Source organism: Aegilops tauschii, chromosome 4, assembly GCF_002575655.3.
Source record: "Aegilops tauschii subsp. strangulata cultivar AL8/78 chromosome 4, Aet v6.0, whole genome shotgun sequence".
NCBI lineage: Eukaryota > Viridiplantae > Streptophyta > Magnoliopsida > Poales > Poaceae > Aegilops > Aegilops tauschii.
In genome coordinates this window covers 230,648,891-230,720,979 of record NC_053038.3, presented here as the reverse complement: position 1 = coordinate 230,720,979, position 72,089 = coordinate 230,648,891, and positions in this window count along the sequence as shown.

Below are 72,089 nucleotides of genomic sequence, written 5' to 3'. Positions count from 1 at the left end.
GAGCCCCCGGGGCGTGTACAGCCCCACCCTGACACGTGGCTTGCACGACAGGGCTAGACGAGGTGTATCTGGGCACTCGTGAGCCAGCGCGGGACTCACGAGGCCCTACCTCAAGGCGGGTTGCGCCTGGTCTTGGTTCTTGTTCGCTGTGCTGGCCCTGCGAGGTGGTTAGACAACCTGCACCGAACGAATCTCCTGAGGTTATCGCATGTGAAAGCCAAGCACCAACGGCCCCAGGAGGTGACGTAAACAGGGCCAGCCCGCCAGACAGAGCTCAGCCGTTGGATTTATCGACATTCCAGGGACGAGCCCGAGCACAGACGCCGTGCTCAACTTACTCACGCGAAGGGTCCTGAAGAAAGACGGCCGGCGCGCGGTCCCCATGATGGGTGACGATCGAGCAAGTAGTAATCATGGGTAGGTTAAACATGAAAGCAGCAGGCTTAAGTAAAAGCAGGGAAGATACATGCCACTGGGTCAGGCCCGAGCGGCTTGGGGATGATGCAGCCCGAGGGGCGCTCCCAATAAGGTAAGCTAAAGACATAAAAGGGATACATGCCGCAGGGACGGACCCACGCGGCCTGGGAATGATGCAGCCCGAGGGGCGCTCCCAGCTAAATGAACTTGGAAAATGTCACCTGGTTCTGTTGGCGAAGGGGAGTTGGGGCAGCTGAAGGTACGCGGCGAAGGGGCTGCTCCTCACGAGCCACCTGGGCCCTGAGCCTCGGGAGGCTCTGGGGCTCAGGTAGTTCCCTGAGGACCGTCTCCATCTCTGTCTGGACGGCGTGGTGCCTGGCCTCCTAAGCCGCCAGGTCACGCCGCAGGTTGCGCTGATAGGTTGACGACATGCTTGGCAGGCCGAAAGGCATGCGAACGTAGCTGTGTGGTGGACCCTCGCAATGGCCCACGCGCGAAGACCAGAAAGGCTCCTGAGATGCGGCCCTGTTGAGCCCTGGGACGTCGATGCAGACACGCAACCCGACATCCTCACCTGGATGGGGAGCTGCGCCTCGTGAGCAGCGGTTGCCACGCATGGCCCTTGCGTCTTGCAGTTCCTGAGTAGTCTTGGTGATGAATTCCTGAGCGGTGGACGCTCCTCGCCCTGTGTCCTCCTGAGGGAAACATGCCGTGAAGCACGCCTCCAAGTTGTGCCCAAGCGCCTCCCTTGTGATGTTGGCAAGGTCCGAGGCCCTCCAGAAGAAAGCCCCCGAGCCCTGCCCGAGGAGGGCGCTGGGCGCGCCTTCCTATGTGATGGAGGGAGGCGCCCCTGGAACGGGCGCTGATCCTGACGAGGTTCCAGCTGCGACGCCACCCTCCTGAGGTCCTGCACGGCGCAGCTGCTTCTTCTTCTTGGGGATGGCCTCAGGAGGGCCCTCGCCCTTGCTGTCGGGGTCGTCGATTGCTGCAGCTTGGAAGGCACGCTCAAGGGAGCACACCGCGTCTCTTTCTTCGCACGGGACGGTGATGATTCCGCCGCTTACCGACATCTTGAGGACGTTGTAGCCGTGATGGGTCACCGCCATGAACTTGGCCAGGGCTGGATACCCGAGGATGGCATTGTACGACAGACGGATGTGCGCGACGTCGAAGTCGATGAGCTCGGTGCGGTAGTTCTTGCGTTCTCCGAAGGTGACAGGGAGGCGGACCTGCCCTATCGGTGTGGTGAAACCATTGGTCACTCCTGAGAAAGGCTTGGTAGGCTGAAGCTGGTCATATGGCACTTGGAGGTTATCGAACGTGTCGACAGACAGGACGTTGAGCCCTGCGCCACCGTCGATGAGGGTCTTCGTAACTTGCACGTTGCTGATGACTGGTGAACAAAGCATCGGGAGGGCGCCAGCGGTCGCTGCGCACTTGAGCTGATCTGCCGAGTTGAAGGTGATGGTGCACTGGGACCACCTGAGCGGGCGCGTGGCCTCAAGCTTGGGGAGGACTGCATTTACTTCACGAGCAAACTGTTTGAAGATACGCTGCGAGGCTGGGGCATGGGCTCCTCCCAAGATGCAGGCGATAGCGCGCGGCTCCTGGAAGCCCCCAGCCCCCTCGTCTTGATGGTGGTCGTCATTCCTTCTTGGTGGTGGCGGTAGCGGGGGAAGACCGGCGTTGCCCTGAGGGCGATCCTCACGAGGCTGGTCTCTGCAGGCGCCCTCGCGAGGATGATCCTGCCAGTGGTCCTCACGAGGCCGGTCGCGCCACTCCTGGCGCGGGCCACGGTCGTCCCAGCGCCCGCCACCACGTCCTCCTCCTCGGCCGTAGCCCCGGTCGCAGCGCTCGGGGCGTCGACTAAAGCGTCCTTCACGAATGGCTCTGAGCTCTTGACAGTCGCTGGTGTTGTGGATATTCAGGTTGTGAAAGGCGCAGAACGGTCGGCTTCTCTTGGATGACTCGGGCTGGTCTCTGCCTCGCTTGGTGTCCGGCTCCGCCGCGAGCACGGCTGCTCCCTTGCGCTTCACGTCCTTGGCCTTGGCTTTCTTCTCCTCCGGGTCTGTAGCCGGGAGCTCGAGGAGGGAGAGGCGTCCTTCGTCAGCTCTTGCGCACTTGGTCGCCAGGTTGAATAGCTCCTGAGATGTGCACAGCTCCTCGTGGATAGCGAGCTCTTCCTTCATCTTGACGTCGCGGACGCCATCAGAGAACGCAGAGATGATGGCCTCGTCTGTCACCTTGGGGATCTTGAGACGAATGTTGTTGAAGCGCCGGATGAACTTCTGGAGGGTCTCTCCTGGTTGTTGCTTGACGTGGCGTAGGTCGCTCACGGCCGTCGGGCGGTCGCGAGTGCCCTGGAAGTTGGCGACAAAGCGGTCGTGCATCTCTTCCCAGGAGGAGATCGAGCCTGGAGGCAGGTTCAGGAGCCACGAACGGGCGCCGTCTTTGAGTGCCATAGGGAACCAGTTCGCCATGACTTTCTCGTCACCGTTGGCCGCCTCGATGCTCAGCTCGTAGAGCTGCAGGAACTCTACGGGGTCGGGGGTGTCGTCGTAGCGAGGAGGCAGATCTGGCTTGAACTTGCCCGGCCAGGCAACGCTACGCAGCTCGGGGGTGAAGGCGCGGCAGCCGGCCATGGTCGCCGGGGCCCGTCTTGGAGGTGGAGCTTGGCCTTGACGCCCACGTGCGGCTACGGGAAGCGGCGCGGGGTCCTGCCGCGGCGGTGCGAGGAGTGGCGGAGCGTTCTCTTGTGGCGGAGGGACTTCTTGACAGCTTCCTTCTTCGCGCGCGGGCGCGGGATGCGGCGGGTCCCGTCGTGGGGCCACGCGCCTTGGCGCCAGGGCACTGTCTTGGGGCAGAGGTGGTGGAGGGTGAGGCGGAGAGAGGGACGGTGCCGGGGAGCCCCCTGCGGCGCGGACGAGCTCGATGATGCGGTCGAGCCAGTCCTCGTAGAGGTCGTCGACCGGGCGGTAGCGCAGGAGCTCGTGCGCCATGAGGAGCGCAGCCCGCGCGTCCATGGGAGCACGACGTGCATGGGAGGAAGAATCGGCCGGGGTCAGCGATGGAGTGGCGGTGCGGCCGTCCCGCCGCACCGAGGGGTGCAGCAAGGATGCTTGCTGCTCGTTCCCCGCCGGGCCGGTGGCGGCGTTGGCGGCAGGAGACGGGGAACGACGAGGTGGCCCACCGACGGGAGCCATCTGAGCGACGCGGGTGGCTAGGGCAGCCCGGCGCTCAGCACGAGCACGGCGAGCGTCCGCCATGGAGGCGACGGAGCAACTGGGCGTGAGACGACGGAAAGGAAGCTCCGGCGCACCCCTACCTGGCGCGCCAAATGTCGGATCACGTTCTGGCGAAACCCTCAAGGTTTGAACACTGGGGTGCGCGCGAAGATTTCCTCCCTACCGATCCATGCCCTAGCTCGCTAAGATCTCGTGGACGAACTCGACGAACTCACAACACAAAGACACAAGATTTATACTGGTACGGGCCACCGTTGTGGTGTAATACCCGATTCCAGTGTGGTGGTGGTGGATTGCCTCTTGGGCTGATGATGAACAGTACAAGGGGAAGAACAGCCTCCTGAGGTTGAGGTGTTCTTGTGCTCTGCGAGCTTGTGGATGTGAGGATGGGAGGTGGAATCGATTGATCCCCTTCCCAGTGGTGGTTAGTTCTACTTATATAGGCCCTGGTCCTCTCCCCAAATATTGAGCGGAAAGGGAGCCAACAACAGCCAATTTGAATGGGGACAACTAGTACAGCTTATCCTGACAAAAGCGGTCTTCGCCTGCGAAAGGCTCTGGTGGTGACGCTGTCTTGGGCTCCACGGTGACCTCCGTCTTGCCGTCCTTCGGGTCCTGGTCTCGTTGCACTGATATGGAAACCTTTGCTTGACGCCTCGGTACTCCGCGCCTGCACTTGCCTCCTTAGCACCAAAGAGGAAACAAGGACGCTGCGCGCGCTGGCGCCCGCCTGGCGCCTGCCTGGCGTCGATCGTCATGGCTCACGTCATGAGAGCCTCGCGAGGTTTGTCTTGCCTTGATTTGTCCACTCCTCGCGAGGCAGCCTGGTGAGGCCGCTCCTGAGGAGGTCTTGCGTCGTCCGCCTCGCGAGGCTTGGCCCCTCGCGAGGTTCTTGAATGCCTTGTCGATGAAGATGGGCCGTACAGGCCTGGTAGCATAGCCACGCCGTGGGCCGCAGGCAGGCAAGTATGGGGACCCCCGTTCCCAGAATGCCAACAAAAACGTTTGCGCAAGGTGGCGTAATGCAAACAGTTTTGAAGAGAATGTCGTGTGTGATTGCTCATTTATCCAACACAGTTTATTCCTAGAAACTGTGTGCGTTGCCTTAGGTCATCGCCCATGGTGTTTTCTCATTAACCGTTTGCAATAGGAAGCAAGCTAATTGGCCAATTAGCGGGCTAATTGCCCTATTATTAATAATCCATTTACTAATCTAATTGACATTCATATTAAGCACATAATATATTCCATTTCCATATTAAGGAAGCACGATTTCATAATTGAAATACATCAGAGTACAACATGATATAGCTTCAGCACTCAGCTACCACATTACACAACTGCACCAGTAGCAAGTTTCACATGCAATATCTAGAACCTTTCAAAATTAGCATCATAGACGGTACATAGAGAGATGCATCTCATCTGGAAAACTGCTGAAGCGGAAGACGAATACTGAGCCTTCATTCACGTTGAAGGTCTTTGCAACTTTAGGCCAGTGCTTGTGGATGATTGACCGTCCATCCTTCGAATTCTTCAGGAACACTTCAATATTGAACCGTGGGTGTTGTATGAAAACTTTCCTCGCCTCCTGACCACAGATGTGGTTTGAGAGGTAATCATCAGTGAAGCCTGAAAACAAGGATGTGCATAAATATCTTCTCTATATTGGAAATGGGGCAAAAGAATACAAAAAGGCAAGGTATAATAGTTAGTACCATCTTGTAAACCTTAGTGCTTCCCATTGTTTCCTTGCAACACATATAAGGTAGTTAGTCATCAGGTTAAGTAAGGGTTCGCATGCTGTCAGTGAAATATGTTGATGATAAATAAGCACATTGCAGATTCATCGGATTAATTCAAGCCACATGGAAAACCCATTTATCCAAACCAAGCATGATTAAGAAGTAGGAAATACAGCACTTGTATATGTTTCTCATGTATTAAGTGCAGCCAAATTCGATTTATTCCTCACATGGTATACAATAACAAAATGCATCCACAACAATTGAACATCGCATTGCAGATTGAACCAAGCAGTTAACTAAACACCACAACAAATGAACCAAACATTAACTGAGCACCACATTGCACAATATAACATACTCCTAATAGAAGATCAGATAGTTAACCAAACCAAGCATGCTTAACAACTTGGAAATATTGCACCCTGAAGAATTGAACATCACATTTGCAGAATTGAACCAAGCAGTTAATTGAACACCACATTGCACGACATATAGAACATATGCACTATAGTAGAAGATTGCATGGTGAAAGTAGATAGCACAATTCACTAGAATTTTTTAAGGAAAGGCAGTAGCTAGCAAACTGAACATGGGTCCTTATAGTGAGCTAATCAGACAAGCTACTCCTCATTGTCGGAGATATCGATGATGATTGGCTCCTTGGACATGGAAGAGGGAGAGGCCTCCGCATCGTGGGTGCCCTCATTGTAGTGGCGAGTTGCTTGAGCCGCTCCAGGCACCAACCTGCTGGCTCTCGAGATGAGGTAAGCACGTGCACGCTGAGAATACACCTCGTAGTCTTCGTCGAAGGCACCGACGGTGGCCTCGAGAAAACACCATCAACTGTCATTTAAAGCAGCCAACCGCGTCGCGTCGTCGGCGCGTGATGCGTCAACGGTGGCCTCGACGATGAGGTGCTCCTCCAAGATCTGTTGGTCAGCACGAATGGCAGCCATCGCGACCTCATCCGGGCGTGCGGCTGCGATTTGCTTCTCCGCTGCCAAATGCTCCTTGAGGTCCTGGCTATACTGCGTGCACCATGGATTAGGCCGACACTTATTTGGTGGAGGGGTCGGTGATTTGGGTGGAAGGTGTCGCGCTCGCGTGGGCGGTCGGGGCATGTGGGATGTGGAAGGAGGACGAGGATGGGGGTCGGGTGTGGATTACCTGCCTGGATAGGCGAGGCCGAGCAGCGTGAAGGAGGGTCGCCGGCGAGGAGGCGGCGGCGCTGCAAGCAAGGAGTGAAGGTTTCAACTTGGAAAGGAAGGCGGAAAGGGGGGAATGTGGCTTTTGGTAAGGGGGAGGGTGCGGGGAGGTAGATATTTCCGCGGAAGCCAAAAATTTGGAATCGTTTCAGACAAAAAACTAGCGCACAAAGTGTCATCAGACAAGGTCCCTTATTCAGACACGGTCAAAGGATATTTGGTGCTGCATCTCACACGGTTGGTTATAATAAACTTTGTGGGATGTACTTGATTTTTCATCTTGATTTGAATTACATAATGGGGTCACAGCGGCCATGGACGGTGTTTGAATTGCTAGACCTTTTATCTGCAGTGATCATAAAAGAATTCGAATTATTCAGGGTTCGTTTGGACATTTTTATGCAATAAATGAGTTTTCAATGCATTTATGTGCATAACTCAAATTTGAACTACATGCACATGCTCTAGTGCATATAAATTGGTTGAAAAATCATATCTGTGTCCTTGGGTGCATGCTTAGGTCCCATGCAAGAAATGGGAATGAATTTCAAACACCAGGGCACCGTTGATTGCCGGCAAAACATTGAGATGCCTGGTTTTTAAATTCTAGTAAATCCAAAACTCGTCTAAAATTCATGAAACTTGGCATGCTATCATGGAGCGGCATCAACATGCCGTGGTACAAATTTTGTCCCATTTGGGGCAGGTTTGCGTATATGCTACTCACAAACCGGACCTTCTCACAACAAGCATGATGGTTTTCGGTAGGGAACGTCCCACCTTTGGGGACGAAACGATATCCAGTGCCTCTTATTGCTTTCATGTTTTTTACTCGTGTCAACATAGAACAACAGGAGTGTTGTGTGAATTTTTGTGATTTTTCAGGGTTTGTTTGGACATTATTGCATTAACTAAGTTTTCAATGCATTTATGTGCATAATCCAAATTTGAACTACATGCGCATGCTCCAGTGCATATAAATTGGTTGAAATATCATATCTGTATCCTTGGGTGCATGCTTAGGTCCCATGCAAGAAATGGGAACGAATTTCATACACCAAGGCACCGTTGATTGCCGGCAAAACATTGAGATGCCTAGTTTTTAAATTCTAATAAATCCAAAACTCGTCTGAAATTCATGAAACTTGGAATGCTATCATGGAGTGGCATCAACATGCCATGGTACAAATTTTGTCCCATTTGGGGCAGGTTTGGGTATATGCTTCTCACAAACCGGAGCTTCTCACAACAAGCATGATAGTTTTCGGTAGGGAAATTCCCACCTTTGGGGACGAAACGATATCCATTGCCTCTTATTGCTTTCAAGTTTTTTCTCGTGTCAACAAAGAACAACAGGAGTGTTGTGTGATTTTTTGTGATTTTTCAGGGTTTGTCTGGACATTTTTATGCATTAACTGAGTTTTCAATGCATTTATGTGCATAATTCAAATTTGAAATAAATGCGCATGCTCCAGTGCATATAAATTGGTTGAAAAATCATATCTGTATCGTTGGGTGCATGCTTAGGTCCCATGCAAGAAATGGGAAGGAATTTCAAACACCAGGGCACCGTTGATTGCCGGCAAAACATGGAGATGCCTGGTTTTTAAAATCTAGTAAATCCAAAACTCGTCTAAAATTTATGAAACTTGGTATGCTATCATGGAGCAGCATCAACATGCCGTGGTACAAATTTTGTCCCATCTGGGGTAGGTTTGCATATATGCTTCTCACAAACCAGAGCATCTCACAACAAGCATGATGGTTTTCGATAGGGAACGTCCCACCTTTGGGGATGAAACGATATCCATTGCCTCTTATTGCTTTCAAGTTTTTTTCTTGTGTCAACATAGAACAAGAGGAGTGCTGTGTGAATTTTTGTGATTTTTCGGGGTTCGTTTGGTCATTTTTATGCATTAACTGAGTTTTCAATGCATTTATGTGCATAATTCAAATTTGAACTACATGCGCATGCTCCAGTGCATATAAATTGTTGAAAAATCAAATCTGTGTCCTTGGGTGCATGCTTAGGTCCAAGGCAAGAAATGGGAATGAATTTCAAACACCAGGGCATCATTGATTGTCGGCAAAACATTGAGATGCCTGGTTTTTAAATTCTAGTAAATCCAAAACTCGTCTGAAATTCATGAAACTTGGCATGCTATCATGGAGCGGCATCAACATTCCGTGGTACAAATGTTGTCCCATTTGGGGCAGGTTTGGGTATATGCTTCTCACAAACCGGAGCTTCTCACAACAAGCATGATGGTTTTCGGTAGGGAACGTCTCACCTTTGGGGATGAAACGATATCCATTGCCTCTTATTGCTTTCAAGTTTTTTTCTCGTGTCAACAAAGAACAACAGGAGTGTTGTGTGAATTTTTGTGAATTTTCAAGGTTCGTTTGGACACTTTTATGCATTAACTGAGTTTTCAATGCATTTATGTGCATAATTCAAATTTGAACTACATGCGCATGCTCCAGTGCATATAAATTGGTTGAAAAATCATATCTGTGTCCTTGGGTGCATGCTCATGTCCCATGCAAGAAATGGGAATGAATTTTGCACACCAGGGCACCGTTGATTGCCGGCAAAACATGGTGATGCCTGGTTTTTAAATTCTAGTAAATCCAAAACTCGTCTAAAATTCATGAAACTTGGCATGCTATCATGGAGCGGCATCAACATACCGTGGTACAAATTTTGTCCCATTTGGGGCAGGTTTGCGTATATGCTTCTCACAAACCGGAGCTTCTCACAACAAGCATGATGGTTTTCAGTAGGGAACATCCCACCTTTAGGGACGAAACGATATCCATTGCCTCTTATTGCTTTCATGTTTTTTACTCGTGTCAACATAGAACAACAGGGGTGTTGTGTGAATTTTTGTGAATTTTCAGGGTTTGTTCGGATATTTTTATGCATTAACTGAGTTTTAAATGAATTTATGTGCATAATTCAAATTTGAACTCCATGCGCAAGCTCCAGTGCATATAAATTGGTTGAAATATCATATCTGTGACCTTGGGTGCAAGCTTAGGTCCCATGCAAGAAATGGGAACAAATTTCATACACCAGGGCACCGTTGATTGCTGGCAAAACATTGAGGTGCCTGGTTTTTAAATTCTAGTAAATCCAAAACTCGTCTGAAATTCATGAAACTTGGAATGCTATCATGGAGTGGCATCAACATGCCGTGGTACAAATTTTGTCCCATTTGGGGCAGGTTTGGGTCTATGCTTCTCACAAACCGGAGCTTCTCACAACAAGTATGATGGTTTTCGGTAGGGAAATTCCCACCTTTAGGGACGAAACGATATCCATTGCCTCTTATTGCTTTCAAGTTTTTTTCTCGTGTCAATAAAGAACAACAGGAGTGTTGTGTGAATTTTTGTGAATTTTCAGGGTTCGTTTGGACATTTTTATGCATTAACTGAGTTTTCAATGCATTTATGTGCATAATTCAAATTTGAACTACATGCGCGTGCTCCAGTGCATATAAATTGGTTGAAAAATCATATCTGTGTCCTTGGGTGCTTGCTTAGGTCCAAGGCAAGAAATGGGAATGAATTTTAAACACCAGGGCATCATTGATTGTCGACAAATCATTGAGATGCCTGGTTTTTAAATTCTAGTAAATCCAGAACTCGTCTAAAATTCATGAAACATGGTATGCTATCATGGAGCGGCATCAACATGCGGTGGTACAAATTTTGTCTCATTTGGGGCAAGTTTGCGTATATGCTTCTCACAAACCGGAGCTTCTCACAACAAGCATGATGGTTTTCGGTAGGGAACGTCCCACCTTTGGGGACGAAATGATATCCATTGCCTCTTATTGCTTTCATGTTTTTTACTCATGTCAACATAGAACAACAGGGGTATTGTGTGAATTTTTGTGATTTTTCAGGGTTTGTTCAGATATTTTTATGCATTAACTGAGTTTTCAATGCATTTATGTGCATAATTCAAATTTGAACTACATGCGCATGCTGTAGTGCATATAAATTGGTTGAAATATCATATCTCTGTCCTTGGGTGCATGCTTAGGTCCCATGCAAGAAATGGGAAGGAATTTCAAACACCAGGGCACCGTTGATTGCCGGCAAAACATGGAGATGCCTGGTTTTTAAAATCTAGTAAATCCAAAACTCGTCTAAAATTCATGAAACTTGGTATGCTATCATGGAGCGGCATCAACATGCCGTGGTACAAATTTTGTCCCATTTGGGGTAGGTTTGCGTATATGCTTCTCACAAACCGGAGCTTCTCACAACAAGCATGATGGTTTTCGGTAGGGAACGTCCCACCTTTGGGGATGAAACGATATCCATTGCCTCTTATTGCTTTCATGTTTTTTCTTGTGTCAACATAGAACAAGAGGAGTGCTGTGTGAATTTTTGTGATTTTTCGGGGTTCGTTTGGTCATTTTTATGCATTAACTGAGTTTTCAATGCATTTATGTGCATAATTGAAATTTGAACTACATACGCATGCTCCAGTGCATATAAATTGGTTGAAAAATCAAATCTGTGTCCTTGGGTGCATGCTTAGGTCCAAGGCAAGAAATGGGAATGAATTTCAAACACTAGGGCATCATTGATTGTCGACAAAACATTGAGATGCCTGGTTTTTAAATTCTAGTAAATCCAAAACTCGTCTGAAATTCATGAAACTTGGCATGCTATCATGGAGTGGCATCAACATGCCGTGGTACAAATTGTTGGGGAACGTAGCAGAAATTAAAAATTTTCTACGGATCACCAAGATCAATCTATGGAGTTTACTAGCAACGAGAGGAAAGGAGTGCATCTACATACCCTTGTAGATCGCGAGCGGAAGCGTTCAAGAGAACAGGGTTGATGGAGTCGTACTCGTCGTGTTCCAAATCACCGATGATCCTAGCGCCGAACGGACGGCACCTCCGTGTTCAACACACGTACAGAGCAGCGACGTCTCCTCCTTCTTGATCCAGCAAGGGGGGAGGAGAGGTTGATGGAGATCCAGCAGCACGACGGCGTGGTGGTGGAAGTAGCGGGATCCCGGCAGGGCTTCGGCAAGCGCAAGCGGGGAGGAAGAGGTGTCACGGGAGGGAGAGGGAGGCGCTAGGGCTTAGGTATTGCTGCCCTCCCTTCCCCCCACTATATATAGGGCCAAGGGAGAGGGGGGGCGCAGCCTTGGCCCTTCCTCCAAGGAAGGGTGCGGCCAGGGAGGAGTCCTTCCCCCCCAAGGCACCTCGGAGGTGCCTTCCCCCTTTAGGACTCTCCCTTTTCCTTATCTCTTGGTGCGTGGGCCTCTTGGGGCTGGTGCCCTTGGCCCATATAGGCCAAGGCGCACCCCCTACAGCCCATGTGGCCCCCCGGGGCTGGTGGACCCCCTTGGTGGACCCCCGGACCCCTTTCGGCACTCCCGGTACAATACCGATAAAGTGCGAAACTTTTCCGGCGACCAAAATAAGACTTCCCATATATAAATCTTTACCTCTGGACCATTCCGGAACTCCTCGTGATGTCCGGGATCTCAGCCGGGACTCCGAACAACTTTCGGGTTACCGCATACTAATATCTCTATAACCCTAGCGTCACCGAATCTTAAGTGTGTAGACCCTACGGGTTCGGGAGACACGCAGACATGACCGAGACGACTCTCCGGTCAATAACCAACAGCGGGATCTGGATACCGATGTTGGCTCCCACATGCTCCTCGATGATCTCATCGGATGAACCACGATGTTGAGGATTCAATCAATCCCGTATACAATTCCCTTTGTCTATCGGTATGGTACTTGCCCGAGATTCGATCGTCGGTATCCCGATACCTTGTTCAATCTCGTTACCGGCAAGTCTCTTTACTCGTTCCATAACTCACATCATCCCGTGATCAACTCCTTGGTCACATTGTGCACATTATGATGATGTCCTACCGAGTGGGCCCAGAGATACCTCTCCGTTTACGCGGAGTGACAAATCCCAGTCTTGGTTCGTGCCAACCCAACAGACACTTTCGGAGATACCTGTAGTGCACCTTTATAGCCACCCAGTTACGTTGTGACGTTTGGTACACCCAAAGCATTCCTACGGTATCCGGGAGTTGCACAATCTCATGGTCTAAGGAAATGATACTTGACATTAGAAAAGCTCTGAGCAAACGAACTACACGATCTTGTGCTAGGCTTAGGATTGGGTCTTGTCCATCACATCATTCTCCTAATGATGTGATCCCGTTATCAACGACATCCAATGTCCATGGTCAGGAAACCGTAACCATCTATTGATCAACGAGCTAGTCAACTAGAGGCTTACTAGGGACATGGTGTTGTCTATGTATCCACACATGTATCTGAGTTTCCTATCAATACAATTCTAGCATGGATAATAAACGATTATCATCAACAAGGAAATATAATAATAACCTATTTATTATTGCCTCTAGGGCATATTTCCAACACAAATGTTGTCCAATTTGGGGCAGGTTTGGGTATATGCTTCTCACAAACCGGAGCTTCTCACAACAAGCACGATGGTTTTCGGTAGGGAACATCTCACCTTTGGGGATGAAACAATATCCATTGCCTCTTATTGCTTTCAAGTTTTTTTTCTCGTGTCAACAAAGAACAACAGGAGTGTTGTGTGAATTTTTTGAATTTTCAGGGTTCGTTTGGACACTTTTATGCATTCACTGAATTTTCAATGCATTTATGTGAATAATTCAAATTTGAACTACATGCGCATGCACCAGTGCATATAAATTGGTTGAAAAATCATATCTGTGTCCTTGGGTGCATGCTCAGGTCCCGTGCAAGAAATGGGAATGAATTTCAAACACCAGGGCACCGTTGATTGCCGGCAAAACATTGAGATGCCTGGTTTTTAAATTCTAGTAAATCCAAAACTCGTCTAAAATTCATGAAACTTGGCATGCTATCATGGAGTGGCATCAGCATGCCGTGGTACAAATTTTGTCCCATTTGGGGCAGGTTTGCGTATATGCTTCTCACAAACCGGAGCTTCTCACAACAAGCATGATGGTTTTTGGTAGGGAACGTCCCACCTTTGGGGACGAAACGATATCCATTGCCTCTTATTGCTTTCATGTTTTTTACTCGTGTCAACATAGAACAATAGGAGTGTTGTTTGAATTTTTGTGATTTTTCAGGGTTCGTTTGGACATTTTTATGCATTAACTGAGTTTTCAATGCATTTATGTGCATAATTCAAATTTGAACTACATGCGCATGCTCCAGTGCATATAAATTGGTTGAAATATCATATCTGTGTGCTTGGGTGCATGCTTAGGTCCCATGCAAGAAATGGGAACGAATTTCAAACACCAGGGCACCGTTGATTGCCGGCAAAACATTGAGATGCCTGGTTTTTAAATTCTAGTAAATCCAAAACTCGTCTGAAATTCTTGAAACTTGGAATGCTATCATGGAGTGGCATCAACATGCTGTGGTACAAATTTTGTACCGTTTGGGGCAGGTTTGGGTATATGCTTCTCACAAACCGGAGCTTCTCACAACAAGCATGATGGTTTTCGGTAGGGAAATTCCCACCTTTGGGGACGAAACGATATCCATTGCCTCTTATTGCTTTCAAGATTTTTTCTCGTGTCAACAAAGAACAACAGGAGTGTTGTGTGAATTTTTGTGTTTTTTCAGGGTTCGTTTGGACATTTTTATGCATTAACTGAGTTTTCAATGCATTTATGTGCATAATTCAAATTTGAACTACATGCGCATGCTCCAATGCATATAAATTGGTTGAAAAATCATATCGGTGTCCTTGGGTGCATGCTTAGGTCCCATGCAAGAAATGGGAAGGAATTTCAAACAGCAGGGCACCGTTGATTGCCGGCAAAACATGGAGATGCCTGGTTTTTAAAATCTGGTAAATCCAAAACTCGTCTAAAATTCATGAAACTTGGTATGCTATCATGGAGTAGCATCAACATGCCGTGGTACAAATTTTGTCCCATTTGGGGTAGGTTTGGGTATATGCTTCTCACAAACTAGAGCTTCTCACAACAAGCATGGTGGTTTTCAGTAGGGAACGTCCCACCTTTGGGGATGAAACGATATCCATTGCCTCTTATTGCTTTCAAGTTTTTTTCTTGTGTCAACATAGAACAAGAGGAGTGCTGTGTGAATTTTTGTGATTTTTCGGGGTTCGTTTGGTCATTTTTATGCATTAACTGAGTTTTCAATGCATTTATGTGCATAATTCAACTTTGAACTACATACGCATGCTCCAATGCATATAAATTGGTTGAAAAATCAAATCTGCGTACTTGGGTGCATTCTTAGGTCCAAGGCAAGAAATGGGAATGAATTTCAAACACTAGGGCATCATTGATTGTCGGCAAAACATTGAGATGCCTGGTTTTTAAATTCTAGTAAATCCAAAACTCGTCTGAAATTCATGAAACTTGGCATGCTATCATGGAGCGGCATCAACATGCCGTGGTACAAATGTTGTCCCATGTGGGGCAGGTTTGGGTATATGCTTCTCACAAACCGGAGCTTCTCACAACAAGCATGATGGTTTTCGGTAGGGAACATCTCACCTTTGGGGATGAAACAATATCCATTGCCTCTTATTGCTTTCAAGTTTTTTTTCTCGTGTCAACAAAGAACAACAGGAGTGTTATGTGAATTTTTGTGAATTTTCAGGGTTCGTTTGGACACTTTTATGCATTAACTGAATTTTCAATGCATTTATGTGAATAATTCAAATTTGAACTACATGCGCATGCACCAGTGCATATAAATTGGTTGAAAAATCATATCTGTGTCCTTGGGTGCATGCTCAGGTCCCGTGCAAGAAATGGGAATGAATTTCAAACACCAGGGCACCGTTGATTGCCGGCAAAACATTGAGTTGCCTGGTTTTTAAATTCTAGTAAATCCAAAACTCGTCTAAAATTCATGAAACTTGGCATGCTATCATGGAGTGGCATCAACATGCCGTGGTACAAATTTTGTCCCATTTGGGGCAGGTTTGCGTATATGCTTCTCACAAACCGGAGCTTCTCACAACAAGCATGATGGTTTTTGGTAGGGAACGTCCCACCTTTAGGGACGAAACGATATCCATTGCCTCTTATTGCTTTCAAGTTTTTTTTCTCGTGTCAACAAAGAACAACAGGAGTGTTGTGTGAATTTTTGTGAATTTTCAGGGTTCGTTTGGACACTTTTATGCATTAACTGAATTTTCAATGAATTTATGTGCATAATTCAAATTTGAACTACATGCGCATGCACCAGTGCATATAAAATTGGTTGAAAAATCATATATGTGTCTTTGGGTGCATGCTCAGGTCCCATGCAAGAAATGGTAATGAATTTCAAACACCAGGGCACCGTTGATTGCCGGCAAAACATTGACATGCCTGGTTTTTAAATTCTAGTAAATCCAAAACTCGTCTAAAATTCATGAAACTTGGCATGCTATCATGGAGCGGCATCAACATGCCGTGGTACAAATTTTGTCCCATTTGGGGCAGGTTTGCGTATATGCTTCTCACAAACCGGAGCTTCTCACAACAAGCATGATGGTTTTCGATAGGGAATGTCCCACCTTTGGGGACGAAACGATATCCATTGCCTCTTATTGCTTTCATGTTTTTTACTCGTGTCAACATAGAACAACAGGACTGTTGTGTGAATTTTTGTGATTTTTCAGGGTTCGTTTGGACATTTTTATGCATTAACTGAGTTTTCAATGCATTTATGTGCATAATTCAAATTTGAACTATATGCGCATGCTCCAGTGCATATAAATTGGTTGAAATATCATATCTGTGTGCTTGGGTGCATGCTTAGGTCCCATGCAAGAAATGGGAACGAATTTCAAACACCAGGGCACCGTTGATTGCAGGCAAAACATTGAGATGCCTGGTTTTTAAATTCTAGTAAATCCAAAACTCGTCTGAAACTCATGAAACTTGGGATGCTATCATGGAGTGGCATCAACATGCCATGGTACAAATTTTGTCCCATTTGGGGTAGGTTTGGGTATATGCTTCTCACAAACCGGAGCTTCTCACAACAAGCATGATGGTTTTCGGCAGGGAAATTCCCACCTTTGGGGAAGAAACGATATCCATTGCCTCTTATTGCTTTAAAGATTTTTTTCTTGTGTCAACAAAGAACAATAGGTGTGTTGTGTGAATTTTTGTGATTTTTCAGGGTTCGTTTGGACATTTTTATGCATTAACTGAGTTTTCAATTCATTTATGTGCATAATTCAAATTTGAACTACATGCGCATGCTCCAATGCATATAAATTGGTTGAAAAATCATATCTATGTCCTTGGGTGCATGCTTAGGTCCCATGCAAGAAACGGGAAGGAATATCAAACACCAGGGCACCGTTGATTGCCGGCAAAACATGGAGATGCCTGGTTTTTAAAATCTAGTAAATCCAAAACTCGTCTAAAATTCATGAAACTTGGTATGCTATCATGGAGCAGCATCAACATGCCGTGGTACAAATTTTGTCCCATTTGGGGTAGGTTTGGGTATATGCTTCTCACAAACCGGAGCTTCTCACAACAAGCATGATGGTTGTCGGTAGGGAACGTACCACCTTTGGGGATGAAACGATATCCATTGCCTTTTATTGCTTTCAAGTTTTTTTCTTGTGTCAACATAGAACAAGAGGAGTGCTTTGTGAATTTTTGTGATTTTTCGGGGTTCGTTTGGTCATTTTTATGCACTAACTTAGTTTTCAATGCATTTATGTGCATAATTCAAATTAGAACTACATGCACATGCTCCAGTGCATATAAATTGGTTGAAAAATCAAATATGTGTCCTTGGGTGCATGCTTAGGTCCAAGGCAAGAAATGGGAATGAATTTCAAACACCAGGGCATCATTGATTGTCGGCAAAACACTGAGATGCCTGGTTTTTAAATTCTAGTAAATCCAAAACTCGTCTGAAATTCATGAAATTTGGCATGCTATTATGGAGCGGCATCAACATGCCGTGGTACAAATGTTGTCCCATTTGGGGCAGGTTTGGGTATATGCTTCTCACAAACCGGAGCTTCTCACAACAAGCATGATGGTTTTCAGTAGGGAACGTCTCACCTTTGGGGATGAAACAATATCCATTGCCTCTTATTGCTTTCAAGTTTTTTTCTCGTGTCAACAAAGAACAACAGGAGTGTTGTGTGAATTTTTGTGAATTTTCAGGGTTCGTTTGGACTCTTTTATGCATTAACTGAGTTTTCAAGGCATATGTGCATAATTCAAATTTGAACTACATGCGCATGCTCCAGTGCATATAAATGGTTGAAAAATCATATCTGTGTCCTTGGGTGCATGCTCAGGTCCCATGCAAGAAATGGGAATGAATTTCAAACACCAGGGCACCGTTGATTGCCGGCAAAACATTGAGATGCCTGGTTTTTAAATTCTAGTAAATCCAAAACTCGTCTGAAATTCATGAAACATGGAATGCTATCGTGGAGTGGCATCAACATGCCGTGGTACAAATTTTGTCCCATTTGGGGCAGGTTTGGGTATATGCTTCTCACAAACCGGAGCTTCTCACAACAAGCATGATGGTTTTCGGTAGGGAACGTCCCACCTTTAGGGATGAAACGATATCCATTGCCTCTTATTGCATTCATGTTTTTTTCTTGTGTCAACATAGAACAAGAGGAGTGTTGTGTGAATTTTTGTGATTTTTCGGGGTTCGTTTGGTCATTTTTATGCATTAACTGAGTTTTCAATGCATTTATGTGCATAATTCGAATTTGAACTACATACGCATGCTCCACTGCATATAAATTGGTTGAAAAATCAAATCTGTGTCCTTTGGTGCATTCTTAGGTCCAAGGCAAGAAATGGGAATGAATTTCAAACACTAGGGCATCATAGATTGTCGGCGAAACATTGAGATGCCTGGTTTTTAAATTCTAGTAAATCCAAAACTCGTCTGAAATTCATGAAACTTGGCATGCTATCATGGAGCGGCATCAACATGCCGTGGTACAAATGTTGTCCCATTTGGGGCAGGTTTGGGTATATGCTTCTCACAAACCGGAGCTTCTCACAACAAGCATGATGGTTTTCGGTAGGGAACATCTCACCTTTGGGGATGAAACAATATCCATTGCCTCTTATTGCTTTCAACTTTTTTTTTCCCGTGTCAACAAAGAACAACAGGAGTGTTGTGTGAATTTTTATGAATTTTCAGGGTTCGTTTGGACACTTTTATGCATCAACTGAATTTTCAATGCATTTATGTGCATAATTCAAATTTGAACTACATGCGCATGCACCAGTGCATATAAATTGGTTGAAAAATCATATCTGTGTCTTTGGGTGCATGCTCAGGTCCCATGCAAGAAATGGGAATGAATTTGAAACACCAGGGCACCGTTGATTGCCGGCAAAACATTGAGATGCATGGTTTTTAAATTCTATTAAATCTAAAACACGTCTAAAATTTGTGAAACTTGGTATGCTATCATGGAGCGGCATCAACATGCCGTGGTACAAATTTTGTCCATTTGGGGCAAGTTTGCGTATATGCTTCTCAGAAACCGGAGCTTCTCACAACAAGCATGATGGTTTTCGATGGGGAATGTCCCACCTATGGGGACGAAACGATATCCATTGCCTCTTACTGCTTTCATGTCTTTTACTCGTGTCAACATTGAACAACAGGAGTGTTGTGTGAATTTTTGTGATTTTTCAGGGTTCGTTTGGATATTTTTATGCATTAACTGTGTTTTCAATGCATTTATGTGCATAATTCAAATTTGAACTACATGCGCATGCTCCAGTGCATATAAATTGGTTGAAATATCATATCTATGACCTTGGGTGCATGGTTAGGTCCCATGCAAGAAATGGGAACGAATTTTATACACCAGGGCACCGTTGATTGCCGGCAAAACATTGAGATGCCTGGTTTTAAAATTCTAGTAAATCCAAAACTCGTCCAAAATTCATGAAACTTGGCATGCTATCATGGAGCGGCATCAACATGCCGTGGTACAAATTTTGTCCTATTTGGGGCAGGTTTGCGTATATGCTTCTCACAAACCGGAGCTTCTCACAAAAAGCATGATGGTTTTCGGTTGGGAACGTCCCACCTTTGGGGACGAAACGATATCCATTGCCTCTTATTGCTTTCATGTTTTTTACTCGTGTCAACATAGAATAACAGGAGTGTTGTGTGAATTTTTGTGATTTTTCAGGGTTCGTTTTGACATTTTTATGCATTAACTGAGCTTTCAATGCATTTATGTGCATAATTCAAATTTGAACTACATGCGCATGCTCCAGTGCATATAAATTGGTTGAAATATCATATCTGTGTCCTTGGGTGCATGCTTAGGTCCCATGCAAGAAATGGGAACGAACTTCATACACCAGGGCACCGTTGATTGCCGGCAAAACATTGAGATGCCTGGTTTTTAAATTCTAGTAAATCCAAAACTCGTCTGAAATTCATGAAACTTGGAATGCTATCATGGAGTGGCATCAACGTGCCGTGGTACAAATTTTGTCCCATTTGGGGCAGGTTTGGGTATATGCTTCTCACAAACCGGAGCTTCTCACAACAAGCATGATGGTTTTCGGTAGGGAAATTGCCAGCTTTGGGGACGAAACGATATCCATTGCCTCTTATTGCTTTCAAGATTTTTCTCGTGTCAACAAAGAACAACAGGAGTGTTGTGTGATTTTTTGTGATTTTTCAGGGTTCGTTTGGACATTTTTATGCATTAACTGAGTTTTCAATGCATTTCTGTGCATAATTCAAATTTGAACTACATGCGCGTACTCCAATGCATATAAATTGGTTGAAAAATCATATCTGTGTCCTTGGGTGCATGCTTAGGTCCCATGCAAGAAACGGGAAGGAATATCAAACACTAGGGCACCGTTGATTGCCGGCAAAACATGGAGATGCCTGGTTTTTAAAATCTAGTAAATCCAAAAGTCGTCCAAAATTCATGAAACTTGGCATGCTATCAAGGAGCAGCATCAACATGCCGTGGTACAAATTTTGTCCCATTTGGGGTAGGTTTGGGTATATGCTTCTCACAAACCGGAGCTTCTCACAACAAGCATGATGGTTTTCGGCAGGGAATGTACCACCTTTGGGGATGAAACGATATCCATTGCCTCTTATTGCTTTCAAGTTTTTTTTCTTGTGTCAACATAGAACAAGAGGAGTGCTGTGTGAATTTTTGTGATTTTTCGGGGTTCGTTTGGTCATTTTTATGCATTAACTGAGTTTTCAATGCATTTATGTGCATAATTCAAATTTGAACTACATGCACATGCTCCAGTGCATATAAATTGGTTGAAAAATCAAATCTGTGTCCTTGGGTGCATGCTTAGGTCCAAGGCAAGAAATGGGAATGAATTTCAAACACCAGGGCATCATTGATTGTCGGCAAAACATTGAGATGCCTGTTTTTTAAATTCTAGTAAATCCAAAACTCGTCTGAAAATCATGAAACTTGGCATGCTATCATGGAGCGGCATGAACATGCCGTGGTACAAATGTTGTCCCATTTGGGGAAGGTTTGGGTATATGCTTCTCACAAACCGGAGCTTCTCACAACAAGCATGATGGTTTTCGGTAGGGAACGTCTCACCTTTGGGGATGAAACGATATCCATTGCCTCTTATTGCTTTCTTGTTTTTTTTTCTCGTGTCAACAAAGAACAACAGGAGTGTTGTGTGAATTTTTGTGAATTTTCAGGGTTCGTTTGGACACTTTTATGCATTAACTGAGTTTTCAATGCATTTGTGTGCATAATTCAAATTTGAACTACATGAGCATGCTCCAGTGCATATAAATTTGTTGATGAATCGTATCTGTGTCCTTGGGTACATGCTCAGGTCCCATGAAAGAAATTCGAATGAATTTCAAACACCAGGGCACCGTTGATTGCCGGCAAAACATTGAGATGCCTGGTTTTTAAATTCTAGTAAATCCAAAACTCGTCTAAAATTCATGAAACTTGGCATGCTATCATGGAGCGGCATCAACATGCCGTGGTACAAATTTTGTCCCATTTGGGGCAGGTTTGCGTATATGCTTCTCACAAACCGGAGCTTCTCACAACAAGCATAATGGTTTTCGGTAGGGAACGTCCCACCTTTGGGGTCGAAACGATATCCATTGCCTCTTATTGCTTTCATGTTTTTTACTCATGTCATCATAGAACAACAGGAGTGTTGTGTGATTTTTTGTGATTTTTCAGGGTTCGTTTGGATATTTTTATGCATTAACTGAGTTTTCAATGCATTTATGTGCATAATTCAAATTTGAACTACATGCGCATGCTCCAGTGCATATAAATTGGTTGAAATATCATACCTGTGTCCTTGGGTGCATGCTTAGGTCCCATGCAAGAAATGGGAACGAATTTCATACACCAGGGCACCGTTGATTGCCGGCAAAACATTGAGATGCCTGGTTTTTAAATTCTTGTAAATCCAAAACTCGTCTAAAATTCATGAAACTTGGCATGCTATCATGGAGCGGCATCAACATGCCGTGGTACAAATTTTGTCCCATTTGGGGCAGGTTTGCGTATATGCTTCTCACAAACCGGAGCTTCTCACAACAAGCATGATGGTTTTCGGTAGGCAACGTCCCACCTTTGGGGACGAAACGATATCGATTGCCTCTTATTGCTTTCATGTTTTTTACTCGTGTCAACATAGAACAATAGGAGTGTTGTGTGAATTTTTGTGATTTTTCAGGGTTCGTTTGGACATTTTTATGCATTAACTGAGTTTTCAATGCATTTATGTGCATAATTCAAATTTGAACTACATGCGCATGCTCCAGTGCATATTAATTGGTTGAAAAATTATATCTGTGTCCTCGGGTGCATGCTTAGGTCCCATGCAAGAAATGGGAAGGAATTTCAAACACCGGGGCACCGTTGATTGCCGGCAAAACATTGAGATGCCTGGTTTTTAAATTCTATTAAATCTAAAACACGTCTAAAATTTGTGAAACTTGGTATGCTATCATGGAGCGGCATCAACATGCCGTGGTACAAATTTTGTCCCATTGGGGTAGGTTTGGGTATATGCTTCTCACAAACCGGAGCTTCTCACAACAAGCATGATGGTTTTCGGTAGGGAACGTCCCACATTTGGGGATGAAACGATATCCATTGCCTATTATTGCTTTCAAGTTTTTTTCTCATGTCAACATAGAACAAGAGGAGTGTTGTGTGATTTTTTGTGATTTTTCGGGGTTCGTTTGGTCATTTTTATGCATTAACTGAGTTTTCAATACATTTATGTTCATAATTCAAATTTGAACTACATGCGCATGCTCCAGTGCATATATATTGGTTGAAAAATCAAATCTATGTCCTTGGGTGCATGCTTATGTCCCTGGCAAGAAATGGGAATGAATTTCAAACACCAGGGCATCATTGATTGCTGGCAAAACATTGAGATGCCTGATTTTTAAATTCTAGTAAATCTAAAACTCGTCTGAAATTCATGAAACTTGGCATGCTATCATGGAGCGGCATCAACATGCCGTGGTACAAATGTTGTCCAATTTGGTGTAGGTTTGGGTATATGCTTCGTCAATAAGTCGCCAGTATATAACAATAATCATATGAGTGGAAGTACTAGCTTCTACAAGATTGGGTTGTCACCCTTACTGTTCAGGTCACATAAACCGGCAGCATAAATCAAAGGATCACATGTATGATGTTATGGTTATATTTCAAAGATATAATTGATAGCCGGCTTATCTATGACTCTTGTTCATATTCCGGGTTATATGTAAGATATATGACCCGCCATGCGGTAAGCCGCCAAGGGACTTGTGATTTGTTTCTCTATGCAGGACAGTTAAAAGGCTCTTTTAAACATAAGGAAAACAGATGATTAGCACAATATGGAGGAATATAAGATGGTGGCTTAAACTGTGTTGAGCGCCAGACACGTGCATGATGGCACGACAAAACCAAGTGTTTTTCTACCCCATTACATGACTCCCCGAGTCCAAATGATGAAACATTGTTTTTTAGCAAAGCGTAAATATGAGCCGCCAAATGGATCAATTGTGTTGTTGGCCTGGAGCTTCCGGATCATCCCTTTCCACTCCTCCATCTTGTTCCCTGTCCTAGAAGGTTGATGATGACCAGTCAATGCCACTCAAAGCTTCAAATTTAGCTTCATCATCAATTAATCCGGTCGGGTCAACTTCAGGGGCGAAGGTATGCTTACGAATTGGAGGGATCAGGCTGGTCACTTCATAATGTGGCGTTGGAATCCTCCGGTTTTCAGCGTCATAACCTGGATGATACTTGGTAAGATTCGTGCCATTAGTAATCAGGGTGGCAACAGGGCGGATTTCCTTAACACAAGTGGTGAAGTCTTCCTGTCCAAATGGTGTGCCGTCCTCTTTTAAGCTTGGATACCCGATGGCGATGTTGGCCGGGTCCAGCTCCGGCAGCCACGCCTTGGCCCGGCTTAATGCAGTTACGGCTCCGGCTCTCGTAGAAGATCACCTTAGTTCATTAAACCGCTGAGGTAACACAGCAAGCCGCTTTAATACATCTGACAGGAGGGTGGGAACTTCATTTGACAGGGCCACTGCGGCTAAGGCATGCTGAGACCCGGTATAAAGTTGCTCCACCAGTGTGTAAACCGCCTTCAGTTTTATCAGCATGCTCTGGTTAAGGTTTGAGCTCCTGGGGCCTGCGTTACGATGTCAGATGAGTTGACAACAATTGATATGCTTATTATGAAGATTTAAATACTTAACACTTGCAGAGTAACTTACCAAAGATTGCTCAGACCATCTGAGATACATGGCGTTTTAAACCGGATAATTCGGCGGTTGTTTCTGCAAGAGCCACCTCTGCCTTCTTAGCCCGATTGATCAAGGCGATCTTTTCATCAGCCCAGGCCTTCTTTCGGATTCAAAGCCTTTTTCAGTTTCTCTTGTTCAGATATACTAAATTCAAACTTGGAGTTAGCTTTTGGGGTCTCAATCTCCTGTGCTTCCAGGCGATTCTTCAAGTCAGATATTTCCGATTCAAATTGACTAATGGTGGCCTGCACAAATGCCGGGTTAAAAGTCAGGATTATCATAATGCCACATTTAAGTCCCAAGCCTCTTTGCAAGCAATGACACTTGGCACTTGGGGGCTAATGTTTGTTGAAGAAATCTGCTTACAGTAGTGGTTCATAAAAGTAAGTCCCAAGCATTTTGCAAGCAAAGATACTTGGCACTTGGGGGCTAATGCATATTTCTGTTACAAGAACTTTCCGATTTAAAAATAATAAGGACTGGTTTAAACATACTGTTTAAGCCGGCCCTTGGGGGCTGCAGGATAATCCGGACTTCTTACATATATTGCTAAGCTGGTCTTAAGTCTACAACATATTTCATCATAAGCAATAGACTTGGGGGCTGGTATGGTAAGGATAAATAAAGTACAACAAGAAGAGTTATACCTCAGATTTTTGGTGCATCTGCTTCACCATGTCAATTTCCATGTCACGGCTGTTGTGCACTTGGCTCATATAGCCAGAGAAGATTTCTCCAATACTCATGTGAGTATAATCAGTGACATCCAGTTTAGCCCTGCGGCGTTCCAGAAGTTCTTCCTTGGTGGAGCACTTGGCCAGCACGGTTGGTCTTCCCGGTTCAACAAAGCCGGTCTTGATGATTTCGACATCCGGGTCATCTGTCTCTGGGTTTTCAGAACCATCAATGGCTTGCTCGACAGGCGGATCAGCAGTAGGCGTTGGAATATCGTGGGTTGGTTCAGGCGCCGGCTCATGAGTGGAGGTGTCAGGAGCAACCGTTCCGAGCTCCGGTTCATTTAAAAAACTCCTATTTTTAAAACGAAAGACCCATCACAAAATTATGGCGGCGGAAACAGAACAAGAGGGAAAGACCCGGCCGACTCGCCCAGGGCTCGAGGGCGAGCCATACGAGAGTGAGTCGAATTCCGTTTACGTTCTCGGTTTGGGTTCGGGCCCCGGCTCTTCGGCCGGTTTGTTCTTCTTCGCCCTTTTGCTGGGCTTTGCTTGACCACTGCATAAAATCAAAAGGTCAGTAAAAATACAACAAGTTGAACTAAGCACAGATTAAGCAGGTTATCATTACCCTGGAGCGATTTTGAAAGCCGGAAAATTGGACTGCATTGATTCGCCAGAGGAAGGTGAAGTTCCCTGATAATTTGAGTCAGAAGAATTGAGCGGTTGACAAGTGAGACCCGCCAAAGGATAAAAGGAATGTAAATCGGAGATGACCCCGGTCCGGCGTTTTCTTGTTACATCGGGTAAGCCGGAGGAGAGTTCCGCATCTTTACTGGTCCGGGCCTACCTCCGGCTCTCATGAATCTATCGCTTCAAAAGAAATTGAGGATCTTGGTAAGCTAAAGGATGTGAAAATCTTACTTTCCGGGTTACTCTTCGAACTTTCTGTCTTGGCAAAGGCTCGGAGTCAGAGGAAATTATAGTTACCTCTTCAACCGCTGCATGACTTGCTCCTGTATCCTCCTGATGATAATCAGTGTTAATAAGATAGTTAATAAGATAGTCGAAACATGTCTGAGGCACTGGGTTTATGTCCTTTCTTCTTGGCGGCGGCTCTCCTGGCGGCTTTCTTAGCTTTTCTGGCGTTCTTTGCAGCCTCATGATCATAGTTGGCTTTCCAAAAATCGTCAGTGGCCTGTGAATTTCAACAAAGGTTTTTGAGTAAAGGTAAAATTTGAAAAGGTGAGAGTATAAAATAAAAAGGCTTAAGTTACTAGCTTACCGCTGGAGCCGGGTTAGCTTTGCAGAAAGGGCTCAAGCCTACTTCGCCACAATCTGCCAGGCTCTAATTCAGAAGTGTTTTTGTCCTATCATCAATGACGTCATCAGGTAAGTCGTCAGGGCTGTGCCGCAGAGGATCATTCTTTTGGCCTGTATTGTCGCACATCAAACCAGGGCGGCGGCTCAATGGAATAACCCGCCAGGCAAGCCAAACCCGGACCAAATCAATGCCATTCAAGCCATTCCCCAGAAGAGCCTTGACTTTGCTCATGGTGGGGGCAAGTTTCTGGCGTTCTGCAGCTGACAGCTTATCTGGTAGAGGACGAGTGGACTCGAGGCGCAGGGCATGAAAGCCGAGCAGAGGGTTCTCATCAGCCGGAGAAGTATCTTGATAGTAGAACCACGTCTGGTTCCAGTCTTTAGGGTGACTCAGTGGTTCGGCATACGGGAAAAGACAGTCTCTCCGTCGCTGGATTGAAATCCCACCAAGTTCCAGGCTAGGCCCATTGGCACATTCATTCCGCCGGTTCAAATAAAATGATTCCTTGAAGAGCAGCAAGTTGGGTTCTTCTCCAAGGTACACCTCACAGAACACTTGGAAATTGCAAATGTTAGATACAGAGTTGGGACCGATGTCTTGAGGTCGGAGATCGAAAAAGTGCAGGACATCTCTGAAAAACTTTGAACCAGGTGGAGAAAAGCCCTAGTTCATGTGATCAGTAAAGACGATGGCTTCCCCCTCTTTGGGTTGAGGGTTTTCATCTGTTGGATCAGGAGCACGATAGGACATGACTTCTTTCTTTGGCAGATAGCCGGTCTTCACAAAATCAGCAAGGGTGTTTTCTGTGACGATGGATTTGACCCAATTGCATGTAACGGGTGATTTGGGCGCTTTCGGCGGCATTTTAAAGATGGAAGTCTACGACAAAATAAAAAATTTCCGGTTCAAATTTAAGCCGGAGAGAAATACTTCAAATCATACTCAAGATGGCGGCTTATAAGAGGGGCCTAATGGCGTATGGCTAGTTATGTCAGATTGTTTAAGCCGCCATGAGCAGTTACAGTTATTTAAGCCGCCGGGCGTGGTTGAAGTTATTTATTGAGCATCTCAAATTAAAACCGGTGGTGTGAGTCGCCATGACCAGATGGGTCTAACAAATACAGATTTTGCCTAAGTGTTGTACAAACAAGTTTCACAGATTGCAGCTATTATTTTGGATCAAACGGCTGTTCAGAAAAGAAAATATTCTAGACCTAAAAATCTAGTGCAGATGAGCTCGTGAGTTCTGATGAGGCCTTCTGGAATGGAAAAAGGGATCTACTAGCATCTGAAATGGATGCGAAACAACTACCACATGTGTTTAGTACTTTTTGGCTCAGAAGAGGCCGCGGGGGAGGAACTACGAAGAAACTGTGATGAACTATGAAGAACACAGAGGAACTTGAAAACCCTAATGCGGATCTGAGGTGTGGGAAGGCGAAGACTTACGGCTGCAGATCTACTGCGGAGGGTCGCCGCCGTTCTCTGGTCTGATTCAGGTTGATGCAGCGGCTGAGGTCGAGGAAGACGAGGTGCTGTGCGGCAGCGGCGGAGCTCGAGTGACAGTAGGGTTGCGAGAGGAAGAAGAAGAAGAAGAAAGGGGAGAATGAGGAAAGACCTGGTCGTGCCTATTTATAAGGGAAGGCTGGTAAGTTAGTGCGAAAAACGAGGAGGCCGAAACATGATTATCCAACTGCAAAGACGCCTTGATTATCCGGATGGTCATTAAGATAAAAGATCCGTTGAGATATGTTTGGCAAAACATGCATTAATGACAGATGATGTCATGGCGGGTCACCATAAATCCGAAGGATGACATCATGGCGGGTTACATAATTTTGCACAGGTAGAAGGCAGAAGACTTATTCTTAAGTATTGAAGATTGACATGAACCTGTTCAAATCAATCTGGGGCCTAATGTTGGGGATATAACTACTAGTGTAACCCGCCCAAGAGGGGCCAGGTTACGCTATATCGATTCATCATATGAAGCCCAATATCAAACTTGAAGATGGAGGTTCAGTTAAGGGCCCCAAGCCCAAAGGCGACTTAAGGCCGTAGTGATAAACCGCCATAATAGCATGACTTGTATTGTAAGGCAGGATTAACTAGTAACCGAGCCGAACACTATTTATGAGCCGACCGGGATTCTGTAGGCCGCGAGGCGTCAACCCGTGTATATAAGGGGACGACCCGCCGGTGGCTAAGGGCATGTAACACAAATCGAGATCCAGGCATAGCGGATTCGCTCCCTGGTCATCGAAACCCTAGCAGTTCCACCTCAACTGGATTGGGCTTTTACCTTCACCCGCAAAAAAAAAGAACCAGTATAACCCTCGTGTCCTTTGTCCCACTTTAACCCCTTTAAGCTTCCTAGTTGCAATGGCTCCACGACTAAGTCCTTTCACGAGAACAGCTGTCGTGACAATTCCACGACAGTAGGGAACATCCCACCTTTGGGGACAAAACGATATCCATTGCCTCTTATTGCTTTCAAGTTTTTTTCTCGTGTCAACAAAGAACAACAGGAGTGTTTTGTGATTTTTTGTGATTTTTCAGGGTTCGTTTGGACATTTTTATGAATTAGCTGAGTTTTCAATGCATTTATGTGCATAATTCAAATTTGAACTACATGCGCATGCTCCAGTGCATATAAATTGGTTGAAAAATCATATCTGTTTCCTTGGGTGCCTGCTTAGGTACCATGCAAGAAATAGGAATGAATTTCAAACACCAGGGTACCGTTGATTGTCGGCAAAACATTGAGATGCCTGGTTTTTAAATTCTAGTAAATCCAAAACTCGTCTAAAATTCATGAAACTTGGTATGCTATCATGGAGCGGCATCAATATGTCGTGGTACGAATTTTGTCCCATTTGGGGTAGGTTTGGGTATATGCTTCTCATAAACCGGAGCTTCTCACAACAAGCATGATGGTTTTCGGTAGGGAATGTCCCACCTTTGGGGACAAAACGATATCCATTGCCTCTTATTGCTTTCAAGTTTTTTTCTCGTGTCAACAAAGAACAACAGGAGTGTTTTGTGATTTTTTGTGATTTTTCAGGGTTCGTTTGGACATTTTTATGAATTAGCTGAGTTTTCAATGCATTTATGTGCATAATTCAAATTTGAACTACATGCGCATACTCCAGTGCATATAAATTGGTTGAAAATCAAATCTGTGTCCTTGGGTTCATGCTTAGGTCCCAGGCAAGAAATGAGAATGAATTTCAAACACCACGGCATCATTGATTGCCGGCAAAACATTGATATGCATGGTTTTTAAATTCTAGTAAATACAAAACTCGTCAGAAATTCATGAAACTTGGCATGCTATCATGGAGCGGCATTAACATGCCGTGGTACAAATTTTGTCCCATTTGGGGCAGGTTTGGGTATATGCTTCTGACAAACCAGAGCTTCTCACAACAAGCATGATGGTTTTCGGTAGGGAACGTCTCACCTTTGGGGATGAAACGATATCCATTGCCTCTTATTGCTTTCAAGTTTTTTTCTCGTGTCAACAAAGAACAACAGGAGTGTCGTGTGAATTTTTGTGATTTTTCAGGGTTCGTTTGGACATTTTTATGCATTAACTGAGTTTTCAATGCATTTATGTGCATAATTGAAATTTGAAGTACATGCGCATGCTCCAGTGCATGTAAATTTGTTGAAAAATCGTATCTGTGTCCTTGGGTGCATGCTCAGGTCCCATGCAAGAAATGGGAATGAATTTCAAACACAAGGGCACCGTTGATTGCCGGCAAAACATTGAGGTGCCTGGTTTCAAATTCTAGTAAATCCAAAACTTGTCAAAAATTCATGAAACTTGGCATGCTATCATGGAGCGGCATCAACATGCCATGGTACAAATTTTGTCCCATTTGGGGCAGGTTTGGGTATATGCTTCTCACAAACCGGAGCTTCTCACAAAAGGCATGATGGTTTTCGGTAGGGAACATCCCACCTTTGGGGACGAAACGATATCCATTGCCTCTTATTGCTTTCAAGTTTTCCCTCATGTAAACATAGAACGACAGGAGTGTTGTGTGAATTTTTTTTTGATTTTTCGGGGTTCGTTTGGACATTTTTATGCATTAACTGAGTTTTCAATACATTTATGTGCATAATTCAAATTTGAACTACATGCGCATGCTCCAGTGTATATAAATTGGTTGAAAAATCAAGTCTGTGTCCTTGGGTGCATGCTTAGGTCCCATGCAAGAAATTTGGAATGAATTTCAAACAGCAGGGCACCATTGATTGCCGGCAAAACATTGAGATGCCTGGTTTTTAAATTCTAGTAAATCCAAAACTCGTCTGAAATTCATGAAACTTGGCATGCTATCATGGAGCGGCATCAACATGCCGTGGTACAAATTTTGTCCCATTTGGGGCAGGTTTGGGTATATGCTTCTCACAAACCGGAGCTTCTCACAACAAGCATGATGGTTTTCGGTAGGGAACATCCCACCTTTGGGGACAAAACGATATCCATTGCCTCTTATTGCTTTCAAGTTTTTTTCTCGTGTCAACAAAGAACAACAGGAGTGTTTTGTGACTTTTTGCGATTTTTTAGGGTTCGTTTGGACATTTTTATGAATTAGCTGAGGTTTCAATGCATTTATGTGCATAATTCAAATTTGAACTACATGCGCATGCTCCAGTGCATATAAACTGGTTGTAAAATCATATGAGTTTCCTTGGGTGCCTGCTTAGGTCCCATGCAAGAAATGGGAATGAATTTCAAACACTAGGGTACCGTTGATTGCCGGCAAAACATTGAGATGCCTGGTTTTTAAATTCTAGTAAATCCAAAACTCGTATAAAATTCATGAAACTCGGTATGCTATCATGGAGCGGCATCAATATGCCGTGGTACAAATTTTGTCCCATTTGGGGTAGGTTTGGGTATATGCTTCTCATAAACCGGAGCTTCTCACAACAAGCATGATGGTTTTCGGTAGGGAACGTCGCACCTTTGGGGATTAAATGATATCCATTGCCTCTTATTGCTTTCAAGTTTTTTCTTGTGTCAACAGAGAACAATAGGAGTGTTGTGTGAATTTTTGTGATTTTTCGGGGTTCGTTTGGACATTTTTATGCATTAACTGAGTTTTCAATGCATTTATGTGCATAATTCAAATTTGAACTACATGCGCATGCTCCAGTGCTTGTAAATTGGTTGAAAAATCCAATCTGTGTCCTTGTGTGCCTGCTTAGGTCCCATGCAAGAAATTGGAATGAATTTCAAACACCAGGGCACCGTTGATTGCCGGCAAAACATTAAGATGCCTGGTTTTTAAATTCTAGTAAATCCAAAACTCGTCTGAAATTCTTGAAACTTGGCATCCTATCATGGAGCGGCATCAGCATGCCGTGGTACAAAATTTTCCATTTGGGGCAGGTTTGGGTATATGCTTCTCACAAACCGGAGCTTCTCACAACAAGCATGATGGTTTTCGGTAGGGAACATCCCACCTTTGGGGACAAAACGATATCCATTGCCTCTAATTGCTTTCAAGTTTTTTGAATTTTTGTGATTTTTTATTGTTCGTTTGGACATTTTTATGAATTAGCTGAGTTTTCAATACATTTATGTGCATAATTCAAATTTGAACTACATTGGCATGCTCCAGTGTATATAAATTGGTTGAAAAATCACATCTGTTTCCTTGGGTTCCTGCTTAGATCCCATGCAAGAAATGGGAATGAATTTCAAACAGCAGGGTACCTTTGATTGCCGGCAAAACATTGAGATGCCTGGTTTTTAAATTCTAGTAAATCCAAAACTCGTCTAAAATTCATGAAACTTGGTATGCTATCATGGAGCGGCATCAATATGCCGTGGTACAAATTTTGTCCCATTTGGGGTAGGTTTGGGTATATGCTTCTCACAAACCAGAGCTTCTCACAACAAGCATGATGGTTTTCGGTAGGGAAGGTCCCACCTTTGGGGATGGAACGATATCCATTACCTCTTATTACTTTCAAATTTTTTTCTTGTGTCAACGTAGAACAAGAAGAGTGTTGTGTGAATTTTTGTGATTTTTTGGGGTTCGTTTGGACATTTTTTATGCATTAACTGAGTTTTCAATGCATTTATGTGCATAATTCAAATTTGAACTACATGCGCATGCTCCAGTGCATATAAACTGGTTGAAAAATCATATGAGTTTCCTTGGGTGCCTGCTTAGGTCCCATGCAAGAAATGGGAATGAATTTCAAACACTAGGGTACCGTTGATTGCCGGCAAAACATTGAGATGCCTGGTTTTTAAATTCTAGTAAATCCAAAACTCGTATAAAATTCATGAAACTCGGTATGCTATCATGGAGCGGCATCAATATGCCGTGGTACAAATTTTGTCCCATTTGGGGTAGGTTTGGGTATATGCTTCTCATAAACCGGAGCTTCTCACAACAAGCATGATGGTTTTCGGTAGGGAACGTCGCACCTTTGGGGATTAAATGATATCCATTGCCTCTTATTGCTTTCAAGTTTTTTCTTGTGTCAACAGAGAACAATAGGAGTGTTGTGTGAATTTTTGTGATTTTTCGGGGTTCGTTTGGACATTTTTATGCATTAACTGAGTTTTCAATGCATTTATGTGCATAATTCAAATTTGAACTACATGCGCATGCTCCAGTGCTTGTAAATTGGTTGAAAAATCCAATCTGTGTCCTTGTGTGCCTGCTTAGGTCCCATGCAAGAAATTGGAATGAATTTCAAACACCAGGGCACCGTTGATTGCCGGCAAAACATTGAGATGCCTGGTTTTTAAATTCTAGTAAATCCAAAACTCGTCTGAAATTCTTGAAACTTGGCATCCTATCATGGAGCGGCATCAGCATGCCGTGGTACAAAATTTTCCATTTGGGGCAGGTTTGGGTATATGCTTCTCACAAACCGGAGCTTCTCACAACAAGCATGATGGTTTTCGGTAGGGAACATCCCACCTTTGGGGACAAAACGATATCCATTGCCTCTAATTGCTTTCAAGTTTTTTGAATTTTTGTGATTTTTTATGGTTCGTTTGGACATTTTTATGAATTAGCTGAGTTTTCAATGCATTTATGTGCATAATTCAAATTTGAACTACATTGGCATGCTCCAGTGTATATAAATTGGTTGAAAAATCACATCTGTTTCCTTGGGTTCCTGCTTAGATCCCATGCAAGAAATGGGAATGAATTTCAAACAGCAGGGTACCTTTGATTGCCGGCAAAACATTGAGATGCCTGGTTTTTAAATTCTAGTAAATCCAAAACTCGTCTAAAATTCATGAAACTTGGTATGCTATCATGGAGCGGCATCAATATGCCGTGGTACAAATTTTGTCCCATTTGGGGTAGGTTTGGGTATATGCTTCTCACAAACCAGAGCTTCTCACAACAAGCATGATGGTTTTCGGTAGGGAAGGTCCCACCTTTGGGGATGGAACGATATCCATTACCTCTTATTACTTTCAAGTTTTTTTCTTGTGTCAACGTAGAACAAGAAGAGTGTTGTGTGAATTTTTGTGATTTTTTGGGGTTCGTTTGGACATTTTTTATGCATTAACTGAGTTTTCAATGCATTTATGTGCATAATTCAAATTTGAACTACATGCGCATGCTCCAGTGCATATAAATTGGTTGAAAAATCAAATCTGTGTCCTTGGGTGCATGCTTAGGTCCCAGGGAATAAATGGGAATGAATTTCAAACACCAGGGCATCATTGATTGCCGGCAAAATATTGAGATGCCTCGTTTTAAATTCTAGTAAATCCAAAACTCATCTGAAATTCATGAAACTTGGCATGCTATCATGGAGCGGCATCAACATGCCGTGGTACAAATTCTGTCCCATTTGGGGCAGCTTTGGGTATATGCTTCTCACAAACCAGAGCTTCTCAAAACAAGCATGATGGTTTTCGGTAGGGAACGTCTCACCTTTGGGGATGAAACGATATCCATAGCATCTTATTGCTTTCAAGTTTGTTTCCGTGTCAACAAAGAACAACAGGAGTGTTGTGTGAATTTTTGTGATTTTTCAGGGTTCGTTTGGACATTTTTATGCATTAACTAAGTTTTCAATGCATTTATGTGCATAATTTAAATTTGAACTACATGCGCATGCTCCAGTGCATATAAATTTGTTGAAAAACCATATCTGTGTCCTTGGGTGCATGCTCAGGTCCCATGAAAAAATGGGAATGAATTTCAAACACAAGGGCACCGTTGATTGCCGGCAAAACATTGAGATGCCTGGTTTTTAAATTCTAGTAAATCCAAAATTCGTCTAAAATTCATGAAACTTGGCATGCTATCATGGAGCGGCATCAACATGCCGTGGTACAAATTTTCTCCCATTTGGGGCAGGTTTGGGTATATGCTTCTCACAAACCGGAGCTTCTCACAACAAGCATGATGGTTTTCGGTAGGGAACATCCCACCTTTGGGGAAGTGAACGATATCCATTGCCTCTTATTGCTTTCAAGTTTTTCTCTCGTGTCAACATAGAACAACAGGCGTGTTGTGTGAATTTTTGTGATTTTTTGGGGTTCATTTGGACATTTTTATGCATTAACTGAGTTTTCAATACATTTATGTGCATAATTCAAATTTGAACTACATGCACATGCTCCAGTGCATGTAAATTGGTTGAAAAATACAATCTGTGTCCTTGGGTGCATGCTTAGGTCCCATGCAAGAAATTGGAATGAATTTCAAACACCAGGGCACCGTTGATTGCCGGCAAAATATGGAGATGCCTGGTTTTTAAATTCTAGTAAATCCAAAACTCGTCTGAAATTCATGAAACTTTGCAGGCTATCATGGAGCGGCATCAACATGCCGTGGTACAAATTTTGTCCCATTTGGGGCAGGTTTGGGTATATGTTTCTCACAAACCGGAGCTTCTCACAACAAGCATGATGGTTTTCGGTAGGGAACGTCTCACCTTTGGGGATGAAACGATATCCATTGCCTCTTACTGCTTTCAAGTTTTTTTTCTCATGTCAACAAAGAACAACAGGAGTGTTGTGTGACATTTTGTGATTTTTCAGGGTTCGTTTGGACATTTTTATGCATTAACTGAGTTTTCAATGCATTTATTTGCATAATTCAAATTTGAACTACATGCGCATGCTCCAGTGCATATAAATTGGTTGAAAATCATATCTGTGTCCTTGGGTGCATGCTCAGGTCCCATGCAAGAAATGGGAATGAATTCCAAACACAAGGGCACCGTTGATTGTCGGCAAAACATTGAGATGCCTAGTTTTCAAATCTAGTAAATCCAAAACTCGCAAAAAATTCAGGAAACTTGGCATGCTATCATGGAGCGGCATCAACATGCCGTGGTACAAATAATGTCCCATTTGGGGGCAGGTTTGGGTATATGCTTCTCACAAACCGGAGCTTCTCACAACAAGCATGATGGTTTTCGGTAGGGAACATCCCACCTTTGGGCATTAAACCATATCCATTGCCTCTTATTGCTTTCAAGTTTTTCTCTGTTGTCAGCATAGAACAACAGGAGTGTTGTGTGAATTTTGTGATTTTTTGGGGTTCGTTTGGACATTTTTATGCATTAACTGAGTTTTCAATACATTTATGTGCATAATTCAAATTTGAACTACATGCGCATGCTCCAATGCATATAAATAGGTTGAAAAATCAAATCTGTGTCCTTGGGTGCATGCTTAGGTCCCATGCAAGATATTGGAATAAATTTCAAACACCAGGGCACCGTTGATTGCCGGCAAAACATTGATATGCCTGATTTTTAAATTCTAGTAAATCCAAAAATCGTCTGAAATTCATGAAACTTGGCATGCTATCATGGAGCGGCATCAACATGCCGTGGTACAAATTTTGTCTCATTTGGGGCAGGTTTGGGTATATGCTTCTCACAAACCGGAGCTTCTCACAACAAGCATGATGGTTTTCGGTAGGGAACATCCCACCTTTGGGGACAAAACGATATCCATTGCCTCTTATTGCTTTCAAGTTTTTTTCTCGTGTCAACAAAGAACAACAGGAGTGTTTTGTGAATTTTTGTGATTTTTAGGGTTCGTTTGGACATTTCTATGAATTAGCTGAGTTTTCAATGCATTTATGTGCATAATTCAAATTTGAACTACATTGGGATGCTCCAGTGTATATAAATTGGTTGAAAATCACATCTGTTTCCTTGGGTGCCTGCTTAGGTCCCATGCAAGAAATGGGAATGAATTTCAAACACTAGGGTACCGTTGATTGCCGGCAAAACATTGAGATGCCTGGTTTTTAAATTCTAGTAAATCCAAAACTCGTATAAAATTCATGAAACTCGGTATGCTATCATGGAGCGGCATCAATATGCCGTGGTACAAATTTTGTCCCATTTGGGGTAGGTTTGGGTATATGCTTCTCATAAACCGGAGCTTCTCACAACAAGCATGATGGTTTTCGGTAGGGAACGTCGCACCTTTGGGGATTAAATGATATCCATTGCCTCTTATTGCTTTCAAGTTTTTTCTTGTGTCAACAGAGAACAATAGGAGTGTTGTGTGAATTTTTGTGATTTTTCGGGGTTCGTTTGGACATTTTTATGCATTAACTGAGTTTTCAATGCATTTATGTGCATAATTCAAATTTGAACTTCATGCGCATGCTCCTGTGCATATAAATTGGTTTAAAATCAAATCTATGTCCTTGGGTGCAAGCTTAGGTCCCAGGCAAGAAATGAGAATGAATTTCAAACAGCAGGGCATCATTGATTGCCGGCAAAACATTGGTATGCATGGTTTTTAAATTCTAGTAAATCCAAAACTCGTCTGAAATTCATGAAACTTGGCATGCTATCATGGAGCGGGATCAACATGCCGTGCTACACATTTTGTCCCATTTGGCGCAGGTTCGGGTATATGCTTCTCACAAACCGGAGCTTCTCACAACGAGCATGATGGTTTTCGGTAGGGAACGTCTCACCTTTGGGGATGAAACGATATCCATTGCCTCTTATTGCTTTCAAGTTTTTTTCTCGTGTCAACAAAGAACAATAGGAGTGTTGTGTGAATTTTTGTGATTTTTCAGGGTTCGTTTGGACATTTTATGCATTAACTGAGTTTTCAATGCATTTATGTCCATAATTCAAATTTGAAGTACATGCGCATGGTCCAGTGCATGTAAATTGGTTGAAAAATCATATCTGTTTCCTTGGGTGCATGCTCTGTCCCATGCAAGAAATGGGAAAGAATTTCAAACACAAGGGCACCGTTGATTGCCGGCAAAACATTGAGATGCCTGGTTTTCAAATTCAAGTAAATCCAAAACTCGTCAAAAATTCATGAAACTTGGCATGCTATCATGGAGCGGCATCAACATGCCGTGGTACAAATTTTGTCCCATTTGGGGCAGGTTTGGGTATATGTTTCTCAGAAACCGGAGCTTCTCAGAAAAGGCATGATGGTTTTCGGTAGGGAACATCCCAAGTTTGGGGACGAAACGATATCCATTGCCTCTTATTGCTTTCAAGTTTTTCTCTCATGTCAACATAGAACGACAGGAGTGTTGTGTGAATTTTTTTGATTTTTCGTGGTTCGTTTGGACATTTTTATGCATTAAGTGAGTTTTCAATATATTTATGTGCATAATTCAAATTTGAACTACATGCGCATGCTCCAGTGCATATAAATTGGTTGAAAAATCAAATATGTGTCCTTGGCTGCATGCTTAGGTCCCATGCAAGAAATTGGAATGAATTTCAAACACCAGGGCACCGTTGATTGCCGGCAAAACATTGAGATGGCTGGTTTTAAAATTCTAGTAAATCCAAAACTCGTCTGAAATTCATGAAACTTGGCATGCTATCATGGACCGGCATCAACATGCCGTGCTACAAATTTTGTCCCATTTGGGGCAGGTTTGGGTATACGCTTCTCACAAACCGGAGCTTGTCACAACAAGCATGATGGTTTTCGGTAGGGAACATCCCACCTTTGGGGAAGTAAACGATATCCATTTCCTCTTATTGCTTTCAATTTTTTCTCTCGTGCCAACATAGACCAACATGCGTGTTGTGTGAATTTTTGTAATTTTTCGGGGTTCGTTTGGACATTTTTATGCATTAGGCTAGTTTTCAATGCATTTATGTGCATAATTCAAATTTGAACTACATGCGCATGCTCCAGTGCTTGTAAATTGGTTGAAAAATCCAATCTGTGTCCTTGTGTGCCTGCTTAGGTCCCATGCAAGAAATTGGAATGAATTTCAAACACCAGGGCACCGTTGATTGCCGGCAAAACATTGAGATACCTGGTTTTTAAATTCTAGTAAATCCAAAACTCGTCTGAAATTCATGAAACTTGGCATCCTATCATGGAGCGGCATCAGCATGCCGTGGTACAAAATTTTCCATTTGGGGCAGGTTTGGGTATATGCTTCTCACAAACCGGAGCTTCTCACAACAAGCATGATGGTTTTCGGTAGGGAACATCCCACCTTTGGGGACAAAACGATATCCATTGCCTCTAATTGCTTTCAAGTTTTTTGAATTTTTGTGATTTTTTATGGTTCGTTTGGACATTTTTATGAATTAGCTGAGTTTTCAATGCATTTATGTGCATAATTCAAATTTGAACTACATTGGCATGCTCCAGTGTATATAAATTGGTTGAAAAATCACATCTGTTTCCTTGGGTTCCTGCTTAGATCCCATGCAAGAAATGGGAATGAATTTCAAACAGCAGGTTACCTTTGATTGCCGGCAAAACATTGAGATGCCTGGTTTTTAAATTCTAGTAAATCCAAAACTCGTCTAAAATTCATGAAACTTGGTATGCTATCATGGAGCGGCATCAATATGCCGTGGTACAAATTTTGTCCCATTTGGGGTAGGTTTGGGTATATGCTTCTCACAAACCAGAGCTTCTCACAACAAGCATGATGGTTTTCGGTAGGGAAGGTCCCACCTTTGGGGATGGAACGATATCCATTACCTCTTATTACTTTCAAGTTTTTTTCTTGTGTCAACGTAGAACAAGAAGAGTGTTGTGTGAATTTTTGTGATTTTTTGGGGTTCGTTTGGACATTTTTTATGCATTAACTGAGTTTTCAATGCATTTATGTGCATAATTCAAATTTGAACTACATGCGCATGCTCCAGTGCATATAAATTGGTTGAAAAATCAAATCTGTGTCCTTGGGTGCATGCTTAGGTCCCAGGGAATAAATGGGAATGAATTTCAAACACCAGGGCATCATTGATTGCCGGCAAAATATTGAGATGCCTCGTTTTAAATTCTAGTAAATCCAAAACTCATCTGAAATTCATGAAACTTGGCATGCTATCATGGAGCGGCATCAACATGCCGTGGTACAAATTCTGTCCCATTTGGGGCAGCTTTGGGTATATGCTTCTCACAAACCAGAGCTTCTCAAAACAAGCATGATGGTTTTCGGTAGGGAACGTCTCACCTTTGGGGATGAAACGATATCCATAGCATCTTATTGCTTTCAAGTTTGTTTCCGTGTCAACAAAGAACAACAGGAGTGTTGTGTGAATTTTTGTGATTTTTCAGGGTTCGTTTGGACATTTTTATGCATTAACTAAGTTTTCAATGCATTTATGTGCATAATTTAAATTTGAACTACATGCGCATGCTCCAGTGCATATAAATTTGTTGAAAAACCATATCTGTGTCCTTAGGTGCATGCTCAGGTCCCATGAAAAAATGGGAATGAATTTCAAACACAAGGGCACCGTTGATTGCCGGCAAAACATTGAGATGCCTGGTTTTTAAATTCTAGTAAATCCAAAATTCGTCTAAAATTCATGAAACTTGGCATGCTATCATGGAGCGGCATCAACATGCCGTGGTACAAATTTTCTCCCATTTGGGGCAGGTTTGGGTATATGCTTCTCACAAACCGGAGCTTCTCACAACAAGCATGATGGTTTTCGGTAGGGAACATCCCACCTTTGGGGAAGTGAACGATATCCATTGCCTCTTATTGCTTTCAAGTTTTTCTCTCGTGTCAACATAGAACAACAGGCGTGTTGTGTGAATTTTTGTGATTTTTCGGGGTTCATTTGGACATTTTTATGCATTAACTGAGTTTTCAATACATTTATGTGCATAATTCAAATTTGAACTACATGCACATGCTCCAGTGCATGTAAATTGGTTGAAAAATACAATCTGTGTCCTTGGGTGCATGCTTAGGTCCCATGCAAGAAATTGGAATGAATTTCAAACACCAGGGCACCGTTGATTGCCGGCAAAATATGGAGATGCCTGGTTTTTAAATTCTAGTAAATCCAAAACTCGTCTGAAATTCATGAAACTTGGCAGGCTATCATGGAGCGGCATCAACATGCCGTGGTACAAATTTTGTCCCATTTGGGGCAGGTTTGGGTATATGTTTCTCACAAACCGGAGCTTCTCACAACAAGCATGATGGTTTTCGGTAGGGAACGTCTCACCTTTGGGGATGAAACGATATCCATTGCCTCTTACTGCTTTCAAGTTTTTTTTCTCATGTCAACAAAGAACAACAGGAGTGTTGTGTGTCATTTTGTGATTTTTCAGGGTTCGTTTGGACATTTTTATGCATTAACTGAGTTTTCAATGCATTTATTTGCATAATTCAAATTTGAACTACATGCGCATGCTCCAGTGCATATAAATTGGTTGAAAATCATATCTGTGTCCTTGGGTGCATGCTCAGGTCCCATGCAAGAAATGGGAATGAATTCCAAACACAAGGGCACCGTTGATTGTCGGCAAAACATTGAGATGCCTAGTTTTCAAATCTAGTAAATCCAAAACTCGCAAAAAATTCAGGAAACTTGGCATGCTATCATGGAGCGGCATCAACATGCCGTGGTACAAATAATGTCCCATTTGGGGGCAGGTTTGGGTATATGCTTCTCACAAACCGGAGCTTCTCACAACAAGCATGATGGTTTTCGGTAGGGAACATCCCACCTTTGGGCATTAAACCATATCCATTGCCTCTTATTGCTTTCAAGTTTTTCTCTGTTGTCAGCATAGAACAACAGGAGTGTTGTGTGAATTTTGTGATTTTTTGGGGTTCGTTTGGACATTTTTATGCATTAACTGAGTTTTCAATACATTTATGTGCATAATTCAAATTTGAACTACATGCGCATGCTCCAATGCATATAAATAGGTTGAAAAATCAAATCTGTGTCCTTGGGTGCATGCTTAGGTCCCATGCAAGATATTGGAATAAATTTCAAACACCAGGGCACCGTTGATTGCCGGCAAAACATTGATATGCCTGATTTTTAAATTCTAGTAAATCCAAAACTCGTCTGAAATTCATGAAACTTGGCATGCTATCATGGAGCGGCATCAACATGCCGTGGTACAAATTTTGTCTCATTTGGGGCAGGTTTGGGTATATGCTTCTCACAAACCGGAGCTTCTCACAACAAGCATGATCGTTTTCGGTAGGGAACATCCCACCTTCGGGGACAAAACGATATCCATTGCCTCTTATTGCTTTCAAGTTTTTTTCTCGTGTCAACAAAGAACAACAGGAGTGTTTTGTGAATTTTTGTGATTTTTAGGGTTCGTTTGGACATTTCTATGAATTAGCTGAGTTTTCAATGCATTTATGTGCATAATTCAAATTTGAACTACATTGGGATGCTCCAGTGTATATAAATTGGTTGAAAATCATATCTGTTTCCTTGGGTGCCTGCTTAGGTCCCATGCAAGAAATGGGAATTAATTTCAAACACCAGGGCACCTTTGATTGCTGACAAAACATTGAGATGCCGGGTTTTTAAATCCTAGTAAATTGAAAACTCATCTAAAATTCATGAAACTTGGTATGCTATCATGGAGCGGCATCAATATGTCGTGGTACAAATTTTGTCCCATTTAGGGTAGGTTTGGGTATATCCTTCTCACAAACCAGAGCTTCTCACAACAAGCATGATGGTTTTCGGTAGGGAAGGTCCCACCTTTGGGGATGAAATGATATCCATTGCCTCTTATTGCTTTCAAGTTTTTTTCCGTGTCAACAAAGAACAACAGGAGTGTTGTGTGAATTTTTGTGATTTTTCAGGGTTCGTTTGGACATTTTATGCATTAACTGAGTTTTCAATGCATTTATGTGCATAATTCCAATTTGAACTACATGTGCATGCTCCAACGCATATAAATTGGTTGAAAAATCATATCTGTGTCCTTGGGTGCATGCTTAGGTCCCAGGCAAGAAATGGGGATGAATTTCAAACACCAGGGCATCGTTGATTGCGTGCAAAACATTGAGATGCCTTGTTTTCAAATTCTAGTAAATCCAAAACTTGTCTAAAATTCATGAAACTTGACATGCTATCATGGAGCGGTATCAACATGCCGTGGTACAAATTTTGTCCTATTTGGGGCAGGTTTGGGTATGTGCTTCTCACAAACCGGAGCTTCTCACAACAAGCATGATGGTTTTCGGTAGGGAACATCCCACCTTTGGGGACGAAACGATATCGATTGCCTCTAATTGCTTTCAAGTTTTTTTCTCGTGTCAACAAAGATCAACATGAGTGTTTTGTGAATTTTGGTGATTTTTCACGGTTCGTTTGGACATTTTTATGCATCAACTGCATTTATGTGCATACAAATTTGAACTACATGCGCATGCTCCAGTGCATACAAATTGGTTGAAAAATCATATCTGTTTCCTTGGGTGCCTGCTTAGGTCCCTTGCAAGAAATGGGAATGACTTTCAAACACCAGGGTACCGTTCATTGCCGGCACAACATTGAGATGCCTGGTTTTTAAATTCTAGTAAATCCAAAACTCGTCTGAAATTCATGAAACTTGGTGTGCTATCATGGAGCGGCATCAACATGCCGTGGTACAAATTTTGTCCCATTTGGGGCAGGTTTGGGTATATGCTTCTCACAAACCGGAGCTTCTCACAACAAGCTTGATGGTTTTCGGTAGGGAACGTCCCACCTTTGGGGACGAAATGATATCCATTGCCTCTTATTGCTTTCAAGTTTTTTGCTCGTGTCAACAAAGAACAACAGGACTGTTGTGTGAATATTTGTGATTTTTTGGGGTTCGTTTGGACATTTTTATGCATTAACTGAGTTTTCAATGCATTTATGTGCATAATTTAAATTTGAACTACATGCACATGCTCCAGTGCATATAAATTGGTTGAAATATCAAATCTGTGTCCTTGGGTGCATGATTAGGTCCCATGCAAGAAATGGGGATGAATTTCAAACACCAGGGCATCATTGATTGCCGGCAAAACATTGAGATGCCTGGATTTTAAATTCTAGTAAATCCAAAATTCGTCTGAAATTCATGAAACTTGGAATGCTATCATGGAGCGGCATCAACATGCCGTGGTACAAATTTTGTCCCATTTGGGGTAGGTTTGGGTATATTCTTCTCACAAACCGGAGCTTCTCACAACAAGCATGACGGTTTCGGTAGGGAACGTCTCACCTTTGGGGATGAAACGATATCCATTGCCTCTTATTGCTTTCAAGTATTTTTCTCGGGTCAACAAAGAACAACAGGAGCGTTTTGTGAATTTTCGTGATTTTTCAGGGTTCGTTTGGACATTTTTATGCATTAACTGAGTTTTCAATGCATTTATTTGCATAATTCAAATTTGAACTACATGCGCATGTTCCAGTGCATATAAATTGGTTGAAAAATCATATCTGTGTCCTTGGGTGCATGCTCAGGTCCCATGCAAGAAATGGGAGTGAATTTCGAACACCAGGGCACCGTTGATTGCTGGCAAAACATTGAGATGCCTGGTTTTTAAATTTTTGTAAATCCAGAACTCGTCTAAAATTCATGAAACTTGGCATGCTGTCATGGAGCGGCATCAACATGCCGTGGTACAAATTTTGTCCCATTTGGGGTAGGTTTGGGTATATGCTTCTCACAAACCGGAGCTTCTCACAACAAGCATGATGGTTTTCGGTAGGGAACATCCCACCTTTGGGGACAAAACGATATCCATTGCCTCTTATTGCTTTCAAGTTTTTCTCTCGTGTCAACATAGAACAACAGGAGTGCTGTGTGAATTTTTGTGATTTTTCGGGGTTCGTTTGGACATTTTTATGCATTAATTGAGTTTTCAATGCATTTATGTGCATAATTTAAATTTGAACTACATGCACATGCTCCAGTGCATATAAATTGGTTGAAAAATCAAATCTGTGTCCTTGGGTGCATGCTTAGGTCCCATGCAAGAAATTGGAATGAATTTCAAACACCAGGGCACCATTGATTGCCGGCAAAACATTGAGATGCCTGGTTTTTAAATTCTAGTAAATCCAAAACTCTTCTAAAATTCATGAAACTTGGCATGCTATCATGGAGCGGCATCAACATGTCGTGGTACAAATTTTGTCACATTTGGGGCAGGTTTGGGTATATGCTTCTCACAAACCGGAGCTTCTCACAACAAGCATGATGGTTTTCGGTAGGGAACCTCCCACCTTTGGGGACAAAACGATATCCATTGCCTCTTATTCCTTTCAAGTTTTTTTCTCATGTCAATAAAAATCAACAGGAGTGTTTTGGCCATGTGCTCCCTGCAGCTCCCTCCAAAGTTGATTGAAATGTTGGACAAGATCAGACGTCGTTGCCTCTGGATCAAGAAAACCGACCGCGGGGAGAAATGGAATTCCCAGGCGGCTTGGGACATGGTTTGCAAGCCTAAGAACAAAGGTGGCCTTGGAGTTCTAAATCTTCGGCTACAAAATGAAGCGCTGCTCATGAAGTTTCTGCACAAGTTTTATAATAAAATGGATGTTCCGTGGGTGCAACTTACCTGGGATGCATACTACAACGACAAAATCCCGCATGCCGCGGACCCGGTGGGCTCCTTTTGGTGGCGTGACATCCTCAAGCTCACTCCCATGTTTAGGTGGGTCTCGATGGTCAACGTGGTTTGTGGATCCACCACTCTTTTCTGGAAAGACCTTTGGGCCCAAGAAACTCTCATGCTTTCGCATCCTCGGGCTTTCTCCTACACGACTCTAGAGGATGCCTCGGTCAAGGATTTCTTGCGCATCACGTCGCTCCATGAGGCCTTCCACCTCCCTTTGTCCCCGCAGGCGCATGCTGAGATTCAAGACATCCAAACCAAAACAACCCAGTTTCAACCCTCTTCGGCTGCCTCCGATGTGTGGCACTATGTCTGGGGCAAGGCAATATTCAAGTCTACTAATTACTACAATCACTACTTCCGAGACATCCAGGCGCATGCGATCTTCCAGTGGATTTGGAAATCCAAGTGTACAATGAAAATAAAGGTTTTTGGTTGGCTACTCTTCAATGACAGGCTCAACACGCGCAACATGTTGAAGAGGAGGCACTACGACATTGGTGATGACCATACATGTCTTTTATGTGGTCTTGATGTTGAAGAAACGGTTGACATTCACCTGCTCCTTCAGCCGTTAGTGTTGGGCACGCCTTAATCTCAACTGGGAGCCGTTTGCCAGCAGGTTCCAAGCCATTCAAGACAAAAAAGAGAGCCGTGCCATGAAGATGCTTCTGGAAAAGTTCCTCCTCGCTGCATGGAGCTTATGGAAAGAAAGGAACAACAAGCACTTTAGAGCTGTGAACCCTACGTTACAATCCTAGCTAGTTAGGTTTATTACTGATTTTTCTTTGCTCCAGCACATAGTTAAGGAGGCGTGTAGGCCTCTGGTGCTAGACTTCGTAGCCTCTCTTACTTAGCTCCTTTTGTTTTATCTTCTCCCCCCCTACACCAAAAGGTTAGGACTTCTCTCCCTCCCAATCTGTTGTAAATATACTATGTACAGTGGTGACACCTCTTAATACAATACAGTAGGAGCCTTTGCTAATGTTTCCTGTTCAAAGAAACAAGAGTCTTTTGTGATTTTTTGTGATTTTTCAGGGTTCGTTTGGACATTTTTATGAATTAACTGAGTTTTCAATGCATTTATGTGCATAATTCAAATTTGAACTACATGCGCATGCTCTAGTGCATATAAATTGGTTGAAAAATCATATATGTTTCCTTGGGTGCCTGATTAGGTCCCATGCAAGAAATGGGAATGAATTTCAAACACCAGGGTACCGTTGATTGCCGGCAAAACATTGAGATGCCTGGTTTTTAAATTCTAGTAAATCCAAAACTCGTCTGAAATTCATGAAACTTGGTGTGCTATCATGGAGCGGCATCAACATGCCGTGGTACAAATTTTGTCCCATTTGGGGCAGGTTTGGGTATATTCTTCTCACAAACCGGAGCTTCACACAACAAGCATGATCGTTTTCGGTTGGGAACGTGCCACCTTTGGGGACAAAACGGTATCCATTGCCTCTTATTGCTTTCAAGTTTTTTGCTCATGTCAACAAAGAACAATAGGAGTGTTGTGTGAATTTTTGTGATTTTTTGGGGTTCGTTTGGTCATTTTTATCCATTAACTGAGTTTCCAATGCATTTATGTGCATAATTCAAATTTGAACTACATGCGCATGCTCCAGTGCATATAAATTGGTTGAAAAATAAAATATGTGTCCTTGGGTGCATGCTTAGGTCCCATGCAAGAAATGGGAATGAATTTCAAACACCAGGGCATCATTGATTGCCGGGAAAACATTGAGATGCCTGGTTTTTAAATTCTAGTAAATCCAAAACTTGTCTGAAATTCATGAAACTTGGCATGCTATCATGGAGCGGCATCAACATGCCGTGGTACAAATTTTGTCCCGTTTGGGGCAGGTTTGGGTATACGCTTCTCACAAACCAGAGCTTCTCACAACAAGCATGATGGTTTTCGGTAGGGAACGTCTCACCTTTGGGGATGAAAGATATCTATTGCCTCTTATTGCTTTCAAGTTTTTTTCTCGTGTCAACAAAGAACATCAGGAGCGTTGTGTGAGTTTTTGTGATTTTTCAGGGTTCGTTTGGACATTTTTATGCATTAACTGAGTTTTCAATGCATTTATGTGCATAATTCAAATTTGAACTACATGCGCATGCTCCAGTGCATATAAATTGGTTGAAAAATCAAATATGTGTCCTTGGGGTGCATGCTTAGGTCCCATGCAAGAAATGGGAATGAATTTCCAATACCAGGGCACCGTTGATTGGCGGCAAAACATTGAGATGGCTGGTTTTTAAATTCTAGTAAATCCAAAACTCGTCTAAAATTTGTGAAACTTGGCATGCTATCATGGATGGAGCGGCATCAACATGCCGTGGTACAAATTTTGTCCCATTTGGGGCAGGTTTGGGTATGTGCTTCTCATAAACCGGAGCTTCTCACAACAAGCATGATTGTTTTCGGTAGGGTACGTCCCACCTTTGGGGACGAAACGATATCCATTGCCTCTTAGTGCTCTCAAGTTTTTTTCTCGTGTCAACATAGAACAACAGGAGTGTTCTGTGAATTTTTGTGATTTTTCGGGGTTCGTTTGGACGTTTTTATGCATTAACTGAGTTTTCAATGCATTTATGTGCATAATTCAAATTTGAACTACATGCGCATGCTCCAGTGCATATAAATTGGTTGAAAATCATATCTGTGTCCTTGGGTGCATGCTCAGGTCCCATGCAAGAAATGGGAATGAATTTCAAACACAAGGGCACCGTTGATTGTCGGCAAAACATTGAGATGCCTGGTTTTTAAATCTAGTAAATCCAAAACTCGCAAAAAATTCAGGAAACTTGGCATGCTATCATGGAGCGGCATCAACATGCCGTGGTACAAATGATGTCCCATTTGGGGGCAGGTTTGGGTATATGCTTCTCACGAACCGGAGCTTCTCACAACAAGCATGATGGTTTTCGGTAGGGAACCTCCCACCTTTGGGGACAAAACGATATCCATTGCCTCTTATTCCTTTCAAGTTTTTTTCTCATGTCAATAAAAATCAACAGGAGTGTTTTGGCCATGTGCTCCCTGCAGCTCCCTCCAAAGTTGATTGAAATGTTGGACAAGATCAGACGTCGTTGCCTCTGGATCAAGAAAACCGACCGCGGGGAGAAATGGAATTCCCTGGTGGCTTGGGACATGGTTTGCAAGCCTAAGAACAAAGGTGGCCTTGGAGTTCTAAATCTTCGGCTACAAAATGAAGCGCTGCTCACGAAGTTTCTGCACAAGTTTTATAATAAAATGGATGTTCCGTGGGTGCAACTTACCTGGGATGCATACTACAACGACAAAATCCCGCATGCCGCGGACCCGGTGGGCTCCTTTTGGTGGCGTGACATCCTCAAGCTCACTCCCATGTTTAGGTGGGTCTCGATGGTCAACGTGGTTTGTGGATCCACCACTCTTTTCTGGAAAGACCTTTGGGCCCAAGAAACTCTCATGCTTTCGCATCCTCGGGCTTTCTCCTACACGACTCTAGAGGATGCCTCGGTCAAGGATTTCTTGCGCATCACGTCGCTCCATGAGGCCTTCCACCTCCCTTTGTCCCCGCAGGCGCATGCTGAGATTCAAGACATCCAAACCAAAACAACCCAGTTTCAACCCTCTTCGGCTGCCTCCGATGTGTGGCACTATGTCTGGGGCAAGGCAATATTCAAGTCTACTAATTACTACAATCACTACTTCCGAGACATCCAGGCGCATGCGATCTTCCAGTGGATTTGGAAATCCAAGTGTACAATGAAAATAAAGGTTTTTGGTTGGCTACTCTTCAATGACAGGCTCAACATGCGCAACATGTTGAAGAGGAGGCACTACGACATTGGTGATGACCATACATGTCTTTTATGTGGTCTTGATGTTGAAGAAACGGTTGACATTCACCTGCTCCTTCAGCCGTTAGTGTTGGGCACGCCTTAATCTCAACTGGGAGCCGTTTGCCAGCAGGTTCCAAGCCATTCAAGACAAAAAAGAGAGCCGTGCCATGAAGATGCTTCTGGAAAAGTTCCTCCTCGGAGCATGGAGCTTATGGAAAGAAAGGAACAACAAGCACTTTAGAGCTGTGAACCCTACGTTACAATCCTAGCTAGTTAGGTTTATTACTGATTTTTCTTTGCTCCAGCACATAGTTAAGGAGGCGTGTAGGCCTCTGGTGCTAGACTTCGTAGCCTCTCTTACTTAGCTCCTTTTGTTTTATCTTCTCCCCCCTACACCAAAAGGTTAGGACTTCTCTCCCCCCCAATCTGTTGTAAATATACTATGTACAGTGGTGACACCTCTTAATACAATATAGTAGGAGCCTTTGCTAATGTTTCCTGTTCAAAGAAACAAGAGTCTTTTGTGAATTTTTGTGATTTTTCAGGGTTCGTTTGGACATTTTTATGAATTAACTGAGTTTTCAATGCATTTATGTGCATAATTCAAATTTGAACTACATGCGCATGCTCTAATGCATATAAATTGGTGGAAAAATCATATATGTTTCCTTGGGTGCCTGATTAGGTCCCATGCAAGAAATGGGAATGAATTTCAAACACCAGGGTACCGTTGATTGCCGGCAAAACATTGAGATGCCTGGTTTTTAAATTCTAGTAAATCCAAAACTCGTCTGAAATTCATGAAACTTGGTGTGCTATCATGGAGCGGCATCAACATGCCGTGGTACAAATTTTGTCCCATTTGGGGCAGGTTTGGGTATATTCTTCTCACAAACCGGAGCTTCACACAACAAGCATGATCGTTTTCGGTTGGGAACGTGCCACCTTTGGGGACAAAACGGTATCCATTGCCTCTTATTGCTTTCAAGTTTTTTGCTCATGTCAACAAAGAACAATAGGAGTGTTGTGTGAATTTTTGTGATTTTTTGGGGTTCGTTTGGTCATTTTTATCCATTAACTGAGTTTCCAATGCATTTATGTGCATAATTCAAATTTGAACTACATGCGCATGCTCCAGTGCATATAAATTGGTTGAAAAATAAAATATGTGTCCTTGGGTGCATGCTTAGGTCCCATGCAAGAAATGGGAATGAATTTCAAACACCAGGGCATCATTGATTGCCGGCAAAACATTGAGATGCCTGGTTTTTAAATTCTAGTAAATCCAAAACTTGTGTGAAATTCATGAAACTTGGCATGCTATCATGGAGCGGCATCAACATGCCGTGGTACAAATTTTGTCCCGTTTGGGGCAGGTTTGGGTATACGCTTCTCACAAACCAGAGCTTCTCACAACAAGCATGATGGTTTTCGGTAGGGAACGTCTCACCTTTGGGGATGAAAGATATCTATTGCCTCTTATTGCTTTCAAGTTTTTTTTCTCGTGTCAACAAAGAACATCAGGAGCGTTGTGTGAATTTTTGTGATTTTTCAGGGTTCGTTTGGACATTTTTATGCATTAACTGAGTTTTCAATGCATTTATGTGCATAATTCAAATTTGAACTACATGCGCATGCTCCAGTGCATATAAATTGGTTGAAAAATCAAATATGTGTCCTTGGGTGCATGCTGAGGTCCCATGCAAGAAATGGGAATGAATTTCCAATACCAGGGCACCGTTGATTGGCGGCAAAACATTGAGATGGCTGGTTTTTAAATTCTAGTAAATCCAAAACTCGTCTAAAATTTGTGAAACTTGGCATGCTATCATGGATGGAGCGGCATCAACATGCCGTGGTACAAATTTTGTCCCATTTGGGGCAGGTTTGGGTATGTGCTTCTCATAAACCGGAGCTTCTCACAACAAGCATGATTGTTTTCGGTAGGGTACGTCCCACCTTTGGGGACGAAACGATATCCATTGCCTCTTATTGCTCTCAAGTTTTTTTTCTCGTGTCAACATAGAACAACAAGAGTGTTCTGTGAATTTTTGTGATTTTTCGGGGTTCGTTTGGACGTTTTTATGCATTAACTGAGTTTTCAATGCATTTATGTGCATAATTCAAATTTGAACTACATGCGCATGCTCCAGTGCATATAAATTGGTTGAAAATCATATCTGTGTCCTTGGGTGCATGCTCAGGTCCCATGCAAGAAATGGGAATGAATTTCAAACACAAGGGCACCGTTGATTGCCGGCAAAAAATTGAGATGCTTGGTTTTTAAATTCTAGTAAATCCAAATCTTGTCTGAAATTCATGAAACTTGGCATGCTATCATGGAAGGGCATCAACACGCCGTGGTACATGTTTTGTTCCATTTGGGGAAGGTTTGGGTATATGCTTCTCACAAACCGGAGCTTCTCACAACAAGCATGATGGTTTTCGGTAGGGAACATCCCACCTTTGGGGACGAAATGATATCCATTGCCTCTTATTGCTTTCAAGTTTTTTTTTCTCGTGTCAACATAGAACAACAGGAGTGTTGTGTGAATTTTTGTGATTTTTCGGGGTTCGTTTGGACACTTTTATGCATTAGCTGAGTTTTCAATGCATTTATGTGCATAATTCAAATTTGAACTACATGCGCATGCGCCAGTGGATATAAATTGGATGAAAAATAAAATCTGTGTCCTTGGGTGCATGCTTAGGTCCCATGCAAGAAATGGGAATGAATTTCAAACACCAGGGCACCGTTGGTTGCCAGCAAAACATTGAGATGCCTGGTTTTGAAATTCTAGTAAATCCAAAACTCGTCTGAAATTGATGAAAGTTGGCATGCTATCATGGAAGGGCACCCGACATGCTGTGGTATTTTTCGTGTCCATTTTGAGAGAAGGCGCACTCGAATAATGACAACCAACAAAGGCATTTTGAAAAAAATAGTTGTCACATTCATATCTCAAATGTTTGTATAATTCAAACCCTGTGCGTTCAGTTAACCATTCACGTGACGCCACGTGTCTTGGTTTTAATGGCTATAGGAGGTGCCGTGTTGACAGCTGCTTGACTGAACGGGAGGCGTGCGAGCGCAGTCCGGTGCGCAGGCTCGCCGGGAAGCGTACAAGCTGTTCAATAGAGGATCTGTGCATCTCTTCAAAGCAAATGGTTCAGATTACGGTATGCAAATTAAAGCCAAACTTTGGCGCTAAGCCAAGAGACACTGCGATTTGTCAAAATATGCAGCTAAAAATCAATATCACTATCTATTTTTTGCAACTAAAATTCAGTAATTAAGCATAGATTTCATTCATGCTAGAGATTAAGCAGTCGTTCTCACCGGGAACCGAGACAACCTTGGACCGCCGCCCACCTCGCTCCCACTGGTCTATATTAATGGCGCCACCGAGCGGCCGCACCGCCCATCCTTGCCACACACACAATTCCTCTCTCTCCGCCCACATCCTCGACACCGCTCTGAGTCCTCAAAGCCGTCAGTGTACGAGGATGCCGCCGAAGCGCCCCATCGGAGGGAGCGGCGATGCCGGGGCTGCTGAAGCACCAGAGCACAGCATGAATATGGAGACACAGGTTCCCGTCCCCACCGACGAGGTGCAGAACGATGGTGCCAACAAGCGGATGTGGGTCGAGAAAGAACCGCAAGCGACTCCAGCGGGCGTAGACTTCATCAACAACCTCCCCAATAATATGTTGATAGTCATCATATCCCTCCTCCCAATCAGAAATCGGGCGAGGACAGCCGCCGTTTCCCGGCGGTGGCACACCCTATGGCTCCGCACCCCTGTCGACCTCCTCCACGCCCACAAGCTCGGCCATGGCTATCGCCAAAGCTTGGATGCGTTCTCCCAGATCCTCGGCAGTCACCATGGCCCAATCAAAGACCTTATCATGGGCAAGTTCCGTTCCAATGGCAGGGAGCGAGGCAAGCTTGACGAGTGGTTCCGATCCCGCATAGATCAACTCGAGAAGTTATGTTATAATGATGGGCATATGAGCTTGCTGCCAACGTCCGTGCTCCACTTCGGGCCCACGCTGTGCCTCACCAAGTTCATGAACTGCCATCCCCCTTAATGACGCGCCAGCTCTTTTTCTACCATGACTGAAGCACCTCGAGCTCATCGCCGTCCGCATCCCAAAGGATGACATGGAGCTCCTGCTCCGTGGCTGTACTACACTCGAGTTCCTTCGTCTTCAGGCGATGAATTGGTCGAGTACCTTGCACATCACCTCCAGGACTCTCCGCACTATTTATGTCTGTTGCTGGTGCTGCACCAAGAGATCACAAAAGGTGGACCACAATATGGTCATCTAGGACACACCTTCACTTGAGAGATTACTTGTAGTTGATCAACAAGGTCCAACAAGAATCAATGTCATTTGTGCGCCAAAATTGAAAGTCGTGGGCTACTCGTCTGTCAAATACTACAACTTTCAGGTACAACAGTCGCCTTATATACCTCTCCTTCTTGATATCAATGTTATTTCTAGTTTTGAAGATGTATGTTCGTCTGTCATCCAGCGAAGCTTCACCCAGACTCTAGGCACAGTGAAGGTCTTGGCACTAGAATCTGTCATACCCAACCTGGACCAAGTTTTCAGTTGCCTGAGATGCTTTCCGTGCCTGAAGAAGCTATATATCGAGGTGATGTTCCTTTCCTGTTAAATGTTAACCATAAGGGAGTTCAATTTTTTGCACCTTTTCCCAAGTTTACAATGACTATGTACTATGATTTCTGAAGGAATTTTGGAGGATTTTAGGACATACACCCCCACACCATATTGGTTGTTTCATTCATATGGTTACAATCGTCCATAAGCATTTCTCCTTTGGATACATCTGTACTAGTTTTCTTAGGGATTTTTTCATCCAATCCAACCTCTTGTGAAGAAGGCTACATGTTTCTAGATTGTAATCAAATTAATGCCCATGTTAATCATGACAGATCGAAGATGGCACGTTGGTGCATTTTACAAATCCTGCAAACCAAATAGGCGTGTAGCAGTGTTCAAAACTGCATGTAGGCACTAACACATTCTCTTCTTTTGTAGTGCATATTAGGCCCGGTGGAAGATGTTGATAACGACAATCACATCGAATGCCTGGATCTGCATCTCTCAAATATTACTTTGAACTCCTACCGAAGGACCCCACCGAAGATTACACTCGCCATGTTCTTTCTTGCCAGAGCAAAGGTGCTGAGGGTACTGAGGTTGAACACACATTTAATTAGGAAATATCAATGGTATGATTATCAGAGGCGGCTGGTACTGCGGAATGGAAGTGCCTCCAAAAATGCCAAACTTCGTATTGGAAGAGCATATGGCAAAGCAATTGGAAGTTATTGTGTCAAACCCATACATGACTTGTCAGCGGCTGATCCCTTTTCAGAAATGACGCATCAGGCAATGTTTGAATTTGGGCGTTGTAATCTTTGAATTTGAACCTTGCAATATTTATGGTATTTGTTATATTGAACCGTTTCTGTTCTCTTGCCTCAACGCAAACAGTTCATACGGGTGAACCGCATGTCGTACATCGCACACACCTTGATCTGGCTGACCGTTTCTTTTGTGTTGCCTAATCACAAATAGTTCATCCGAGTGAACTGTATGCTGTACATCGCGCACACCTTGATCTGGCTGATCGTTTCTTTTGTGTTGCCTAATCACAAACAGTTCATCCGAGTGAACCGTATGTTGTACATCGCACACGCCTTCATCAGGCTGCCCGTTTCTTTTATTCCGCCTCATCGCAAATGGTTCATTGGACTGAACCGTATGCCCTGGATCGCACACGCAACTAAAATCTGAACCGTGTTTGATGCATCCTCCATTGCAAACGTTTTGCACCTTTTTGATGGTTTTTTACATCCCCGTTTGTGATTAATGCATCGCGCACAGTTTCGTGAAAGGGTCTCTGATCATAGTGTCACGTTAGCAGCATCCTGCAGTAGTGATATAGCAGCAGCAGGAGCAGCTTATAGCAACTCATCATATAGTAGCAGTAGCAGGTCATAGCAATTCATCATATAGCAGCAGCAGCTCATAGCAATTCATCATTTAGTAGCAGAGGAGTAGCTCATAGCAATGCATCATATAGCAGCAGCAGAAGAAGCTCATAGCAATTCATCGTATAGTGGATCAGAATGAAAATTTGGCAAAAAATCAGAGGAGATCCTCACCTTGTTGGATGAGCTCATCCTTCAACAGAACCTCAAGGCCACGGCCTGGGAGGAGGGGAGGGGGAATAAGGTGCCTTCGGCCGCAGTGTGGCATCAGCAGTAGTTGTGCGGCCCCCGTCGGAGTAGTGCGTTCGATGGACCACAGTGGAGCAACTGCTGGAGACCGTGAGAATGAGGGGCGGCGCCAGAGGGAGGAGCAACCAAGGATATTTTGCCCTACCCGCCGGCCATGTAGCCTAGCTGGACAGAGCATCATCGAGGACCAGGCCAGATGGGACCAGTGGCGACGACTCGCTGGAGGAACCCTAGCGCTGCAGGCAGGGGATCGAGGTAGAGGGAAAGGGGAGAGGAGATGCAAGCGGGTAGCGCAATTGCATTTTGAGTGTAATATAGGCAGACAATAGAGTCATTTCACTATTCCCCTTCCCTTCAATTTTTAGTGATATTCTACCCGAAACTCCCCCCTCCAAAGCGAAATAAGTTAAGCCCAAGCCCATAACTCAAAAATGACTTCTTTGCATCTTTTATGGCTTATTTTGACAATAAGCTCTGAAAAGGTGGAATAGAACTAGCCCTTAACCTGCAATTCAATTCTGCATGCAATAATGAATCACTCCTTCCTGCTATAGTGTACAATTAGGCATCATCATACATGGCATAACCTAATACATGTGCATTCCATTGTAGAATCTGGAATATGCAATGTTTATGTTAGTTCATACGTTGCACATGATGTTTAAATGCCCCTTAAATCTGGTCAGTCAAGTGATGGTCTTTAAGCCTCCTTCTTTGCTTCTTTTCTTGATACATCTGTTCAATTGCTTGTTTGCATCAGCCAGCCATACCGGAACTGTTTGCTTTGATTACTTATTGTTCTTGACCTAACACTCTAACAGAGCATGTCAATGATTTAAACACTAAGGGCTGCTTTTGTGGGGGCTTGTCTAACTCATAGGTGACATAAAGGTATGGTTGTACACTAAAGTAGGCTCTCCAAGAGTACCTGGAGATACAGTTCAAAGGTATGCCTAGTTTTTACATAGTGCACACATAGTAAATGCTCATTTCATTGTGTGCAAGTTCAAGAGATGTGGCATATTTTATTATGTGGTGTTGTTTTGTTATAATCTCATCCTTTTGTGTTGTTCACAGACTGGAAAGTATGCATATTTATCTTCCAAGGAGACGAGTAACTAGTTTGTGTCACCTTGCAGAGGGGGTGATATGAAGATAAGATTGAGGATTTCCAAGTACAAGATGTTAGGAAGGAGCCTTGCAAGAGAAGTAGGAGCAGCACTAAGCCTGTTCAACCAGTTAAGGTAAGTCACTATATCCAACTCAACAGTTCAATTCCTTGTTTGTTTCAGGCATAGTTAATTTGCTCTTTTTAATTGCTTTATCTGTGCTCAGTTAATGAGATGCCCAAACAATGATGCATGATGTTGGATACTTGTATAACTATTAGTTGACATAATTAAAGGCCTTACCATTTAATTACTCTGGCGAAGTGTGCCCGAAGCTTTGAAGTCTATTAACCAACCATTACTGCATGAGGCTCACAATCTAGTTTATACTAGGCTAATGATTGCATAGCTTTGCTTGCTGTAGTAGGTTTGTATGAATCCCTCTGTTGTTCATTATGCTCCCTAAGACTTTAATTGAGCTATAGAATGGCCAACTGCTTGCTTACTTATACGCAACGTGCTATCTAAATTTGTAACTTGTTTGTGTTTTGGATTTGGCCCCAACATCATGCTCCTCTGGTGAGCTAAGAGAGATTTCTGTATGCAGGCTGCACAGACTAACATTTTTATAATTTTTAAAATATCACCTACTTATGCTCCATGACGTGTAACATTATTGTTAGTCCTGTTTTGCCATGTACAAAATAGTCTGTCTTGCTCGCTTCATTGTTGTAACTATATATTTGCCCTAGTCATGTGTACTTACAGAAACATTTCAGGATGAAGTGACTTCAACACAAAGATCTGCGAGCAGTGCGGCATGGCTGTTACCGAATGATTATGGATTGGAATTGGAATGTGCTGATGTTCTTGAGCATCAACTAGAGGTGGCAAGACAATGTGTACATGATTCTCAACGTACAATCAACAAGTTGAGACTGGACATGCAGGTATTAGATGCAGGAGTCAAAAAAATGAAACAAGACATTGAGGTAAGCACGAAGGAATTGGAGATTTTGCAGACTGAAATTTGTGCTATCTGAATCCCGGCCAATCCTATTTTCTGAAGAGATTATAGTTCAAATGGTAAGTTTTGTTGATGCGTGTCCATGATGTATGAGCTTTATTTGTCCAGTGTATGTAATTTGCTGTTTGTGTACACTTTATTATCACTGGTGTGGAACTATAATGCCTAGTGGGTATATTCGACTATAATTTCTTTTTATTGTATAGTCTTAGTGTAGGATTATTCTACGTTTCTATGCCTTAGTCTTTTTATTGTATAGTGTATGTTTTTTAGAGGCGATAGTATAGAGTAGGATAATTCTTCAATATGCTATATCGTTGAAACGGGGGCCCACACGCCCAAACATTTCCTGGATGCCATACAAACGAACAAACATGTGTAGTCAAAGCGGGCCTTAATTGGGCTGGTCAAAATAATATTAAGTGGACCCCAAATGATGTGGCCCACTGTAACAACGGCTCTTAGCAGGCCGTTAATAGGCCAAAAGCTCGATAGGGACGTATAAATGGAAATGGCCCGCGGGCCTCTAGCAGGCCGAAATATATGTCAATTTTGTCTCGGCCCTTTTACTTTACGGGCCAGTAAGAGGCCGAAAGTGTTATGGGGCAGAGGTGTCCCAATTTGCAAACTAGGCTTTTAAAAGGCCGAAAGTCGCGCTGGGCTGAAATGATGCCATGCTGAACGTGGGCCCCTAATGGACCTAAAGTCAAAGGCCCAACTGTTGTGCGGGCCGTTAATAGGCCGATAGACAAAATGGGCTTGGAGTTGGCCCATTTACAGAATGGGCCGATTACAAGCCTAAAGTCACAGCGGGCTAGAATTGGCCCAATTGCAGAATGGGCCGAGAAAAGGCCAAAAGACGTTCCGGGCTGTTAACAGGCTAGAACTGACGATGGGCCGCTAACAGGCGGAAAGAAGCACGGGCCGCAATTGGGCCCAAAGACGTAGCGGGCCGTTAACGGGCTAAAACTGATGATGGGATGGAAATTGTCAAATGTAGAATGGGCCTTTGATGGGCCGATTCTGTGTAACTTGTATGGGCCTGACTCAAGTAGGCTGCTAATTGGCCGGCCCGCTTATTCTGACAGGCCCGGCCTTTTTACCTGAATGGGCAACTATTGGGCGGGTCCACGTGTCGACATATCATAGGCGCATCTCGCCCATTGGATGAGTGGCACTTGTGCCAACGCGGAGCTGACACGTGGTTCCGTCGGCCAATGAGAATTTTACACGTGGAAAATCGTCATTCTTCGTGGCTGTTAGCGGGTTATCGGATCCAAAACCGGACCCGATAGCTTAACGGCGACCCGTTATGGTGGATGCCATGTGTCGGTCACCCACTAATCATCTAAGTGATCACGTGATCCAAATCAACTAAACCATGTCCGATCATCACGTGAGATGGAGTAGTTTTCAATGGTGAACATCACTATGTTGATCATATCTACTATATGATTCACGCTCGACCTTTCGGTCTCAGTGAGGCCATATCTGCATATGCTAGGCTCGTCAAGTTTAACCCGAGTATTCTGCGTGTGCAAAACTGGCTTGCACCCGTTGTATGTGAATGTAGAGCTTATCACACCCGATCATCACGTGGTCTCTCGGCACGATGAACTATAGCAACGATGCATACTCAGGTAGAACACTTATACCTTGAAATTTAGTGAGAGATCATCTTATAATGCTATCGCGGTACTAAGCAAAATAAGATGCATAAAGGATAAACATCACATGCAATCAATATAAGTGATATGATATGGCCATCATCATCTTGTGCCTTTGATCCCCATCTCGAAAGCACCGTCATGATCACCATCGTCACTGGCTTGACACCTTGATCTCCATCGTAGCATCGTAGTCGTCTCGCCAACTATTGCTTCTACGACTATCGCTACCGCTTAGTGATAAAGTAAAGCAATTACATGGCGATTGCATTTCATACAATAAAGCGACAACCATATGGCTTCAGCCAGTTGCCGATAACTATGTTACAAAACATGATCATCTCATACAACAATTTATATAATCACGTCTTGACCATATCACATCACAACATGCCCTGCAAAAACAAGTTAGACGTCCTCTACTTTGTTGTTGCAAGTTTTACGTGGCTGGTATGGGCTTAGCAAGAACCGTTCTTACCTACGCATCAAAACCACAATGATTTTTCGTCAAGTTTGCTGTTTTAACCTTCAACAAGGACCAGGCGTAGTCACACTCGATTCAACTAAAGTTGGAGAATCAGACACCCACTGGCCACCTGGGTGCGAAGCACGGCGGTAGAACCAGTCTCATGAACGCGGTCATGTAATGTCGGTCTGGGCCACTTCATCCAACAATACCGCCGGATCAAAGTATGACATGCTGGTAAGCAGTATGAATATTATCGCCCACAACTCTTTGTGTTCTACTCGTGCATATAACATCTACGCATAGACCTGGCTCGGATGCCACTGTTGGGGAAAGCAGTAATTTCAAAAAATTTCCTACGCACACGCAAGATCCATCTAGGTGATGCATAGCAACGAGCGGGAAGAGTGTGTCCACGTACCCTCGTAGACCGAAAGCGGAAGCGTTAAGTAAAGCGGTTGATGTAGTCGAACGTCTTCGCGATCCAACCGATCAAGTACCGAACGCACGGCACCTTCGTGATCTGCACACGTTCAGCTCGGTGACGTCCCTTGTACTCTTGATCCAGCTGAGGCCGAGGGAGAGTTTCGTCAGCACGACAGCGTGATGACGGTCATGATGAAGTTACCGACGCAGGGCTTCGCCTAAGCACTACAACGATATGACCGAGGTGGAAATCTGTGGAGGGGGGCACCGCACACGGCTAAGACAACTGTCAACTTGTGTGTCTATGGGGTGCCACCCTTCCCCGTATATAAAGGAGGGGAGGAGGGGGGCGGCCGGCCTCATGGTGCGCCCCCGAGGGGGGATTCCTACTCCTACTAGGAGTAGGTTTCCCCCCTTTCCTAGTCCAACTAGGAGGGGGAAGGAAGGGGAAGAGGGGAAGAAGAAAAGGGGGGCCGGCCCCCCCTCCCCAATTCGGATTGGGCTTAGGGGGGCGCGCCCCACCTCTTGGCCGCCTCCTCTCTCTTCCACTAAGGCCCATGAAGGCCCATTGACCCCCCGGGGGGTTCTGGTAACCCCCCGGTACTCCAGTAAATGCCCGAACTCATCCGGAACCATTCCGGTGTCCAAACGTAACCTGCCATTATATCAATCTTCATGTCTCGACCACTTCGAGACTCCTCGTCATGTCCGTTATCACATCCGGGACTCTGAACTACCTTCGGTACATCAAAACACATAAACTCGTAATATCGATCGTCATCGAACATTAAGCGTGCGGAGGCTACGGGTTCGAGAACTATGTAGACATGACCGAGACTCACTTCCGGTCAATAACCAATGGCGGAACCTGGATGTTCATATTGGTTCCTACATATTCCACGAAGATCTTTATCAGTCAAACCGCATAACAACATACGTTGTTCCCTTTGTCATCGGTATGTTACTTGCCCGAGATTCGATCATCGGTATCATCATACCTAGTTCAATCTCGTTACCGACAAGTCTCTTTACTCGTTCCGTAATGCATCATCCCATAACTAACTCATTAGCCACATTGCTTGCAAGGCTTATAGTGATGTGCATTACCGAGAGGGCCCAGAGATACCTCTCCGATACATGGAGTGACAACTCCTAATCTCGATCTATGCCAACCCAACAAACACCATTGGAGCAGTGGTGGAGCCAGGGGGACGAGCAGGGGCCAGGCCCCCCCAACGATCGAGCAAAGATGCGGCAGGTATACATAATTAGCGAGAGCATTGCCCGTGCACAAGTACTTGCCCCCCTAATCTGGATAAAAGAAAAAAGGCCCATGTATAAGCCCACTACCGTTTAGATTGGGCAAGTTAGCCTCCGCTCCTGACCAAACACCTATCTCCTGGAAGCCACGTTCCCCGTGATTAGCGTGTACGTGGGATTAGGCGCCGCCGTCGCCGTCCCGTGCCCTTCCCGTCCGCCTGCCTTGCTCTCCCTTCTCTGCTGCTCACCATCTGATTCAGTACCGCGGATCGGCGATGCAACCTACTTTACTGTTTCAGCCAAGGTTATAATTACATCACTATTCTTATCTCTCAGTTTCTCATCTTGTTGTATCAGTCTTGAAATTTCAGATTTTAGTTCTTTGGTTGTGTGATTTGAGATGCTGTCAAGAATTCATATCTTTTGAGTGTCCTAGAAATTATCGTGATGCAAACTATTTTGTACGAATTCCTATTTGTGATGCAAAAAATTCCTATGTCGAACATATACAATACAACTAATACTGAGATTAAAATTCAGCAACTACGAAAAAAACGCCGCAAAACATTGTTAAGATTAATTGTTTCCTAAGCTAGCTGCTTCGAGTTTTCAACTACCGAAATTAATTTTTTTGGGGAAACTACCTAATGAGGCTGATTTGCAAGTTCTCAACCTAGTTCTCTATGGTTATCTTTTCCACTTGATTTTTCTATTTACTCGGCTTGGCCCCCCCATACCCAAATCCTAGCTCCGCCCCGGCTTTGGAGACACCTGTAGAGCATCTTTATAATCACCCAGTTATGTTGTGACGTTTGATAGCACACAAGGTGTTCCTCCGGTATTCGGGAGTTGCATAATCTCATAGTCAGAGGAACATGTATAAGTCATGAAGAAAGCAATAGCAATAAAACTAAACGATCATTATGCCAAGCTAACGGATGGGTCTTGTCCATCACATCATTCTCTAATGATGTGATCCCATTCATCAAATGACAACACATGTCTATGGTCAGGAAACATAACCATCTTTGATTAATGAGCTAGTCAAGTAGAGGCATACTAGGCACACTCTATTTTGTCTATGTATTCACACATGTACTAAGTTTCTAGTTAATAAAATTCTAGCATGAATAATATACATTTATCATGATATAAGGAAATATAAATAACAACTTTATTATTGCCTCTAGGGCATATTTCCTTCAGTTGTGTGGTACTAGAGAGGCTAGCAATGGTGGAAAGGTGAGAGTGCATATACTCGATGGACTCAACATTAGTCATAAAGAACTCACATACTTATTGCAAAAATCTATTAGTCGTCGAAACAAAGTACTACGTGCATGCTCCTAGGGGGATAGATTGGTAGGAAAAGACCATCGCTCGTCCCCGACCGCCACTCATAAGGAGGACAAACAAAAAAATAAATCATGCTCCGACTTCATCACATAACGGTTCACCATACGTGCATGCTACGGGACTCACAAACTTTAACACCAGTATTTCTCAAATTCACAACTACTTACTAGCATGACTCTAATATCACCATCCTCATATATCAAAACAATCGTAAAGAATCAAACTTCTCATAGTATTCAATGCACTTTATATGAAAGTTTTTATTATATCCCTCTTGGATGCCTATCATATTAGGACTAATTTTATAACCAAAGTAAATTACCATGCTGTTTAGAAACTCACAAAATAATATAAGTTTTTTTTGAAAAGGAGGTCATCCCCCGGCCTCTGCATCAGAGAGATGCATGCGGCCATTTTATTAGAAAAAGATGAATCAACAAAGTCTGGTCTGCAAAGTACAGCTCACAAAAGGAGCAAAAAATATAGAGTACATAACTCAAAGCCACAACCGGCTAGACGGAGAATCACTAAGGACCTATCCTATGAAGCGACCGCCATCCAAACCGATTGAAAATAACCCGTGCTACCATCTCCCGTCGGTTGCATCCAGTAACCAGCTGCTCCCTGGAGGCCGTAGGAGTGAGTAATGACCACGTACGGATCCATGCCGTAGCCCTGAAGATAACCTGCAAGAAGTTAATCATAGGTCTTTTGTTAAAAATCATATCATTCCTGCAGTTCCATATAGCCCAAAGAAGTGCGCATATTCCAATGTGAATACTAGACGCAATATGAGTAGTCACTTCATTTAGCCACATTCCAAACACCGCTTCAATGCTATCTGGAGGAATAATATTAAAGGCTACATGAATAGACCTCCAAAGTAACTTCGCGAGAGGGCAATCAAGTAATAAGTGTTGTATTGTTTCATCATGAACACAAAAACAACAACGCGAGCTACCTACCCATCTTCGCCTTAATAAGTTATCTTTGGTAAGGATCACTTGTTTGTGTACAAACCACATAAAAATCTTAATTTGCAAGGGAACCTTAACTCGCCAAATGTGAATCAATCGTGGGATTATGCCAGAATTTATAAGATCCAGGTACATTGATTTAACCGTGAACACTCTGTTACCCGTTAACTTCCAATTAAAAGTGTCCCCCTGATCTGATAGGTGAACTTCCATTAACCTCTTGACCAAGTGTAACCAGGAGGTCCATCGTTCCCCTGCTAGAGACCTCCTGAACTGGATATTCAAAGGTACCGTCTGCAGCACCTGTAATGCCCACGATGCGGCTATATCTCCCACGTGTCGAGGCACGACTTAGAGGCATAACCGCATAGTGGTTTTGTCGCAAGAAGGGTCATCTTCACACAATCCCATGTAATGAACAAGAATGGGATAAAGAGTTGGCTTACAATCGCCACTTCACACAATACTTAAATATCATTCATACATCATCCAAAATACAATCATATAGACCGACTACGGTCAAAATCCAGATGAAAATAAGACAACCCCAAATGCTAGATCCCCGATCGTCCCAACTGGGCTCCACTACTGATCATCAGGAAAAGACACATAGTAACGACCACGTTCCTCGTCGAACTCCCACTTGAGATCGAAGCCATCATCTGCACTGGCATCGTCGGCACCTGCAACTGTTTTGGATGAAACTGTGAGTCACGGGGACTCAGCAATCTCACACCCGCGAGATCAAGACTATTTAAGCTTATAGGACAAGAGGTGCAAAGAGGTGGAGCTGCAGCGGCAAAAGCATATATGGTGGCTAACTTGCGCAAATGAGAGCGAGAAGAGAAGCAAAGGAACGGACGTCATCTAGCAATGACCAAGAAGAGGTCCTGAACACTTACTTACGTCATACATAACACAGACCGTGTTCACTTCCCGGACTCCGCCGAGAAGAGACCATCACGGCTACACACGCACTTGGTGTATTTTAATAGGGTCAAGTGACAAGTTATCTACAACTGGACATTAACAAATTCCCATCTGCCTCATAACCGCGGGCACGACTTTCGAAAGATAATACCCTGCAGGGGTGTCCCAACTTAGCCCATCATAAGCTCTCACGGTCAACGAAGGATAAACCTTCTCCCGGAAAGACCCGATCAGTCTCGGAATCCCGGTTTACAAGACATCTCGACAATGGTAAAACAAGACCAGCAAAGCCGCCCGAATGTGCCGACAAATCCCGATAGGAGCTGCACATATCTCGTTCTCAGGGCACACCGGATTGTCCAAGCTTCCGATAGGCCAGCCCAGAGTTGCCCCTGGTGGCCACTGGCGACTGACAGTTTGGACCAATACTCAGAGGAGCACTGGCCCGGGGGTTTAAAATAAAGATGACCCTCAGGCTCTAGAAAACCCGGGGGAAAAAGGTATAGGTCGCAAATGGTAAAACCAAGGTTGGGCCTTGCTGGAGGAGTTTTATTCAAGGCGAACTGTCAAGGGGGTCCCATAAATCACCCGACCGCGTAAGGAACGCAAACTCAAGGAACATAATCCCGGTATAATAGTAACTAGGGCGGCAAGAGTGGAACAAAACACCAGGCATAAGGCCGAGCCTTCCACCCTTTATCAAAATATATAGATGCATTAATTAAATAAGAGATTTTGTGATATCCCAACATATCCATGTTCCGACATGGAACAAACTTCAACTTCACCTGCAACTAGCAACGCTATAAGAGGGGCTGAGCAAAAGCGGTAACTTAGCCAAACAACGGTTTGCTAGGAAAGGATGGTTAGAGGCTGACATGGCTAAAATTAGGAGACATGATATAGCAGGAGACAGGTAGCAAGCATGGCAATAGAGTGAACAACTAGCATAGCAAAGATAGAAGTGATTTCGAGGGGTGGTCATCTTGCCTGCAAGATTCTCAGAGTTGTCGAAAGCTTGATCCTCGTAAGCGTACTCGACAGGTTCCTCGTTCACGAACTCGTCTCCCGGCTCTACCCAAGACAAGAACAAAACAAACGGAACCACAATCAACAACGAGAAATGCACAAGCAACATGATGCAAGACATGTATGATATGCAAGATATGATATGCGCTGCATATGCGTGCTTCGGAAGGAAAAGGATGAACATGGCAGTAACTTGGCAAACCAAGCATGCCACTGGAAAGATGAGATGATTTCGGTCGAAATCGATATAAAGATCACCGGAATCGGATGCACGGTTTGCAAATGGCAAGCAAAACAAGAATGACACTAATCTGCGATAAACAGCAAGATAGCACTTAAAATACAACAAGTAACAATGCTACAGCACCCCAACATAGCAACAAAGCACATGGTAGTAATCTACAGGAGAAGCTTGACAAAAGATGAACACTGAGCTACGGCTAGTTCACAACATATCAAGCTCAAACAAGCATGGCAAAAGTGCAAAAGATTACAGGTTCACATACTTAGTGAAAAACTGGACATGGCAGAAATCATCATCAGGTAGCAATGTTCAGAGCACGAAATCAACATGCTACAGGAACTTAACATAGCAAAACAAGGCATGGTAGTGTTCTACTAGAAGCACATGACAAAAGTCCCTTACTGACCATAAGCCAAAAAGGACCAGAGGATATGATAGCAAGCATGTAAACATAGCAAGTTTCGTTATCAGATTTCAGACTTGGCAGAAAACATAGCATGGCAGAAATATTAATATGTAGGCCTCTTTGTGAGCTTGATGCACTCACTAAAGAGCAATGCATGAAAACAAGCATACCTACATCAAGAAGGCATGATTATGAAGCTAACCATGGCAAGAACAATTGCATATCATGTATGGATCAACTACAATAAGCTTGGCAAAAATGCATGTCATGTTAAGAATCTGCCAGAAATATTTTATAGCAAAAGTAGAGCAAGATTGAGTCATGGTATGATACTCTAAAATTGCAAACAATTGCAGGAATGGATCAACTACAACTATAGCTACAAAACATCCTTACTGAACATCTCCAAAATATGCATGGATCTCTCTGTAGCATCAAGTTGACATGGCAACAAAATTACAGCGGACGAGGACTTGGAGAAATCACTAAGTCCCTGAAACCAGAAATATTACGGGACCTACTTTGCATGTTTGTGCTAGTCACCACAGAGATCACAAAAATACACGGACTACACCACTGGAAATATGGCATGGCATACTTCAAAACACATGTAGAGCTCATGCTCAAAAGATGCACAGAATAAAAGATACAAAAATCACGAGTACCTTTCATTGGAGAGACGCGGAGGTAGACATGGTCTCCGATCTCGAAAACCAAATCACGATGCTTACTATCATAGTAGCTCTTCTGGCGCGATTGCGCGGCTTTGAGATTATCACGGATGACTTTACACATTTCTTCAGCTTCAGTGATTAAGTCATTGCCAAGAAGTTGGCGTTCACCAGTCTCTGACCAATTAAGAGGAGTACGACACTTTCTGCCATAGAGAATCTCGAATGGGGCCTTGCTCGAACTCGCTTGGAAGCTGTTGTTGTAGGAGAATTCAGCATAAGGAAGACAATCTTCCCATTTCATGCCAAAGGAGATGACACAAGCCCTGAGCATATCTTCAAGAATTTGATTGACTCGCTCGACTTGGCCACTAGTTTGAGGGTGGAAAGCTGTGCTGAAGCGAATGTTTGTGCCCATGGCCTTCTGGAAGGAGTCCCAGAACTTAGAGGTGAAGATGCTTCCACGATTAGAAGAAATCAATTGTGGAATGCCGTGGAAGGAGATAATTCTGGAGGTGTAGAGCTCTGCCAGCTGAGCTGCTGTGATGGATTCTTTGATAGGAAGGAAATGAGCCACTTTAGAGAGCTTGTCGATGACAACGAAGATAGCATCATTTCCGTGCTTGGACTTTGGAAATCCAGTCACGAAGTCCATTTCGATGTGATCAAACTTCCATTCCGGAATAGCAAGAGGTTGGAGGAGACCAGCTGGTCGTTGGTGTTCTGCTTTCACTCTTCGGCAGACATCACATTCATTCACGAATTGAGCAATTTCTCGCTTCATTCGAGTCCACCAATACGACTGTTTGAGGTCATGATACATCTTCGTACTTCCAGGATGAATGGAAAGGAGAGAATTGTGCGCCTCGTTCATTATGACTTTCCTTAGATCACCTTTCGGAACCACAATCCGGTCCTCGAAGAACAAAGTGTCTCTGTCATCAATGCGATAGCACTTGTATTTGGAAAGACCCTTGTCGATACCACGTTTCACCTTCTTCACCATGGCATCAAGGAGTTGTGCCTCACGAATTTGATCTTCCAAAGTAGGAGATACTATGAGGTTGGCAAGAACGCCTGGAGGAACAACTTGGAGATTCAGCTTGCGGAAAGCTTCACAAAGATCCGGTTGGAAAGGCTTGAGGATTAAGCTGTTGCAATAAGCTTTCCTGCTTAACGCATCTGCAATGACATTTGCTTTGCCTGGAGTATATTCGATACTCGGATTATACTCTTGAATCATTTCGACCCATCGAGTCTGTCTGAGGTTGAGGTTGGGCTGAGTGAAGATATACTTGAGACTCTTGTGATCAGTGAAAATGTCCACTTGTCTTCCCAACAAGAGATGTCTCCACGTAACCAAAACATGGACAGCTGCCGCCAACTCAAGATCATGAGTGGGGTAGTTCTTCTCGTTGGGCTTCAACTGCCGAGAGGTATAAGCCACAACTTTCTTCTCTTGCATTAACACAGCACCGAGACCTTGGAGAGAAGCATCACAGAAAACTTCATACGGCTTGGATTCATCAGGAGGAGTCAAGACAGGAGCTGTGACTAGTTTCTGTTTGAGAGTGTTGAAAGCAACGTCACACTCAGGAGACCAGACATACTTCACATGCTTCTGTAGGAGGTTGGAAAGAGGTTTTGCAATCTTGGAAAAATTCTCAACGAATCTTCAGCAATAGCTTGCAAGACCCAGAAGACTGCGGAGCTACTTGACATTTTGAGGAGGTTCCCAATCCAGAACTGCGGACACCTTCTCGGGGTTAACAGCGATGCCTTTGGCAGAGATGATGTGACCAAGGAAAAGAACTTCATCGAGCCAAAACTCACATTTGGAGAACTTCGCATAGAATTGATACTCTCCGAGCTTGTCGAGCACCAATCGCAAATGTTTGGCATGATCCTGCTTATTCTTGGAGAAGACCAAGATATCATCAAGATACACCAGAACGAATTCATTGGTATAGGGGTTGAAGATGAAGTTCATCATCCGAGAGAACACCAGAGGAGCATTGACAAGGCCGAAAGACACGACAGTATATTCATACGAACCAAAGCTTGTTCTGAATGCTGTCTTGGGAATATCTTCTTCATGAATGCGAATATGATGATAACCCATACGAAGGTCAAGCTTCGAGAATACTTTAGCCCCTTTAAGTTGCTCAAATAGCTCATTGATGTTGGGAAGTGGATACTTGTTCTTGATTGTCTTCTTGTTCAATGGACGGTAGTCGACACAAAGTCGGTCCTTGCCATCCTTCTTCTTGACAAAAAGAACACCACAACCCCATGGAGAAGAACTCGGTCTGATCAAACCCAGACGTTCTTGTTCATCGAGCTGCTTCTTCAATTCCTTCAGCTTGTTAGGTCCAAACTTGTATGGACGCTTGCAAATGGGTATAGTACCAGGCTCTAGTTCGATAACGAACTCAACTGGCCGGTGCGGAGGCATACCCGGAAGCTCTTCTGGAAAGACATCTTGATACTCGCAAACGACTGGAATTTGAGAGATGGCATCCAATTCTCCCTTCTCATTGAGAGAGAAAAACCGAATGGTTTCATCACGAGCGGCAAAAACAATCACATCCTCAGACGAGTGTGTCAATTGAATTTCTCTGGCAGCACAATCAAGTTGAGCTTTGTGCTTAGAAGGCCAGTCCATCCCGAGAATAAGATCAATATCCGAGTCAGCAAGAACAATTGGAGAAGACTGGAATCTATAGTCGCCCATCTTGATGGTAACATTCGGAACCATGGAACTTGCATTCATGCATTTGCCTGGAGAGACAACTGCTAACGGCCTAGGCAATCCTTGGAAATGCAATTCATGCTTGGAAGCAAAAGGTCTTGATATGAAAGAAAGAGATGCACCAGTATCAAAAAGAACTTTTGCAGGAATATCATTAACTGAGAGATTACCCATTATCACATCAGTAGATTCCTCCGCTTGAGATGCATTCATCATGTTCACCTTTGCAAACTTTGGATTATGCTTGACCACTGCATTGCTGGAAGATCTGACAGGCGGAGGAGGAGGAAGACGCCTCTGGTTGAAGCACTTGTTAGCATAGTGACCTTTCTGCTGACATTTGTTGCAAGTCACCTTTGAGAGTGGATGGTGATAAGGAGCATTGGACTTTGGAGCTTGATTCTGAGACTTGTTCTGATAGCCAGAGTTGGAAGAGTTGTTAGAACCATGGCCACCTTTGTTCTTCTGCTGGTAAGGCTGACGAAACGGAGGAGGAGGAGGCAACCAGAACTTCTGTTGCTTAGCTGTCACAAGTGAGGAAGAAGAAGACTGAACTGCATCTCTGACTCTCTTCTTAGAAGCCTCACACTTGAGCTGAGCAGCCTCTTGCTTCAGTGCCATATTGTAGAATTGATCAAAGTGAGTAGGCTCAACAAGAACGAGAGCTAACTGCAGATCCTCTTTAAGGCCACCTCTGAAGTGATAGATCATGCTCTTTTCATCAGGAACGTCTTGTTTAGCGAAGCGAGCAAGTTTCTGAAACTGAATGTTGTATTGATACACAGACATGTTTCCTTGCTTGAGATTGCGGAACTCCTCATGCTTGCTCTCAACAACACTTTGTGGAATGTGGTGCGCTTTGAAGTCCCGACAGAAGTCAGTCCAAGTGATCACACGACCTCCTCTGGAATCTTTGTATTGTTGAAACCAATCAGCAGCTTGGTCCTTGAGCTGGAAAGAAGCGAACTTGACAAAGTCCTCAGGCCTGACATTGCTACATTCAAAATGCTTGTTGATGTCCACGAGCCAATCATCGGCATCCGTGGCCTCGGCACAGTAGCTGAAAGACTTGGGCTGATTTGCGAGAAACTGGTTGAGAGTGGCAAAGTGAAACTGATTGTTGCCTTGACCTTGATTGCCTTGCCCTTGAGTACGTTCTTGCAAGAGTTGCAGAATCATCTGAGCATTGGCGTTGGTGGCTGCCATGATTGCTTGCCATGCCTCCGGAGGTGGAGGTGGTGGCGGAGGGTTCGCTTGACTCCCTTCATTGCGATCCGGATTCTGACGCGTTGGCGGAGCCATCCAGAAGAGGGTGACATCCGTTAGCATCTTGATAGGCAAAAGATAAGTAGAATCAACGGATAGGAATTGCAACATATAGTCTTCACAATAAACATTCGCACGAAGATGAACGAATGAATTCCGTAGTAAATCATCACACTTCCATAAGTTGAGAAGCCACTTGAAAAAGATATGGAATGAACATATGAATTCGAAGCAACTCGAATACCACAATACAAAATAAAAAAAAGTATTGGCTTGCAAAATAAGCCGGAACAAACATATGATAGAAATTTCGTCCGAAGTTTTTGTGGTGGGGCCCACACGGGCTCAATCGTACAGCACCATCATGTACAAGGCTGTGCACATGACATACGAAGCATCCCCGAGTCAGCAAAGCCATGGACTCTTTAAGACACAACGAGACCACTGTAAAATCAACCGTATACAGGCGGACCACTAGACGTCGAACCCCAATCTCATATCATGCATCTGTCGGAAAGATATCCTAAGGCTACTTGAATTCCCACTTATAAACTCCCGAAACTTTCTGGTTATGCAATCTGGTGTAGGGGGTACAGGGGACACAAATATATATCACCCAAACTAGCAATCCCTAGATCCAGCTGTATCCATCCGTCAACACATAACCAAGAAACCTTCGGAAATCGTTTACCTCAACCTTCGAAAAGCATCCGTTATACAAGTTATGGCAATACTCCCGAACTCCCGCCCCAGTACTGGGTGGCGTCGAGGTGATCTCACCAACAACTGCATAAAAGAGATTTCGATGTCGGCGAAACTCAGGTATTCCAGAACTGCAACGATAAAATTGTGACGACAACACCTCGGAGCTCAACTCCCCGGGACACTGCCACAACCCCTAAATGACAGGAGGCACCAAGAACAATGTTCTCGTCACAAATCGATCGGAACGATTCCAAGATACCCGCGTGATCCTAAAATTTTTTTTAGTGAAATTTGAGGAGAGAGTAGTCAAAACTTCTACGTCAGGAGACCTCACCAGAGCGACGAAGGGACTAAGGAGTAAAAAGAATCC